The 72,089-nt window shown below is 41.6% G+C and overlaps 1 protein-coding gene across 1 annotated transcript; it reads left to right on the plus strand.

The window, feature by feature from the left end:
* The first annotated feature begins 10,359 nt into the window (after positions 1–10,359).
* Positions 10,360–40,712, plus strand: sf3b3 (splicing factor 3b, subunit 3). Its single transcript, XM_084555331.1, has 27 exons — positions 10,360–10,474; positions 11,080–11,222; positions 11,343–11,498; positions 11,710–11,880; positions 12,495–12,667; positions 12,979–13,120; positions 13,467–13,579; positions 13,889–14,026; positions 14,153–14,256; positions 14,530–14,695; positions 14,790–14,885; positions 15,467–15,539; positions 18,169–18,320; positions 20,155–20,310; positions 20,817–20,972; positions 21,927–22,070; positions 22,166–22,288; positions 22,507–22,661; positions 23,618–23,792; positions 26,144–26,349; positions 29,177–29,333; positions 32,702–32,827; positions 33,895–34,107; positions 35,004–35,102; positions 38,406–38,549; positions 39,077–39,181; positions 39,288–40,712. The coding sequence occupies exons 2-27, from the start codon at positions 11,153–11,155 to the stop codon at positions 39,426–39,428; spliced, it is 3,654 nt and encodes a 1,217-aa protein (XP_084411457.1). The 5' UTR covers positions 10,360–10,474; positions 11,080–11,152; the 3' UTR covers positions 39,429–40,712.
* The last annotated feature ends 31,377 nt before the right edge of the window (positions 40,713–72,089 follow it).

A 72,089-nucleotide genomic window follows, 5' to 3' on the forward strand; every position in this document is an offset into this window, starting at 1 on the left:
TGATCAGAATTAAAAAAATTTAATTCCAGTACTCATTTATTGGTGAGAGAAAATACACCAATCAGAGAAGGAGTAAGAAATCAACAATCAGAAGCAGAAACAATAAGAGCATAGTCTTTTTATATCCTGACACTATCCGATCTATAACAGAACACCATATCAATACACTTTCTACAGTTATGAACAAGCCATATAACACTTTGTGGACTACACAACAGCACCGAGACCTTGATTAAGCATCAATCAGCAATCAAATGAGAGCTGGGGACTAGTCCAAACGAAACAAGAGGTGGTTCAGAGGTGAAACTATTCTTTTTATAGTCAACACATAAACAGTTTAGGGCGCTTAGCTGGTCATGGAGTCTGAGAAGACTGAGGGCATTCGAGAGAAGGGATTTACATTTCAAATCTGTTCCCACTATTCTAAGAAAGTAGCAGGAGTACAATGAAGAGAGTGTGTGTGTGTGAGTGGTTTATTGGTAAGAATCCTATTAACAACCTCTTGGCATGTTGTGCTTAGTTCACCGGTTGACGTCCAATGTTGCTGTAGAGATTTGCAGGCTTGATTGGATTTGTTAACATGTACTTAAACGTTGCTTGCATTCCGTGACATCTGCGTGACTTTAGTATGTTTGCAAATCATGTTAGATGTGGTCGGTTTGGTTCGTGGTTCAGTCTGCATCAACGGGGCGAACCATGGTAGATTTGTTTGTTTGGCTCGTGGTTCATAAAAGGACTAGGCTAATGATTGAAATATTAGTTGTTGATAGACATTGAATGGTGAGGAAAACGGGGTTGTGCAGTGGCAGTGTGGAGGGGGGTGACTCCAGGACGCTGGAAGTCACTGTTAAGCCTTCTCGAGGTGTCGTGGGCCTAACTTAACGAAACATCGGTGAAGGGAAGTGCCCACTTGAAAACCCCAATGACATGCTGCATACTGCTGTTGTTTAGGCAAGGTTCCTGATGTCTTCATATTACTTGGTAGCTATGGTTAGCTGCTGAGCGGGCCATACAAGCCAGCAGCGTTAGGTTAGCTTATATTTCACAAGGTTCGAATTATCCTCTGCTGTTCTGTGGGCCTACAAGCCAGCAGCTTTTACTTAGTTTATTTAGATTGTAAGTTAAGCGTCATATCACATGACTATAGGTTTATTAGAGTTTCTCAGCTGGACAGGGCCTCTAAATGTGTTTTGCCTGTGATTTTGGCACAAGGGATTGTAACATCTAATCCTGTGTATTAATGAACGTATACTGATTCCCTTATTTTTTATCAAATCTAGACCAGACTCATACAACAATCAGGCATAACATTATGACCACCTTCCTAATATTGTGTAGGTCTCCCTTGTGCCTCCAAAGCAGTTGGGACTCAACAGAGAATGGACATGGGTCTTCTGAGGTTGTCCTGTGGTGTCTGGCAACAGAATGTTGTTAGTGGGGGGGCCTTTGAGGGGTGGGGCCTCTGTGGATCATTCCACAGATACTTGATCAGTTTGGGATCTAGTGAATTTGAAGGCCAGGTCAACATCTTGTGCTGTTCTTCTTGTTCCTAAAGCGTTTTTGTGTGTGTGCCTGTGTCAGGCTGCATCCTGCTGGGGATGGCTGCTGCCATCAAGGAGTGTCATTGCTATGGGGTGGGGGTGCCTGGTCTGGTCTAGGTGGGCGTTACATGTCTAAGTAACATCCACACCAATAAATCCCAGGTCCAAAAGTTTCCCAGCAGAACACTGAATTGTCAAAAAGATGGTCAATGTTATTTACTTCTCCTGTCTCCTTCTCCTGTGGTCGTAATGTTGTGGCTGATCGGTGTATATCAGGCTTCTGTACCAGGGTTTGACCAGAATTATTTGCTGTAAAGTGTCTCAGTCAGATAAGAGTGAAGTGGGTTTTGATTTGCACATCTTCCATTAAACAGCACTTTCTCGGCTCTCCAAGGTCAGTGGCACGTTTATTGGGTTTTATGGTGTGAAACATTCATGTGCAAGCCTTTTTAAATTTTATGAGCTCTAATGCATTAAAAATAAGTGTTGCCTGGTGATAGTGGCTACTCTACCAGCTTGTCAGGCTTTATACTAACTGCATAAAACGGAATCTGAATGTATTGCAAGTGTTTTAGTGTATATGTTTTGATTCATTAATCAAACTACACAATATCCAAGTGGATGATCGGTTGCATCATACAACAGATGAAAAATGTGTCTCGAGTGCATAAATGTGATATATTATACCGCAGGAAACTTTGCCACGGACTCTTCCTGTGCCTAAACCTAACTAATAATTTATAAGTCTACTCGGCGCATCAGTTGTTTACATCTTGTTTTCTCTAATCCGCTGTTTCGCTGATTGATACAATTCTGTAAGCTGCTTCAACTGTACAGTCCACCATAGGCTCATAAATTACTGAAAGATTGAGAAGAACACGAGCTGAGACAAAAGTGTTCACTCGGCTGCAGGCACTGCTAAATAGCTGTAAATCATGTGTAATTTAACAGGTTTACGTGAGTTTAGGGCTTTACTGACAATATTAAAACGAGTAAAATGAAGCACCCCCAAGACCACAGTGAGTACAGAGTTCCCACTGCAGGTAGATTTTTAAGTAAAAAAAAATATATATATTTTAACCCCCAAATTAAAATTCACAAGGCGCAGATTTAAAGCTATAATGTCTGGAACATTTAAGCAACCATTATGATGCCTTTAGAAACATACAGTTCCTAGGAACTCTTTAAAAACTGGACGTAAGCTATTCATAGAGAAAGCTGGGTGATTAAACCCGGAAGGATTCGACACCTCTTGCCACCGCTTACAGTTAAGCCCTTGAGTTTTCTTAGCCGATGAAGCGTTGTTGTGTCGTTTTCTGCTAAATCTGGATTAATTTGGGATATTTTCACACGTGAGATTGTCGCTCTTTCTTTTGCTATGCATTCTTTTATTTTTTATTTCACATAGTTCCATGTACACTTCCACAGTTTCAAGTGTCCAAACACAGTTAGATTGAGAGTTATATCGGTCTAAAGCTGGCTTTAGGCTTGTAATACAGTACAGCAGTGAACTTTTACACCTCTCTGCACCAGGCCTGCTGTCTGTATTAATCAGCACAGTGGCGAAGCTGTGTAAAAACCTTTCTCTGAATGCAGAAGCTCACTAGGTCTCATTTTGTCAACCATTTGCCTTTTGAAGCCGGGTCCTAACACAAATGAGCTAATAATAACAGATCATACAGAAAAAGGTGGAACATGTTGCAAATCTCAACAATGTTAATAATTTAACATAAAGACTTATACACTTAAGTGGTTTTCCCCTCATTATACTTTATTTATGTTGGAGAAGGAACCTTGCACCACAAAATCTTGCCTCCTCAAACAGCATTTCCTCCGAAGTTCATTTTAAATTCTCCATCGCTTGTTGGAATTGCAAGGTTAGAATTGATGGAAAAACAAATCTGGATTAACCTTGCAGATCCTCCTTTTACAAGAATGGCTGTTTGCATCTCTTTGTTCTATATCAGACATCTGCAAACATTCCTTTAAAAAGAGCCATTTTTGCAAATAAAATTTGTCTGGAGCTGCAAAAACATATTTGAGAAAATAGATAATTTGATATTTTCTCTGTGTGTGGATGACTTCCCGTGCTTTACCATCTCCTGAGCTGCAGCAAAACTAGTTGATAGCTTTGCAAGTAGAGTTTAAAGACTCGATCCACTCCTTTGAAGTATATTTCCTCTGCTCAACTTCCCGCAGCAGTCCCAAAAATGTTTATCTCCTGCAAAAATGGTGTCTGCTTGATCAGAAAATGTCTTTCATCTTAAAAAAAAATTAGTTGTTTGCTCATTTCTCGCCACATGCCGAGCAGACACTGTGCCAGCATTGTTGTCAGTTAACCATGTTTAGTTTACCGAGGGTGGAAACTCAAGATTTACCACCTGCAAGGAAGGAACCCGGGAGGTAGACATTGTAGGATGTGATTCATATTTTAACTAACAACATTTTAAAACTTCCCTCGAACTCCCAGATAAGAGGTGTTCTGTTTGAGAGATAGTCCACCGTGCAGCCAAAGAAATAACTAACAATAAAATAATAATCTGTGGCTTGCAGACCCCTGTTCTACATCTAATATTGACAGGTTTGATTATAAAAAACAATCCACAGATTAATCGGTAATTACCAGTTGCAGTTATATTTATAAGTGAAAGTAAAACAGAAAGATTTTCTTTTAGTTTCGTGTTGGATATTTTTTAGTGCGACTTCTTAGCAAACTGCGATTTTGAGTCTCCCCAAACGATCTTCACCTCTTCCTCCGAGCAGGTACAGTAAAACTGCCCCCATCCACAATCTACTCTATCCTGTATCCAGCACTCCGACCGCTGTTGTCTCTTAGCAACGCCGGCAGCAAATCAATGGAGGGGGGGAAAAGATGGGGGAGCAAGCCAGAGAGATGAATGAGAGTTGAGAGGACAAAGGGGGAGGAAAACAGTGGGGAGAAGTGGCAAGTAGGGCAGATGCATGTCAAGTGTATACAGAAATGGCAAACGGGGGGTGGGGGGTGTGGAGTGGAGTGGAGAGGGAGGGGTGGAAAGGAGATGAGGGGTGAGGTAACCGGAGGAAGATATGAAGAAGAGGGAGGGAAGAATGAGATGAGGAAAGGAACAGCAGGGAAGAAAGTGGGGATAGCATGTTTAAATGTCAACCTCTACTGTGTTTAATGTCATTTGGGATGAAAATGTCAAATTAATAAGGCAGATTGCACTTTGAGGGATAGTGGCACATGTTGTCTGCACCCAGAAAACATAATAAATATGAATACACAGTAGGTTAGATGACTAGAAGTTTGTTTGTTTGTTTTTTTTTTACTGCTATTAAGAGCTAAACATGTACAACTCAATTATGCTAAGTTTCTGATGCAAACAAAAAGATAAGTTCAATGTGATTTGGGATGAAAATGTCAAATCTATAAAGTAGCAAATGTTGTCTACACCCAGAAAACAGAATAACTATAGATATACATGAGGTCTGATGACAGCAGACTAGAATATAGAACTTTTTTCCTGATATTAAGAGCAAAACGTGTGATCTTAAATTGGATTAAAGCCAAGTTTCTGATGCAAACCAACAAAAGATGCGTTTAATGTCATTCTGAATCAAACTGTCAAATGAATAAAGAAAACTACGCTTTGAAGGATAGCGACACATGTCGTCTGCACCCAGAAAACATAATAAAGATGCGTTTAATGTCATTTGGGATAAAAATGCCAAATTAATAAGGCAGACTACACTTTGACGGATAGCGGCACATGTCGTCTGCACCCAGAAAACATAATAAATATGAATATACAGTAGGTTTGTTGACTAGAAACTAGAATGATCCTGGGATTAAAAGCAAAACATGTGCTATTAAATTGGATTAAAGTTTAAGTATGCCAAGTTTCTGATGCAAATAGACAAAAGATGCATTTTTTTTCTGCACCCAGAAAATGTAATAAGTACAAATATACAGAAATTATAATGTGTAAGTTTTTCCTGGGATTATGAACAAACATGTGATATTAAACTGGATTAAAGACAAGTTTCTGATGCAAACCAACAAAAGATGCGTTTAATGTCCTTCGGAATCAAACTGTCAAATTAGTAAAGCAAACTACACTTTGAAAGATAGTGGCACATGTTGTGTGCACCCAGAAAACATAATCAATATGAATATACATCGGGTCTGATGACTGCAAACTAGAACGTAGAAGTTTCTTCCTGAGATTATGAGCAAAACATGTGCTATTAAATTGGATTAAAGATTAAGTATGCCAAGTTTCTGATGCAAATAGGCAAAAGATGTTTTTCTGCACCCAGAAAACGTAATAAGTACAAATATACAGTAGGTTTTATAACTAGAAACTATAATGTAGAAGTTTCTTCCTGAGATTATGAGCAAAACATGTGCTATTAAATTGGATTAAAGCCAAATTTCTGATGCAAACCAACAAAAGATAAGAGCAACACATGTCGTGTGCACCCTGAAAACATAACCAATATGAATATACACTGGGTTTGATGACTACCAACTAGAATGTAGAAGTTTTTTCCAGAGATTATGAGCAAACATGTGATATTAAACTGGATTAAATCTTAAATATGCCAAGTGTCTGATGCAAACCAACAAAAGATGCATTAAATGTCCTTTGGAATCAAACTGTCAGATTAATAAAGCAAACTACACTTTGACGGATAGTGGCACATGTCTTGTGCACCCAGAAAACATAATCAATATGAATATACAGCAGCTTTGATGACTACAAACTAGAATGTAGAAGTTTTTTTCCCAGAGATTAAGAGCATGACATGTGCTCTGGATTAAAGCTTAAGTATGCCAATTTTCTGATGCAAACAGACAAAATAAATAGACGGTGCCAGGCAGGTCAAGGACTACAATGGATTCCTGGCAGGGCACAAGGAGATGCAAAGACCCGATGGCCTCCGACACGAGCAGCTGACACTGGAGGAGGAGGAGGAGGAGGAGGAGGAGAATGATGCTTGCTTCTTCATTATTATTACCACCACCACCACAAGCATCACAACAAAAGCTCTATTTAACAGAGCTACGCTTGTGTGCATCCCCCACCCACCCCAAAGCCCCCACTGGCTAGAGATATTTGGCTGCACGAACATATAAATAAATGATGCTTTCAAATGCTCACCTTGAGGTGCCGGGTGAATCTCAGGGTGAAATCCTGAATCAGCCTCAACAAGCGGTCCTTTTCAGGCTTGCTGCTGCTTATTTCAGCATGCAGTCACGTTGTCTGAATCTCTGAATGTGTGTGTGTGTGTGTGTGTGTGTGTGTGCGTGTTTCTCCACGACTCTTTCTGGATACAAATAAGCAGCGGAATTTAAATGGCTGCAGCGGAGGAAACCATCCCTCCCTCCGTCGGTGGCTGGTTTGCGTCTTGCTCTGCAAAAGCAACGGGTACCAGATGTTGAGCTGAGTGGAAACGAGTGATGAGACGAGGTCCAATGCGAGAGGAGACACCGCGGACTGCTCCTCGGGACGGCCCTCAACGACGAGGCAGGAGGGGGCAGGAGGCGGCGTCGGCTGGTGTCTTCCTGGGAGGAGCGGTCCTCCTCCTGCTCGTAGACCCCGGCGGCCACCCCGGCTATCGTGCTAACTAGCATAAATCTACAACTTCCGGTCGTAGCTTTTCACAATTAAACGTCCAACGTATATATTTGTGTGTATGTGTGCGTGTGTGTAACCTTTACGTACTCACATTGTGGGGACCTAAATCTGTGTGTTCCGTCATTTGTGAGGACTGGCCTTCAATTAGGGGACAAAAAACTAATTCTCAAAGTGTAAATGAATAGATTTTAGCACAGAATTTGAGGTTGATGCTAGCCAAATACTAATAACAACAGTTTCAAAGAAAAAAAACATATATGAACCAGTAAGAATCATGTAAACTTGGTAAGTGTTTATTTATTTATATTTATATATGTGTGTGTGTGTGTGTGTGTGTGTGTATAGTCTGCATTACATTAAAGAAAATATTTGTTTTTTCTTGTTTGGTTTAAAGCTAGCCAAATGCTAACAAGAAGAGTTTAGGGACGTTTCAAACAAATAAAAAATCATATTAGTAAGCTTTGTGAATAACTTTTGTTTTTAAACCATACATACATATTTTTTATGCATTGAGGATTGACCTTTAATTAGAGAACAACAAACAAATTCTCAAAATGCAAATGAATATATTTTAGCACAAAGGTTTAGCTTTATGCTAGCCAAATGCTAATAATAAGAGTGTGGGTATATTTCAAAGAAATAAAAAATAAAAAATTGACTATATATGAAACAGTAAAAATCATGTAAGTAAGTTTGGTAAATGTTTAATTTTTATTTTTTTTAACCATTTTGTCTGCATTACATTAATGAAAATGTTTTTCTTGTTTGTTTTTTATGCATTGAGGACTGGGCTTCAATTAGGGGACAAAAAAACAAATTCTCAAAATGTAAATGAATAAATGTCAGCATAAAGACTTGGTTTAAGGCTAGCCAAATTCTAACAATAAGAGTTTAGGGACGTTTCAAACTAATAAAAAAAATGAATGTAAATTATGTCAGCACTGCTCTTGGTTTGGCTAAATCACAATAGAATCATGTAAGTAAGGTTGCTCAAATTAAATTAAAGTCATGCTTGGTCCATATTCCTGCAGGAACTCTCACAAATATTTACACCCTCTTTTCCTTAGATATTTATTTTATGTCATATTTTATTTGCATGTAACTCATTAATTTTTTTTAGCATTAATTCACTTTAAATGGTCCACATTTGGTCACACAATGTTATGAAAGTTTATTTAGTTATTTAATCCTTTTTCAGTATATCTTAAAAAATATTTAAGAGGCTCCCAGAGCATTCCAAAATCTGCCTCCCGAGAGCAACGGTATCCACTCCAAACCACAGGACAATATCAGTATGTTTTACTTTTTGTTTTACTTGAGAATTTTGACATTTCTAACCATCTATTGTTATTATTTGGACATGGTTACAGTCTAATAGATGGAAGGCATATGAAGCATTTTTTTTATTGCATTGTCGTAAATACCCCGTTTATTTATGACAACTTTATTTCATTAACAAATAAATGACTTTCTTAAATAAGATTTTCAGCAGAGCAAAGTTCCTAGACATTTGTCATTTTATGTGTGGTCCTCAAATGCACAAACAGGCTGTGAATTGAGCTCTGAATATTTGTACATTGATTAAAAACATTTACATTTATTGCTTTCCCATCCACTTGATAGGTCTACCCAAACCTGAGTTGCACCAGCGAGGCTGTATATAATTCATATTCTCAGCAGAGAGGTCCAACCATCTCCGACAGGCACATTTTATAATTTCAAAACCTCTATGACATTTGAATAGACCTTTAGGATAAACCTTTTGCTCAAGTATTCATCGAATGGAACATTTTTTTCCATGGAACCTTACAAGCTGCCAGTCTCAGCATGGTGCTGCTGCAGAGGGGGGTTTATTCTGTGTGTTTTGAGATGTGTGAGACACTATCACTCACCTGGATTCCTGCGAAAGAATTCTGTTCAGTTTTCATTTTCTGGTTCACTCAGCGCATTAAATGGCCCGTTGAACAGAGAATCCATCAGGGCTGGTGTTGAATATTGTCAAAAAGACTGGTAGCCTGCTATAATATATCCACTCCAAACATGTTGTAACTACATTTAAAAAGCAGTTTAGTAATAAATATTAGCAGATTTTTTTATTGACCCATCATTCTAATATGATTGTAAATGTGTGAAAATAATGAGCCAGTTTTAAACAAAACTTTTCACGTGGAAACTGAAAAAAATCATTCTTTCATTCGAAGTATTTTTAATAAACCTTAGTGACTGAACAAAAATGATTTAATATTATTCTGTAATTGTATCACGTCAACTGCCATACTTATCAGTGAGTATAATTCTAGATAAATGCATTTTTAAAATATTTGTATCTCCTTGTATGTTCTTTTGCTTTCTTGTTTGACTTTATTGCAATGAGTTTGCATCGATGGACATATCAGAGTATTGAGTACTAGAGGTATATAGAAGTGAAATCCTATTTGTAACAGGACATGGGTATATAAGGTTAAAAATGTGTAATTTAATGTCTGCTGGAAGCTGCTGGACATGTTGTACCAGACTTCCGTTGCCAGTACCCTCTTCTACTCTGTGGTGTGCTGGGGAGGCAGCACTAAGAAGAAGGGCACCTCACGGCTGGACAAACTGATACAGAAGGCGGGCTCTGTGGAAGGGGCAGAGCTGGAGTCCTGACATCAGTGGCAGATGTTAGGACCTTGAACAAAATCCAGTCGATCGTGAACAATGTCCACCACACCAGAGTCAGGCAGAGAAGCTTGTTCAGTGACAGGCTGCTGTCTCTGTCCTGCTCCACGGACAGGTTGAGGAGGTTGTTTGTCCCGTACGCATCTACAACGCCTCCCTGTGAGAAACCAACTGGACTGTGGTCATTGCTGATATCACTGTATATTTTTTTTACATATTATTACATATTATATATACTATGATTATATAACTTAAATATCTTTCATATCTGTTTCTGTGTGATGAATCTATCCATCTAATAGATGTGGAATTCTAAAAGCTATCAAAGTTTATAATGGATTATTATTGTGCCAATAATGAAGCCTGCAAAATAAAAGGAAAAACAAACAAAACAAAGTCAAATAAAAGTGGTAAGAAATCGCTAAGAGCCTTTAAACCTTTGGGTCTTTGTCGTCATCTGCTGGACAGACTGTGCTACTGCAAGTCTCACATTTCTATCAGGCGCTGGGCGGGCCACCCATCATGACGACGTTTTGGCTGATGAAGGACCCACCAACGGCCGCTCATCGTCGGCTTCCCGGAGTTGCAGGGAAATTGTTTGTGTAAATGAAACTTTATCCACCCGAAATCAGAATCATCTTATTTAACACGCCGGTAAATATTGTATTCTACAAATCTATGGCTTGTCCCCAATCAGATGGACATTGTATTGTATGCGTGTAAAGTGCGCCCGATGTTAAACGATATAGAAAGAAAGTAGAGGACGCGTCAAAAGTGGCGCTTTATATGAATGGGCTCTCCTACGCCGGTTGAATGGAAGTTAGCACGAGTCGCCTATGCTAAAGTCAAGTTACTTGGCTATGTGTTGCTCTTTTCCCTGGGTTACAAGCAAAATAATTCAGTTAGCAAACAACAGCTAATGTTGAAGGTTAATTTCCTTATTATCTATGCTGCTAACGTTTAGTTCTGCTAGCTAGCTAATGCTAGCTAAAGCTGTTGCAGGGATGTAAACAGTCACGTTAGCGCCTTAGTTTATTTCTATTCTTTTTTTATAGAATCAACGTGAAGCACGTGCATTTGTTAAGCAGATGCAACTCTGCTTATTTTGTAATGTCCCTCTTAAATAAAATCCGTATTTCTCAACAGTGGAGCCGCGTAGCTTAAGCTAGCTTCATTAGCAATTAGCGAATTGTTAGCTTTAATTAGAAACTCCTTGATTTCTTAATGCTTATGCACTATTGTTGTTGTGGTTGTTGCAGTTTTGAGCCGGGCCAAGCGCTCACTTAGCTGCCCCAGAATAAGCTTGCGTGTGGAAGCCACTAAGAAGGAGCCATGTTTCTGTACAACATCACCCTGCAGCGCGCCACCGGCATCACCCATGCCATCCATGGAAACTTCTCAGGTGAGTTTGCTCCGGATGGATCCTTGTCTCCCTGCTGTCTCTCTCTCTCTCTTCCTGGTTGGATGGCTCGTAACCCTTTACAGGGCACCTATTGAAATGTGGTGTTTTTTGTTTCGGTAGGAACCAAGATGCAGGAGATTGTTGTTTCTAGAGGAAAGATCCTGGAATTATTGCGGCCAGATGCCAACACGGGAAAGGTGCACACTCTACTCACAGTGGAAGCGTTTGGCATCGTAAGATCCCTGATGGCCTTCAGACTCACTGGAGGAACCAAAGGTATGTAACCAAAGTTGCGTCCCCATACATGCATGAGTTTGTGACCAATAACATTACCTCTATATTTAAATTCAGGTCTCATAGCTTCCCTGAGATCTAATGTTGGAATTGACATGTTTGATCTTGGTTGTATTAGATCAAAATGATCATGAAATATTGAGTTGTTATCTTCGTATGATGCGTTAATGCTTGCTTGTATGTCTGTTCACAGATTACATTGTTGTCGGAAGTGACAGCGGTCGTATCGTCATCCTGGAGTATCATCCATCCAAAAACATGTTTGAGAAGATCCACCAGGAAACTTTTGGAAAGAGCGGCTGCCGGCGCATCGTCCCAGGACAGTTCCTTGCTGTCGACCCAAAAGGCAGAGCTGTTATGATAGGTAACAGTTACGGTTAACTCTTTGAGTTTAAGTAGAACATTTGTGTGAACGAGGTTCTTTTTTTCCAGGTTGCTCGCTGTGCAGTGTAATCCAAGACTGGGGCACAGAAAAAGGGGAATGATCAGAATATCTGTAGAGCATATACACTATATTTTGTAAATAATGTGAATCACAAAATGATGGAAAACATGCAAAGCTAATTTTGGCTTGGCTCTTAGAACTTTTCTTTTCTGCAGTCTCGGCTTATGCTTAAAATTGGATTTAAACCGCACCGCTTAAGCTTTGATCAGACTACAGCTAAGTCAGATTTCCTTCTTAAATTAAATGTCTTTGATTCAAAGACAGTCAGCTCTGTTATTTGCAAGTTACCAGAAAAGGTCCTGACATCACCAACCTATGTCCATGAGTTGCTTGGATGATATATTCAGTAACTACGTAGTTACACTGGTGACAACTCCTGTCAGTGTGACAGCAGAGTTTAATTTATAATAATAAACTGCTACGGAAATGACCTTATTTGAACTCTAAAGGAAACTTCTGTATATAATTAATATTCTAAACCTGTTTAAATGAAATCAACCACCGGGTCTGTGTCTTATCCTTCATCTTTTTAGGAGCCATCGAGAAACAGAAGCTGGTTTACATTCTGAACAGAGATGCCGCCGCAAGACTGACCATCTCCTCTCCACTGGAAGCACACAAGGCGAACACACTGGTCTACCATGTCGTTGGAGTCGACGTCGGCTTTGAGAATCCAATGTTTGCCTGCTTAGAAATGGACTATGAGGTAAGGTAGTAGGGAGGAAAAAAACGAGGTTAATCCTTAAAGAAAGGCCACAGATAGTCCTCTTGGATCCCGGAGGGTTTTTCACACATATCAGACTGTTGTAGATGTGATGAGTTTGTCATGTCTCTTCTCTGACTGTCACTGGAGAAACATTTATCATCTCTGATCTCAGCAGAAGGCTTGATTCTTTAGAGTCATGAAAAATCACAGGCACAAACCTTTCTTCAGAACTCTTGAGCCTTTGAGCCTTTTGAATGACATACCCCAATGACCTCTGATCCTGTCTGATCATGTGAGTGTGATCTTTCCAGGAAGCTGACAATGACCCGACAGGTGAAGCAGCCGCCAACACGCAACAGACCCTCACCTTCTACGAGCTGGATCTCGGCTTGAACCACGTGGTCCGCAAGTACAGCGAGGCGCTGGAGGAACACGGGAATTTCCTCATCACTGGTAAGAATTTAGGCATCGGTGGTCGTATCTCTGAGCTGTAACAAGAGTTCTACCAGTTATCAGCTGCTTTCAACCTCCTGAAAACGTGAAACCTGAAAAGCCTGCATGCAGCTGTAAAATAAAATTGAGCAAGCATGGATTAAGACTTTTAGCATACATCAAGGTGTTGTAGAAATGATGAGCTTGTCATGTCTCTTCTCTGATTAAGAATGGAGAAAGATTCAACTTCTCTGATCTCAGCCCAAGTTTATTGTTAAGACAGTAACACACATTTTCTGTATTTAGTTATAGTAAACCACTGTTATCATTATTTACACTCTCCACTAATGTCCTTGTCTCTGTCTAGTTCCTGGAGGGTCAGATGGGCCCAGCGGTGTTCTCATCTGCTCAGAAAACTACATCACGTACAAGAATTTTGGAGACCAGCCCGACATCCGCTGTCCCATCCCGCGACGCAGGGTGAGTGCCTTCTACAGGAAAACACCACGAAGAGCGAATATTTCTACTGCTGGACGTCCCGTGCTGATTTTGTCACATCGTTCTATGAGCATTAAATCAATACAGCATAGATTTAAAGTTTAGTTTAGTAAGTAGAGTTGGAAGATATCCAAAAAAAGGAGAACCATGACAGATTCAAGTTGCCCCCTGGGGACAAATAAAGTTTTCTGAACTGTTTATGTAGAAGTGTGGTTATTGCTCAAGTGACTTTTACCTGTAATTTCTGCGTTTATTTAATTCTCTCCCTCCTGTTCCGTTCCATCCCTCCAGAATGACCTGGACGACCCAGAGCGTGGCATGATATTCGTCTGCTCCGCCACCCACAAGACCAAGTCCATGTTCTTCTTCCTGGCCCAGACCGAGCAGGGCGACATCTTCAAGGTTACTCTAGAAACAGACGAAGAAATGGTGAGCTGATTACGATGCAGTCTTCTCGTGTTATTTATTAATAGTGTCATTCTGTTAAATGTCTTAAACTTGTCTTGCTGCTGCTTCTCTGGTTGAAATTGTTCTTATGTGATTGACATTTCTTAGGTCACAGAAATCAGGCTGAAGTACTTCGACACGATCCCGGTGGCAACAGCCATGTGTGTCTTGAAGACTGGCTTCCTGTTTGTTTCTTCAGAGTTTGGAAACCAGTAAGTTTCAGACTATACATCAGGTGTATCCTGAAGTATGTTAGTATCCCCTCTTCTAGCCTTTTGTATGCCTAGTTTAGCACTTTTCTTTTGCTTTCCTGTCAAACCTACTCTGTGTTATTCATCTTAATGCTCCTCCATCCACACTATTACACCTTATTCCTTCTATATATTTAGTATATATTTACTTCTGTCTCTATTTCGTTACTTCAGACAATAAAGTCTAAGTCCATACCTCCATTGCTCACATTGTTCTATCTGTGTTACCTTCAGTTACCTTTACCAAATCGCTCACTTGGGTGACGACGACGACGAGCCTGAGTTCTCCTCCGCAATGCCGCTGGAAGAGGGAGACACCTTCTTCTTCCAGCCTCGCCCACTCAAAAACCTGGTGCTTGTGGACGAGCAGGAGAACCTGTCACCTATCATGTCCTGTCAGGTGAGCGTGCCCGTTTTGATTCACTGGAACACAGATTAATCGGCAACATTTAGGGTTGATTTGACTGTAATTTGCTCCTCCTGGTCTTTGACAGATTGCTGATTTGGCCAACGAAGACACACCTCAGCTGTATGTAGCCTGTGGACGGGGACCCAGGTCTACTCTGAGGGTCCTTCGGCACGGACTCGAGGTACACGCTCACTTTTAATCATGCACACAGACGTATGGATAGACTAATTCTTTGCTGGCTGTGAAAATGATGAGTTTTTTCATGTCTCTTCTCTGAATAAAAACTGAAGAGTCTATTAATCACTCTGATCTCAGCACAAATGCAAAAATCTAGAGTTTTTATTCTACTGAATAACTGAGCTTGGGTCAAAACAATCATTTCTTCAGTGTAAACCATAACAAAAAAATTAAACGTATATGTGCATATACTTTACAAAGGCATGGGAATCTAAAATTAAGTGACCTATGTAATAAAAGTATTGAAAATCCAGTAGAAAATTTATTTATAAATAATAATTAATTTAAATAATGTCTGAATAACAGGACTTATTTAGGTTTTAATAGATGAACCGCGATATAGTTAAAAACTGTGATATACTTTACGATGTAAATCTGCATAAAGCAGGCTAGTTTCATTTATTAAACATTTTTCATCTGACCAACAGTCTTAGAATTATTCATTTCACTTCTTCACGTTGGAGAATCGCATCATGTTTTGCGTTATTGATTTGAACTCACCACGTCTCTGTTTGTGCCTGCCAGGTCTCAGAGATGGCTGTGTCTGAGCTTCCCGGTAACCCCAACGCCGTGTGGACGGTACGCAGACACGTAGAAGGTAATAACATTCCTGTTCTGGGCCGCTTCCAACAAGTCAAATTTACGTCTCACTGTTTTACTGTACAAACTTAAAACATCCACTCATGGCTGTCAGAATAAATCACAGTTTTCTTTAAAAAAAAAAAAAAAGCATGAGTTCTTGCTCTAGCACATAACATGTGTGTTTTCTTTGCTGCAGTTTTGAAAATAAATCTTAAGAGGTCCTAAAACACAGCTGCACACTAAACTAGACCTGTCAAACCAAGACCATCTGCTGACATAAATTTGACACCACCTCAGATTTAATTTGCTCAAAAAATGTCAGTGTAAAAATGAGTTTACCAAACCCCCAGACAGCTGTAAGGTTATCCACAGGATATTTTGGTTTGCATTACCTCATGGCTGGTAATGCAAACCAAAATATCCCCTGTCTATCTTCTCTTGTGTTTCACATTGCAATTCATTATACAACTGTCCGCAGCAGCAAGGCTTCTGACAAACAGAGTAGTAGTTGTGTTAAGGTAGCATTATACTTTCTGCATCCATGTTTATGTGAGGAAAAGTACTGACACTACGCTACAAGGGAAGCAAGTGTATGTGTGCGCTTCAAGCAGACCAGAAAGTGGCGTAAGAAGACCTCTGGGTGTGTAGTTGAGGTTTTACACCGCCTCTCAATAGGCTGCAGTTTCAGATTATTCAAGTTGCTTTTAAAGGTGGACCAGTTGTCTAGGTCTGGACATTTTAACCCCTCATTCTTTATTCTTTGCTGGCTGTGAAAATGATGAGTTTTTTCATGTCTCTTCTCTGAATAAAAAATGAAGAGTCTATCAATTACTCTGATCTCAGCACAAATGCAAAATCCAGGTTTTACATTGAAAAGATGTTTCTCTAATGTAAACCACAACACAAGCTTATAGAATATTATGATCTTTTTACTTGATACGAGCTGCATATTACTATACAAATGCACGACGGTCTAAAATTAATTTGTAATGATTCTCCATCAGGGAGTCTCAGCTCTTGCAGTCAGATGCTGTTTTTACTTGATAAGCTTTATCTATAATGTTGTCAGTGTTGTTTTATGTTTGGTTGCTGCATTTAGCAGCACACTTTCAGTTAGCAGAACGTCTTTAGTTTAATTTTCCTGGTGATTTTTATTAGCTGACAGGTGCAAGCAGCAAGTGTCGGTTAAACCTCAGATGCAGTGACCTCTAGTGGCGCAGAGGTGACGCTGCGACTGGATTTTGCTCGCTTGTTTGAATGTGACACAAGTTTAAACTGTCCCCAAACCTGAAGGTCACTTTTTATTGTGTTACATATAGTTGGACAATACATTAGTTGGTCACTACTTCAAAATGTTTGTTATATGGACAGCAGAGAGTTGCATTTATGGTCATTACTTAGTTTTGTGGTATGATAGTTTCCATGCATATTTTTCTTTTTTACATGGAAACAAAATCCACAACATTCACTGTGTAGGTCCTCTTGGGATAGGACTCTCCAGTCTTAATCCTTTTTGTTCAAATGTTGTCAAATGAAAAAGGAAGTTTTTGCACTGGCCGGCCCTGCCGTGTTGTCTTAAACGAGTGAAACCATTTCTAAATAATCTGGCCAGCCAAGCTTGTTTATGAAACCCCTTTTTACCCGTGACTTGGGTCAAGCAACTCCTATACCAACACATTACTTGTGTTACAAAAAATACATACACATCCCTTTGGGTGGAAAAACATTCTCACCATTTTTTGCCCCCCCCCCCCCCTGTGTCGCAGTTTGATCCATACATGCACTTCCAAGGGAAGTAAGTGTGTTGTTTCAGCCTTGTTTGATTTTTTTTTTTTTTGAGAAAAAAAAATGAGGCCAAAGGTGAGCCCCCAGCCGTGACCTGCCACATTTTCATTTATTTAATAAGTAGGAGAATAAATATTGAACACATGCGAGGAATTAACCCATTCAGGCCTAAATACTCTTCTGTTAACCCCCTCTCAAAACCTGAGGTTTTTCAAAATATGTCAACGCTTACTAAAACCTTAATTTCTCAGGCTCTGTAGCAGATAAAAACATGAGATAAAAAGCATTTGACAGCTTACTTCTTTGGCTTTCAACGTGACTGACTTGCTTGGGCATAATCTTCAAATTAATTTTTTTTAAAAATCAATAAACACCAAACATTTTTTTAAAATTTTGAAAATCAGTAAAGATCTATTTTTTCAATTACTTTGTCAATATCACTTCCTTCACTTGAGTCAGCCATGACGGATCGCTAGCACGGTGTTTAAAATTTTCGACCAAAACATACTCCACGTGTAGGCTTATTTCGACCAATCACAAAGCGTTTTATTAGTCACATGAGTTTAAAAAAAATCCCTAAGCATCTCTGTCACTCACCCCAAGAATATTTCAGCCAATCACAGTGCATATAATTTGCCATGTGCCTCGAAAAAGGCGACAACGCTCAAAATGACACAGACGCGTTTGCCGGCCTTAATGGTAACTACGCATAGATGCGTGATCCGGTCTGAATGGGTTAAGCGCATGTGAAAGACTCCATCAGCCTGTTTAAAAAAAAAAACAAAACAATTAATGTGATTATGCTTTGAATGGCCATTGTTAATTATCTCTTTCTTGTCTTCTGCTCTGTTGTTCACTAGACGAGTTTGACGCCTACATTATTGTGTCTTTCGTCAACGCTACTCTGGTTCTGTCCATCGGGGAGACTGTAGAGGAAGTGACGGACTCCGGGTTTCTGGGAACGACGCCCACTCTCTCCTGCTCACTGCTGGGCGAGGACGCGCTGGTGCAAGTGGGTGAAATGTACCTTCGTTATCGGCTATATGCTGAGAGGCGTCAAAGAAAAGCAAAAGCAGTTTTATACTGTAAATATAAGAGTAATAAAATGTTATTACTACTTTAAAAAAAACTTCATAGATAACAAAAAGCTGTCCATATTAAGATTTCAATATGTTTATTGTAGGGATGCAAGCAATTAATCGATTATCGATTAATTGTCGATAAGAAATTACTCGATTAAAATTAATTAATTGCAATTAATTGCATTTTGAACCCGTAATTCCCCGGCAGTCCTCGTGGGGGCGCTCTTGATGCCAGACGTACTTGATGCACACGCGGGAACACAAGCGAAGCAGGGCTCTGACGACGACAACAACAGACAAACGAGAAGCGGTACACTGACAGGATGAAGAGGGCAAAAGTTGGTCAATGACAACAACGACGCCAAATGCACAATATGTGGAAGTATTTTAAAGTACAACAACTCCACAACTTCGTTAAATTACCACCTAAATATGTCACATTAAGTCGTGCTACAAACAGCGAGTGGTTCAGAATATGTTTGATATGCTCCCAAAATGTTATTCCCTGCCCTCAAGTAAGCTCAGAATAAATCTTTCATTAGCCCTCTCGTGCATAGCGGTCACAACAGTGGACAGCTACTAAAAAGTAATTTTCTCTTTAATGCAATGGTTTCTACGGTGGAACTGCATATCAGCCTCTAGAGTGCTCTCTGCTGCCCTACTCCATTAAGGTCTTTTCAGTGGTGAGTCGGTGTAACTGCAAGTAAACTTCCTCTGAATCCAACGTGGCCGCTAAAAAGCCATCCGTGCCGACCACTGCTGGTATATCCTGTCAAAGCTTCTATTCTTGAAGAACCACATAGGTAAAAAAAAAAAAAAAAATGATGATATACAGTAACTTCTAAGGAAGCATATTATCCGTTTGGAATATGAAATTTTTACTTCCAATATGTAGAAAAATACATTTAACCATGTGTCCAATGAAGTGGACATCATGCATCACCAAGTATATTTTTAACACAAGTCATGTAATTGCTTCACTGTTTCTTGTGACTGTTTTGGTTACAAGTCAGTGTATAATTGTTCTATTTATAAGCTATTCATTTAAAATATAACTTTTTGTGCAGATTAGCTGTAGTTTGTGTTACTATACTAATTATTTTATAATTAATTAAAGATTTATTCTGAGCTTACTTGAGGGCAGGGAATAACATTTTGGTAGCATATCAAACATATTCTGTAGATAGAACCTATTCAGAGGGAAATTCAGCCTCAGAAAAATTGCCGCTTATCAATTAATCGATCATCGATCGATAAGATGAAAAAACTATCGATTAATGAATTACTCGATAATTTGCATCCCTAGTTTATTGGCATGTGCACAGTAAAAACTGCTTTGAAAGTCTCTCTTACTATCATCACTTAATAAATAAAAGAAATATAAAAATTACAATAAAAGTCTGTTAAATCAAACAATAAAAAAGTTATTAGTTAAGTAAAGAGTAGTTCTAAGAGCGTTTTGACTTTAACTTCCAGTCATCGCTGTGTGTCCAGTTGTCTTTGTGTTCCTATGATAAGTATTTAAAAAGAACACTTTATGCGTACAATTTGAAACTCCAATACATCTTATGATGAGTTTCATTTCCTTCCTTGACTATTAGCTGCGACATGCAAGTAATGATGGAATAAAAAGAAAAGTGACTATAGAAATGTAAAGCAATGCTGGCGACAAACAATCCCATCATGTACTTTTCTTTGTGTATTATCTCGGTCTTACCTCGTTTGCTCTTACCTCCTCCTCCTCCTCCTCCCTTTTCCCTACAGGTTTACCCAGATGGCATCCGCCACATCCGAGCTGACAAGCGTGTGAATGAGTGGAAGACCCCCGGTAAAAAAACAATCGTCCGCTGCGCTGTGAACCAGCGGCAAGTGGTCATCGCCCTCACCGGAGGGGAGCTCGTCTACTTTGAGATGGACCCGGTGAGAGAGTTGATATGTTTGCACGTGGACAACTCAAAGAATCACGTGGTCTTATTATAGATCTATTCTACAATTTAATTTTGTTGTGTTTTCTATTAGATTCAACTAAAACACAAATAGTGATAAAATAGTGGTACTATGCTGACTTACAGGGACACTTGAGAGTCCAGAATGTGGGTCTATATTGAACATTTATCTTAGTTTATTTAAATATTAGTTAATTTGTTTTATGAAACTGGATTTTTTTTTTTGACAGTGATAGAATAAGATAGTGGGGGGGGGGAGGATAGAACATTAACACACAGTATTAATAAGTATTGTTGGCAGAATTCTCTTGAATTGACTGTCAAAATGAAGCATCATTAGCTCTATTTGTTTCCTTGAACAGTGTGTGACATCCAGCTAATATTAAATCTAAAGCTAAATCGATTTCAGCCACCATAATAAATGAAGGAATGGACTGAGATGACTTCTTTTTTTTATCTCCCCCCTTTCTTCTTCTCTAGTCCGGCCAGCTGAACGAGTACACAGAGAGGAAGGAGATGTCTGCAGACGTGGTCTGCATGAGCCTGGCCAACGTTCCGCCCGGTGAGCAACGCTCCCGGTTCCTGGCTGTCGGACTTGTTGACAACACTGTGCGAATCATCTCCCTGGATCCTTCGGTATGAACGGAAAATCACCCATGTGAATGAAACTGAGAAACCAGCTGAACTTGTGATGTTATGATATGTTTTGTGTGTCGGCTTAAAGCAGTCTAAAGTGTTTTTTGGGGGGAGAAAATGGTCGTGAGATAGGTGTTGGCAAGTTTTATGTCATTTCCTCTTATCCTCTTTGTCAGTGATTGATAAGAATCCCCTTTGGCCATTTTTTTCCCTGCCTCTGGTCAGTAATTAGAAATGTCTGTGCTTGTTCAAGTAACCGTTATCCCCTTCCCTATTTGGAATGAAATTTGACTCCGTTCTTTCAGCTGCCCGCTAGGATGGCCTGTCACTGGCCTTTGACCTGAAAATATTTGTCTAAAATGTTCACCCTGATCTACAAACTGCAAATTTTGCCAGAAGTCTGAAATCCTGCGAGAGTATCAATGAAATGGTGCCAGATTTTGCACGTGCTTGTTTCTTCTTGGATTTTTTAATTTAAATATTTGGCTAATGCACTGCTCCTTGTCTTGGCTGATTACAGGGTAACAAAAATTGTATGTTTATTCAAGCGTGAGTTGACGGGTTGCAACTGAATTTTGCTGCTAAACACGGTTGTCACTTTGCATCCCATCCAGCAACGCTTTGTTTTAAATAGGCGCCTTGTTTTTCCCGTGAGAGAAACAAAGCTCTGGTGGTGGTATCATGACAAAAGTCCTGGAGGCATTTAGAAAAGTGATATCCCTGATTATTTTAACAATGACGTGTTTGATGAGAAATGCCAAACATATTCACAGTTCTGCCTGATTTAGTTTGATTTCTTGAGTTATTTTGAGATTGGATGCTTCCTAAAGTCTGAAATAATGACCTGTAAATTCTACTTTAAATGAACCTCCTCTGATATTCAACGTTTGTCTGAGACATGGAGTCATCTGTATCTATCAGAATAGCGCTAACCCTGATTTTCATCACAAACAGGACTGTCTGCAGCCGTTGAGCATGCAGGCCCTTCCAGCTCAGCCCGAGAGTCTGTGTATCGTTGAGATGGGAGGGGTCGAGAAACAAGACGAGCTTGGAGAAAAGGGAACCATCGGCTTCCTCTACCTCAACATTGGGCTTCAGGTATTCTTTCACACTCTCTCAACTGATGACAGGAATGCGGCTTTTATAACTCAACTCTATAAAAAAATATTCTATTTTTTAATCCCCTCTGTCAGAACGGTGTGCTGCTGAGAACTGTTTTGGACCCAGTCACCGGTGACCTGTCAGATACCAGAACCCGCTACCTTGGGTCCAGACCTGTCAAACTGTTCAGAGTCCGGATGCAGGGACAAGAAGCTGTATGTATCATTTACAAAAAAAAACCCCAGCACATTAACATATTTCCAATTTGTTTACAAATCTGTAAATAGTTTATTTTTCTGGTCAAACGAAGTACGACGCTGAAGCATAAAATTAATGAGTGGAGATTTTAATTTTTCTTGTATTTTAAAAGGTTGACATCTTAAATCTTAAGATGAATTGCTGTTAAAAAAAAAGTCTTTCCTCTTCCTGACAGGTGCTGGCGATGTCCAGTCGCTCCTGGCTCAGCTACTCGTACCAGTCCCGCTTCCACCTGACCCCTCTGTCATATGAGACTCTGGAGTACGCCTCTGGCTTTGCCTCTGAGCAGTGTCCTGAAGGCATAGTGGCCATCTCCACCAACACGCTGAGGTATGGATGCACACTGCAACACTTTCTGCATGTGTAAAAAAATGAATAAAAAATATAGTTTGAAACGGGTACAGGACAAAAAATAAGTTGCTATTCAGCCGCTTATTGTTAGTCATATTTGATACGATGGTCCAGATTTGCAATAATCCATGAATCAATATGTTTTACGACAATAATTAATTCATTATATGACATTTTTTAAGTTGTTTTCAAGACAGAATGCCAAATGTTCCCTGTTACAGCTTGTAATATGTAAGGATTGCTGCTTTTCTTTGTCTAATGTGAAAGGAAATACATTTTTTTAGAGGGCTGAAACAAGCTCACTGGTTAAATTATTTCAAGGCAGCACAGATAAAAAACATATTTTTAATATATACTTAGTTCTAAATAGAACAGGAGACAGGACATTCAAAAGAAAAACCTGTTATGATGTATAACTTAAGATCCTTACCTACAGATTTAAAGAATGGAAGGAAAATGGTGTCGCTTAATATTGTGCTCAATGTCTTTAAGGTCCTTTAAGTGTTAGTCTTTAGTTTCAGAGCTGAGGACACAGCATATGTTAAAGAGAAATTAAAACCGTTTAAAACTTCTTGTTTCTGTTCTTGGGTAGAATACAAGACTCTGTTAAAGGCTTTACAAAGAATACAATATCCTAACTCTCACACAACTTTAATGCAAAATTTACCTAGAAACTAAACTGCTCAAAAACTTTGAATATGTTTCGTCTTTTTCCCCTATGTTGTGAAGCCTCTCTTGTTTTGTTATTTGTCAGATTCTTGAAATAGAAAGGTCTTTTAAGTCCCGTCGCTCTCTAGGTGTACATGTATGCAGCCAAGAAATAAAAACATTGGATCTAAATTCCTCATGGCCAACAGGTTTGCGGTGGAGCAGGCTGTGCTCGTACCCTTTACGCTCAGAACGATTTGTAACTGTCTTTCCTTCCTGTCTGGCAGAATCTTGGCTTTGGAGAAACTGGGAGCCGTCTTCAACCAGGTGGCCTTTCCCCTGCAGTACACTCCCAGGAAATTTGTAATCCACCCGGAGACCAACAACCTCATTTTGATCGAGACTGACCACAACGCGTACACCGAGGCGACCAAAGCTCAGAGAAAGCAACAGATGGCTGAGGTATGAAGTGCGGTGTCCAGTGCATAACGGGTTAATTGAAGCAATAAACAGTCCCGCCCCAACTGGTAACGTTAAAATCAGGCTTTGATTGTTCACAGTAATACATTTAGTGGAGCAGGAAGATGCTATTCTGGTTAGTAAAGTTATATCCAAAGAGATGATATTTCCTTATTTTTCCCGGTTAGAGCTTTAAAAGAAGGGCTTTCTCTCGTAAGGGACACTTTGATGTGCCTGTGCTCTGTCTCGTGGGAAAGTGACCCGCCACAAGTATTTGTGGAATAGGTTCAATCCTGCCTCTGTGAGAGATCATACTGACCTTGGGCCCGAAAACAGCTTTAACAGTGCTACACTACACAAGAGGCATAATGAGAAATAACCTGCTGTGTGCGGCTTGGTGCAATTGTCCAGTGATGTATATTGTAACCCAGGCCATTAAGAGAGCCAGACTGAGCATCAGTGCCGCCTTTTTCTGACATGCCACAAAATTTAAAGCCGGGGCCTGTAGCTTAGTGGTTCACTTATAAAGATTGATTGTCTTTTCACATTTTTTCCACTCTTTGCTCACGTTGCACGTGGCTGAAATTCCAGCTCGTGTTATTAATCAAGAAGGTCCTGGGCTGACTTGTATTCACCTGCCAGCTTACCATACTTGTGTTTTTTTTTGCTAAAGCTTCATTTTTGTGCACAGCACATCTGAAATGTCCAACCACAAAACTGAACCAAAAAGAAAAGGTTCTGGTTGCTGCTTGGCTTTTTGAATGTTGGTTAAACTACTTTTCAAACACATACTTGTACAATTACAGTTGTGATTATATTAAATCACATTTGCACAGGTCAGTCTCTTGCTCATAATTAATAGATTCTACAAAACAATACCAGTACAGTAAAGTACAATACAAAATGTCACAAGACCCAGGCGTTTTATTTATTGCTTATTGTATTGTTATTTTTTTATAAGTCTTAATAAAAGCCCCTAATTATGATGACATCCCAACTATTTAAAAACTCTTTATACAGTATATCCCACATAATATATGATCATTCACTTAGTATCAGTCCGTCTTTAAATTACCGTAATAACGAGAATATTGGATTTAGCGACAAATGGCAGCAGCTTGTGCAATTTATATACAGGAATATTAAACATAAGCTGCAGAGACGTTGTATTCTATGGACAAACGTATGTAAGATTAAATGAAGTATCAATGAATAATTCTAATTTATAGCAAACAGTTGACTTTCAATCTAACTTTGCTAGCGAGCACTTATAAAGTTGAGCTAGTTCACGTTAAGTTTCAGGTCTTTTCTTCTGGGTTTCGACCAACTCTCTTTAAATAACTGTAAATCGCCGTGGTCTAAAAAATCAAGAGCACAAACATTGGGCTTTAACGTATATTTTTATTAGTGAACAACACTACAAAACTTCACATCAGTCAGTACAGAGCAGGTGAGCTGGGGGGAGGCGGCATTAGGGAGGAGAGGAAGAAAGATGCTTTCGTGAGCAATAGGAAAAACAACGCAAGCACACCGTTGTTTGAAACGTGGAAAAATATTTCCGATTCGTTATGAAATTGTATGGGAAACCCTGTAACTTTCAAAGCAAACCAGTGCCAACTGAAACAGAGTTCGTCAGTGTTACTCAACAAATGGAAACCAGAAAGTTTCTGTTACTAATATCTTGTCCTTTGCCGTATTTCTGTGCAGAAACTGTTATAGAGCTGCATTGCTTCAGGCTCAACACTTAAAGAGACTGCACTTTTGAGGTTATGGATTGTAAACTTTGTGGGGCTTCATATCCGTGCACCCTGGGCACTTAAGACAGCTGAAGACCCATTTGTTTAGGCTCAGTTTTGTTTTTTGTCTGGCCATCTACACTCTGTGTGTGTGTGTGTGTGTGTGTGTGTGTCATTTCATTTTTAGTCTTTAGTTGTGAAGCATTGTGAGACATCGACTAAAACACAGCCTAAAAGGTGCTGTATGAATAGAGTTTACTTACCTTCTTGCTGACAACCTAAGTGGACATGTGTGACCAATTTACAGGCCGTGTGCACCTCTTCTTTTTTTCATTTCTAGATTTTTGTACCATCAACTGCCTTTTCACAAGATATAAAATACAGAAGAGACAGACATGCCTTTGCTGGCAGCATTTATTTATTTTAACTCCAACAGAGTCCTTTTTTCATTATTAAGACTAACCACTTCCTCAATCATTATTTTAGACCCAGGTGCTCACAGCTGGGTAGGTCATCTTCAGATAGTCTGTTCGATTGATCTGACGGTTGAAAAATGAAAAGCATTCAATTTAAAAGGACGAACAACTGAGAAAAATGAACTCCCTTGTGCCCCTGTAGGAGATGGTGGAGGCTGCTGGCGAGGATGAAAGAGAGCTGGCTGCTGAGATGGCAGCCGCATTCCTCAATGAGAATCTCCCTGAAGCTATTTTCGGTTCACCGAAGGCTGGAGCTGGTCAGTGGGCCTCACTGGTGCGACTGGTCAACCCCATACAGGGTACAACGTTGGACCAGGTGCAGCTGGAGCAGAACGAAGCCGCGTTTAGGTAAGGATCCACGCCACACGTCTGTGGACAGATAGGAAAGTTACTTTGAAACAAAAGATGAAGAAAGAATCAGACGGAAAACACTGCGTGTAGAGTACACCGTCATCTTTAACTTAAGACACTGAATCTGTTTAATAGCTGTTTACAGATGGACGTAGTGGCACTTAAAGCGTTATAAAACGGTTTATAAACAGGAAGGAAGGGTCTTGACGAGAGATTGTGGAGATTATGTAGGACGGACCTTGCATAATAAGAAGAGAAACTCGGGGCTGCTGTCAAACAGACGCATCTGGAACGCTGGTCATTGTTTTAGTGTTCCTGGGTGGTATAGTGGTGGTAATGCAATCCAACATCTGACCCTGGACTGTTTCCCATTTGTTGCGCCTTCCACTTAAGTCGGCCTTTCAAAAATCAATAGCCAACTGAAGGGCCTCCTCTGAAATACAAGATATACACCGTCTGGTTTCTGAACCTTCTCTGGTATCACTAGCCAAATTACCTGGACATTAATATTCAACTATTAGTCAGAATAACAAACCAATCATAGAATCACCATAATTAAAACAGACTGGCCAGATAAGGAGGTGTTTTCAGTCAGATTGAGAAATCAGAAATCTTGCATAGATTTATGATCAGTAAATAATTTGCATTTAACTCAGTATTAGGGCTGGGCGATATGGCCGAAAAATGTATCACGATATAAGTGTTTCATATCAGTCGATATCGATAATTATTGATTAGTTTTTTTTTTAACCTATTCTGCCCAGACTTCTCAACTGTGCTGAACTGCATCTGCTATTTCTTTATATCGCTTTGATGTTTTGTCGTATGGCACTGCTGCCGTGTACCTCGAGATCAGATGTTGCGCTAGACTTTTTCGTTGTCTGTCATTTTGATTGACAGGGTCATAAAAAATCCCGTCATAACCCATTTTCAGGCATGCAAACTCCTCACCTTTCGGCGAAATTCGCCGTTTTCAATCCAAATTGGGTGACTTATGTGATTCGTGCAAATCCGAGGAGAAAATATTTGGGGGGGGGGGGGGGGGGGGGGTAGCCTACTCTTGACTTTTATTTTAATATATTTTCATAATATAATAATATAATGTTCTATATACCGTAAATCCTCTAATATTGGCCTATATTCCATTAGCGGCCGGGTCTCCAACATTTGCCGGTCTCGCTGTCAGCGGAGGTAAATAAAGGCCGGTCATCTCGGCGGGTCAGGGTTTCGGCGGCACGGTGTGGGAGGATCCCCTCAGCGGGACCTCTCCCCGGCGTCGGCCGGCCCCCGCCGGGCGCATTTCCTCCGTGGCGGTGCGCGGCCTGTAAGTGCTCAGGGCGAAGGTGGCTCGTCGGCTCCGGCCGCGAGCTTTACAGCGACCCCCCTCATCTCACTTGGGGTCCCTGGGGTCATGGAATCAGTGCTCACTGCGCCCTCTCTCCCTGCGGGGAGGGACGGGTCCCACTCGCTCCCGGCGCGACTGCCGACCGGCAGCGGACTCACTGTCCTCAGTGCGCTCCGACCGCGTCGCGCCGCTCATTTGTTGTTAATATTCTGTATGCATACCATGTTATGGTAACGGTACGTTTTCAATAAATGAACCTAGTATTTTATAGGTTCAAATAGACACAAAATCTTGTTTTTATTCATTCTACTCGTAGTTCGTTTTGCTCAAATAGAAATTAAGGCCTGCCTCTAATTCTGGCCTCCTTCCAATAAAGGCCTGGACCGCTATGCGCTTGAGTCAAATAAAGGCCCGGCAGTGAAATATGCCCTTCAGGCCCGAGGAAAAACAGCCATTGAGCTGTTCAGGCTCAATGGCTCAAAAGTTTTTTTTTTTGGTAAAAATTAGTGAATTTGTAGTCTGTTGTCTTTGTAAATCTCTGTTTACCGGGGGGGGGGGGGTTCGTGGCCATTTCCCTCTTCGAGCACTCTTCTCACCTTTTTGACCCCTGACCAGTTTGCATGCCTGCGTTTTTACCCGTCACTTTAATTTTTTAAAAATGATAACAATGACATATTCAATAGCATTTATCGGCTCATATAACCGGCAAACACTCAGACACTCACTCACTTACGCACAATACGCAGAGAAACGAAACTTAACCGACTCATAACGGCTGCTCGTGGATCCCTGCTTAACCGATAGTCAGCAGCCACTCACTCGGCCGGCAGATAAACGAAACTTAACCGACTACTAATCAAGAGACAAGAGCCAATTAATATGCTCACTCGCCACCAAGTTAGCAGACAACATCGGTCTGACTCTTGTCACCCTTAAAATAACCAAAATATTGCCAAACTGGTGACGTGACCTTTCCTTTTTTTTATCTACAATTTCCTCTCGCGCTGTCGCACAGGTATTCTCCTTTCACTCCACGCCGTTCTTTTTGTTGTTGTTGATGCCACCAACCTGGCTTAGCTGGGCAGTGATAGGTCGAGAGGCTAAAGCCCTTCCTCTGCCTACACCCCCCAGAATGACTTGCAGTTCTGGCTCAGAGTTAGAGTGAAATTATCGAACGTATTTTCTATTGATATCAATCGCGTGTGTATCGCGATAGATATCGTTATCGTTTTATCGCCCAGCCCCACTCAGTATCTAAGTATTGAGTTAATATTGTTGTTTTTTTATACTATCGTCCCCGTTAAATGATGTTGCTTTCACTGCTACGTCATATCCCGGCGCGTAGTTGCGTGCTTATGTAATGCTTTACTTGATTTGTTATTAATGCTCCACATTTATTTTTTTGTTTGATTTCAAGAGCCCCTGTCTAATGCACTCTCCCCCCCACCCCTTTTTGTCTGTGCTTGATATTTTACACAGTGTTGCAGTTTGTCGCTTTACCAACACGGGGGATGAATGGTACGTTCTGGTGGGTGTTGCCAGAGACATGATCCTCAACCCCAGGTCAGTGGGCGGAGGCTTCATCTACACCTATCGACTCGCTAGTGGAGCGGAGAAACTGGAGTTTGTTCACAAGGTGAGTGACTCAACTCTACAAATTTTCCCCATTCTCCTCTGACATTATTTGACTTCAAGGCTGCCGAGTAGGGCTGGGCAGTATGACAAATTCTGTTATGGGTGACTATGATATTAATCCATGTTTTGCCAGAGAAGAGAAAATTGTAACCACTGACTGCAGATGCCGCAAGTGCAGATAATTGCCACTGCTCTGCTGTCTTTGCCTGAATATCAGCATATTCAGATAATCACAGCAGCTGTAACTTATCTTTGGTTGGTTGAGCCGGCTTGAGTAAAAAACACATCCAGAAAGCTGTTGCTCTTCAGATAAAATTGCTGTTTGTTGTGTGATTGACAGCTGACAACCGATGTCAGACGCATGTATATACACGTTTCATTTGCATAAAAGTGACTAGATCCCTATCCAGGGAGGAATCCGTTATCTACCAGCCGGAATGTTTGCAAGTCATGGTTTAAGGTGGATTCTCAGAGAAGGAATGGACTCGAGGGAGAAATGTCTTCAGAGGGCACCAGGCACGACAACCCCAGATAAAGCTTAAATGACAAGCAAACCGATCTCTGTGACCCAGGCGCCACGGGCTACTCTCTGGGCAATTCCACAGTAACTTGATCTGGGTGGAGACGATAACGGTGAATCCTCCCAAGTGTGTTTGCTACCTGCTCTGGATTAACAGGGGAAATGAGTCATGAGTGTTGTGTTGCACCGTGGTGTCAGCCACTTTTCACTTGGGAATTTCCTGACCACTTAACCAGATATTTTAGATGAGTCTATCTGGGAAGAACACACATTTTTTGCCCATGCATATGGATACCCAGACATAAAACTGATTATTATAGTATTTGGGTATTCCATCCATCTGACTAAGCCGGTACCAGTTTAAGACCGGTTCTTGGTACCCAGTTCCTCAACTTTGCTCATTTCGTTGTGCTTTTGCAGAAGAGCTTTACACCGTTTTATGAAACGGCTGCCTGCTCCAAAATGCAGCGGAACTACAATATATTGACTAAAGTATCATCTGCCTTTACACGCATATGAATTTAAGTGACACCCTATTCTTAATCCATAGGGTTTAATGTGACGTCGGCCCACCCTTTGCAGCTATAACAGCTTCAACTGTTCTGGGAAGGCTTTCCACAATGTTTAGGAGCGTGTTTATGGGAATATGTGACCATTCTTCCAGACACTGATGTTGGACGAGAAGGCCTGGCTCACAGTCTTCGCTCTAATTCATCCCAAAGGTGTTCTGTCTGGTAGAGGTCAGGAGTCTGTGCAGGCCAGTTAAGTTCTTCCACATGTCTTTATGGACCTTGCTTTGTGCACCGGTGCGCAATCACGTTGGAACAGGAAGGGGCCATCCCCAAACTGTTCCCACAAAGTTAAGGAGCATGGAATTGTCCAAAATCTCTTGGTATGCTGAAGCATTCAGAGTTCCTTTCACTGGAACTAAGGGGCCAAGCCCAGCTCCTGAAAAAACAACCCCACACCATAATCCCCCCCCTCCACCAAAGTTCACACTTGGCACAATGCAGTCAGACAAGTACCGTTCTCCTAGCGACCACCAAACCCAGATTCATCCATCAGATTGCCAGATGAAGAAGCGGCGTGCTTTACACCACTGCATCCGACTCTTTGCATTACACTTGGATGCAGCTGCTCGGCCATGGAAACCCATTCCATGAAGCTCTCTACACACTGTTCTTGAGCTAATCTGAAGGCCACGTGAAGTTTGGAGGTCTGTAGCGACTGACTCGGCAGAAAGTTGCACCACTATGAGCCTCGGCATCTGCTGACCCCCGCTCTGTCCGCTTTGTTTTAATACCACTGACAGTTGACTGTGGAATGTTTAGTAGCGAGAAAATTTCACAGCTGGACTTGTTGCACAGGTGGCATCCTATCACAGTACCACACTGGAATTCACTGAGTTCCTGAGAGCGAACTATTCTTTCACAAATGTTTGTAGAAGCAGTTTGCATGCCTAGGTTCTTGATTTTATACACCTGTGGCCATGAAAGTGATTGGAACACCTGAATTCAGATATTTGGATGGGTGAGTGAATACTTTCGGCAATATAGTGTACCCTGTGCTTTTTGTTGTACTCACATTTGCTTTGGCCTTAGCTTCTCCCAGTTTTCACCCAGTTTGATTCCCTCCACGCACTGTTTCTGTTATAATTTTGGAGCTACCTTCCAACCTTCCTGTCTTAAATAGCCCCCAGTGGTTCAGGAAGCATGTTTTTAAAGGGACAATAAAAGAGAACTCACACTCCAGTAAAGTCTCTGTATCAGTGATGGACGGTTGCAGTGTCAACTTAAATGTCTAGACTTTCAAATGTACCTTTTACGACGGGATGAAAGGCGCCAAACTGAAGAGAAGGCTTCCTAAAAGGCTAATGCAGCCGCCCTTAAAACTTCAAATCAAGTTTAGTTAGTGAGTTGTGAGGGGTTAGTGGCACAATGACGTAAGTGAAGTACCATCTCATTTTGCAGACATACCATCCTCTTTGGCTATTTAAATACTTTCCTTTCTAAATTAAAGCTCTGGCAGGATTCATGTGTCCTGTGGGGCAATTAACCTTAAACGTGCATCAAAGCAATGACAGGTACTGTTAAAGGCCACAGAAAACGAGGACTTTTCTGCTGACTGTTTAACATCACAAGACACTTGTCTCCGGAGGGGAAATGGAATTATGTGGATTTTCAACTTGACTTTCAGTTGTGATTGAGGATTATTTTGGACAGGGAAAGTATAGGAAATGGTAATTTGAGAGATTTTATTGTGATTATAAAGCATGGGATACATGGAAGAGAATGAAACTAAGTATTGAGGTGTCATAGCAAAGGTAAAAACAGTAGTGCAATTAAAAGTAAAAGTAAAAGTGGGTATTAATAGGCAATATGTGCGTAACTATACAGATATATATTTTATAATATTTTCAACAGGTATTTATTTATTTATTTTTCGGTTTGTGCAGTTGCTTCAAACTGCATGTACAAGAGTTCACCAATTTTTTTGGGTTCCCATTTCTGAAACTCATAATCAAATTAATTGATTTAATTGGATTTAAATCATGCGGTTTCCTTTTTTAAAAAAATAAAAAATAAAATGTGCATAAGTTACTACATTATCCTTTGCAAGTGCCTTGTAGAGGACACTTAACTATGCCACTTTCAAAACTTAACACTTACAAAGAGCTTAGTTCAGACTTGATCTATGACCTAAGGGGATCTGGAGCTTATGTCTAAAGCTTTAAAGTAAGAGATTGGACTCTTCTTACAATTAGTTATTCCAGTGCTCCAGTTTCTCCTTACAATTATTATTATAATTATTATTATTATTTTAAATATATGTAATGTTTTTGTTTCCAGACCCCAGTAGAGGACGTGCCTTTGGCCATTGCCCCGTTCCAGGGACGAATCCTGGTCGGAGTTGGGAAACTACTGCGAATCTACGACATGGGCAAAAAGAAGCTGCTACGCAAATGCGAGAACAAGGTAACAAAGACCTGATTTTGTTTGTGTTCTGTACGCTGTTCAGTTTCAGTCCTTGCAGGTTATGGAGAACAGTTTAACAAAGGATGAGGGATATTTTAGAAAAGCAATGTTTTTATGACAACTTCTTGCTTCTTTCTTAATTCTGGCGGAGTTGTAGTGGGGAGTAGCCTCATCATAATTGATTGTTTTTTTTTGTCTGTGGTGGTTCAGGCCTTGATTTGATAAAAACTGCTTTATGTTTTTCGAATGGTTTGTTTCTTCTACAACAGGTCCTAATCTTGACATTCTCCACTGCACCCCAGAGCAACCTCCTGCCTCGGTGATAGTTCAGCTCCAGGGACATTGTTATGTAATTACACAGAGTTAAGGCGGAAACCCGGATTAGGGGTCATTATGGTCAAATAATAGGCTTGCTTAATTGCAAATCTACTCGAATCAACCAAAGCCCCTTTAATGGTTTAATCTGATAAAATAAAACGGGCATTAAAATAAAAGCTTATTAAGCTCACAGCTATCGTAGTATGTTACTTTTAGAAATCAAATGAACAATTATACGATTAACCTATCCAGTGTCTGCTGGCAACTTCACTTTATTTGCACTCTGGCTTGTCCTCGTAAGGGCGTCTTCGCGTTCAGAAGTTTTGGTTTTGTTGAAAGGAGTGTGTTTCTGTGTCAAGTATCTCGTGTGTGCATCCGCAACAGCTGGTTGCGAAAATGCGCTGTCAAGGTAACTTTGAGGTAACCTTGCTGGTTTTATAGCTTTTTTGTTTGTTTTATGAGTTGGGAAGTGCCTTCATCGTGTTGGTGAGGCCTTAGGGGTAGACGTAAAATGGCTTAAGTTTATGACTTAAACATAACAAGGCACATAAATGTGTGCCCAGTTATTGTGCAGGGAGTGTACAGCAGTGTTGCTACATCCTTTTGGGTCTAACTCCATCCATTTTAATTAACTTTTGGTGAAGTCGTGGCTATTATTGGAAAATACAGAACATACGCTACATATGCAGTTTTGTTTGAATCTACTTTACTGGGTGTTCCTCACTGCTGTCCTTATTTCTCCTCTCAAGCACGTTCCCAACCTGGTGACAGGCATCTATACCATCGGCCAGCGTGTCATCGTGTCCGACGTGCAGGAGAGTCTGTTCTGGGTTCGCTACCGACGTAACGAGAACCAGCTCATCATCTTCGCCGATGACACGTATCCCCGCTGGGTGACGACGGCCTGTCTCCTTGACTACGACACCATGGCGTCTGCTGACAAGTTTGGGAACATCAGCATTGTGAGTACAAGGGCAAGGAGGGTTTGGTGTTTATATCTAATTTGTGCCTTGAGTCATTGGATATACAGCAAAAAGCACTGTCGTCTAAAGACTTGAAGGCTCATTTAAGGTACTGCGGGACATAGATGGTGTAACCTACGTACGTAGCCAACGCCGGTGCAAACCATTTATACTTGTGCGCTCGTCAGTCTAGCTCACTCTGTAAAAACGCTGTCTTTTTTGCCAGTTGGTTAATTTTGTTTCCTGCTTCACTTCCAACAATGGCGGCTGAAACTTTCGCAGAAATTCGGACGAAGACGACTCATACAAATGTTTATATCTCTGAACCTCCTCAGTTAACCTTTCCTCAATGTGTTCCATCGTCATTGATCCAAAACAATCAATTCGAAAATTGCAGGGATGGAAATACTAAAGCGGAAATGCGCTACTACCAAGCGGACCAATCACAGCTCTTGCGGTCTGCGTCGCCGTGCCGCGTAGCTACATTTCTGGGGAGGTGGACGTCGGCTACGGCGTTAGGGTCGGCGTAGAGTTTGGGTTGTCGCTGTTGCTACGGTGTCAAATTCATGGTGAAGCCTAAACCGCCTGTAAGGGGGGGGAAACTTAACTTTTTAAAATGTGATAATCTACCCGCCCCTGACATATAAATGTTCAAAATCACCAGCCACTCAATACTGTACAATACTGTTACTCTTTGTTTGGACTAGCCCCTCTCATATTTTACCAGCTTTTGGCTAATTAACAAAAACATCAACTCAAAACAGTTATTGCATCCTGTGGGTGACTCTGTGAGGTTTCTAAAAAAAAAAAAAAATCTGAACACCATTGACCTAACAAGATGAAAAATAAAATAATAAAGAACTAACATCTCTTCATTTACTGCTTGGTTCTCTCAGGTGCGTCTCCCACCCAACACCAGTGATGACGTGGATGAGGATCCCACAGGGAACAAAGCTTTGTGGGACAGAGGCCTCCTTAACGGAGCGTCACAGAAGGTAAAACCCCTTTATCCAGCGATCCATGCTTCTAATATACAGGTTTCTGTCACCTGTAATTTATTAATTGGACAGTTTTCTTGTCTTTAATTTTGCCTCATCTCGAGCTTTTTCTTAGCATCCCCCCCGAAGAAGATGTTAAAACTGTAAGGCGTGTTTATTGTAAAGATTAGAAAACGACTCAACACCTCATTGTGAGGAAAGCCAGTGAAACCAGCCACCTGAAGTGACTGCACATCTGCAGTTTTGTGTGTGCATAAAAGGGCCTTCTGAGCTTTTACGTGCAAAAGAGAGTAAAAGAAACACAGGGAAGAGCAAAGGTGAGTGTTTAATGTGAAAAGCGTCGCCTTAGGGTTTGAGGAAGCAATGATGCGTTTTGTGGCGAGCCTGAGATAAGTGACTCAGGGCGTCTTCTGCTCCGACTCAACTAATCTGCCTCCTCTGCAGACACACCACCGTCGACCACAACGTTCACCAGCTCGCAAATGCATTACAAGTTGCATACTCGGGAGAAACGCACACACACACACATAGCATCACTCATCCCGTATTTTAAATCCTGGTCAAAAACTGTTTAGGTAGCACGCAGACTGGGAAAGTCCCTCCAATTTCGACATTATGTGCTGGTCCCAGTTGCCTTTGTGACACAGCGTTTCTCCGCTATTTCTGCCTCTGCACACATTGATTCGTTTGGAAATGTGCTGTCTATTTATAGATGCGGTTGCGGACGCCCGGACTTTATCCGAATTGTTGTGTGTTCGCATCTGGCCGGCTGAACTGAGTTACCCGTACGGGGTCTGCCTGAATGCTGTCTTAGATTAAATTAGATGCATTCCACTTTTCATTTGGTTAATGCAACTTCAAAGATTAAGGTCAGGGAGACACCGGCTTCTGTTGACTGAAATGAAACGACTGTGGAGGTCTCAAACGTTTGTGCCTTGGTCATGGCGATAGAAGTGGATAGGCTGTCACATCTCAAACCAAACAAATGTAGAAATCATTAAAACAGAATTAAAAGTTTACACAAGCCACTCGAGGACGCATGTATTGGGATTTAACTGATCTACATCTTCTAACTTGATTAAGAAAAACAGATTAGAGTGCGGGGCTGCTGCCGTCATGTGGGTAATTCTTCACCTTCTCCCCTGCAGACACAGCTTGTTGCCAGATAACAAATTTTGCTGCTGTCGTGGTCATGCGCCTGCCAAGCTCAGGAGTCAGACCAGTGCCACGAGAGTTGGCTTTAACTTGAATGAAGGCAGGTTTTGGCTCTGGTGCCTCACCCATACAAATTTTTATTTAGTTTTATCGTGTCCAATAAAGAGGGCAGCGTTTATTTTCAATTGTTTAATCTCAAATGGACAAATCAGACGTTCTCATGCAGCAGTAGAATCCAGATGGTCAAACTGTTTCAGCCACTCGCCTGCAAAAGCCAGTTTGAAACGTCTTGGTTTGAATTGAATGCTTATTTTACATTCTGCACACTCTTCATGCATCTCCGTTATCAACTATGAAAGCAGAGCACAGATGTGACGGGAAAGACGAATTATATAATCACAGCCTAACTGAACTTTATTTATTGAAATTAGCTTCTTTCGACAAATCATTTTGGACCAGACTAAATTTCATTTAGGCAATTGCAAAAGCATAAATATCTTAGACCTTTCCTCTGTTTCTGTAGAGTCACAGTGACTTTGCCATTTAAGTGTTAAAGGGAAATGATTCATCAACTACTGAGCGTCAAAGGTTTTGTATTGTGTAATATTTAATAAGAGAATAAAGGCAAAATGTGTCTGAACATGCTGGAATAATGAAGCGACTGTTTAATAAGCATACCTGCTAAACAGCACGCTAGCATGCTTTTATTAGCATTTAGCTACAAGTACTGGGGTGCCTCGAAGAACCAGAACTGTGAACTGTTTTTATTCAGTTTTGCATTCAAAGATATCCAAAAAAGTGTTTAAGAGAGGCAAGTGGAGTTTTTTTTTTGAGAAGACGTTTCACCGCTCGTCTGAGTAGCTTCTTCACTTTTAAGTCACTGGTAGGAAGTTGAGGTTTAAATAGGAACATCTGGAGGGGGCAGAGCGTCAGAAACTTGTTTGAAACTGGTATGACTAGTGTCTGTTAACGGCTAATTGAAGGTTAGCGGTGTGTATGTGTATATGCTGGATTTGAAATGTAAATCAAAGTCAACAGCAGCAATTACATGATTTTGCTTTTGGGGTTTTATGTTAAATCCTTGGATTATAGGACGAGATAAAGCATTGGATTTACATCAGCGCTTACCAATAAATCGTGTCTTTGTCAACACTGAGATACAAGTGTTCACAATAAAACACTTTGCAAAAGACTGCCTCATACCTGGTGAGATCTGTACTCAGAGAGGCTGGCAGTGCAGCACCGTTCTGCAGGGTTGTGCAGAGGTGTAGTTGTGTTTTGTCTCTCTTCTCCACTTATTGAAACTAGTTGGGAATCCAGCAGCAGAGACAAACTGAACTTTGAATGATGTTAAACGAAGAGAGACGTCCTCCACACATATTTGCACTCCCTTAAAGGAGGATTATACAGCTCAAGCATGGGTTTTTTTTAATTTATTGTTCCTGAACTCTGTTGTCTCTTAAACTACCTCCATTCTAAGTAATAGCAGGACTGCTGTTGCCAGATTCCGTGTGAATGCAGGCTAAAAATAAAGAGGCATGCATTCAGGGCTCTATCTGGTAGGATAGTGTTTCATCATGATCACTCAGATGTACGTTCAGCTGTCCATTGAACTATTGAACAATTACAGATTTTTCCTGATACTGTGCAGACCATGTCAATGCACCCCTCTCTCAGGAGACTTTGTTCTCTGTCCGCACAGAGCTGCTTCTGTTTCCCATCAGAGGGAAGCTCTGTTCACTTCATGTCCGTCTGGCTCACCGCTAATTTTAGCTTTCTTGGTCTCATGTCATCAGTGTCATGTATGTCCCATATGCGGTTTGAGCCGTCTAATACTGAGGTTTTATTGCTTCCCCGATGCTGCCTTTGTACCCTGACTATTACCTGTAATTATTGGCAAAGAGGCTTTTGACAGTGATTGGATTAAACTATCCAAACCAATTTCCTCTGTGACCTTGGCACTGACGCCACGTTTAATATGTGCTGTGGAGCTGTCGGGATAGATGTTCTCTGGTTGTCATGACCTGAAATAGTGATGCATCTGTCGTGTAACTGAGTTCTGGTGATTTTCAATCGGAACGGCTGCAGACGGATCAAATTGAGCAGCTTGATGACAACTAAAACCATTTTTCTTTGTCTCTCCAGGCTGAAATAATAATGAACTACCATGTAGGAGAGACGGTGCTGTCTCTCCAGAAAACCACTCTGATCCCTGGAGGTTCAGAGTCCCTGGTCTACACCACGCTGTCCGGAGGCATCGGCATACTCGTCCCATTCACTTCACATGAGGTAAATTGATCATCTTGTGACAATTCATTGTTCTGCTGGGAAACTTCTGGACCTGGCATTCATTGGTGTGGATGTTACTTAGACATGTAGCACCCACCTAGACCAGACCAGGCACCCCCACCCCATAGCAATGACACTCCTTGATGGCAGCAGCCATCCCCAGCAGGATGCAGCCTGACACACAAAAACGGTTTAGGAACAACTCAAAAAAACATGAAGAACAGCACAAGGTGTTGACCCGGCCTCCAAATTCACTAGATCCCAAACTGATCAAGTATCTGTGGGATGATCCACAGAGGCCCCGTCCCCTCAAATGCCCCCCCTCACTAACGACATTGTGTTTCCAGACACCTCAGGACACCCTCAGAAAGCCCATGTCCATTCTCTGATGAGTCCCAACTGTTTTAGAGGCAACAACCCCATGTTAGGAAGCTGGTCATAATGTTATGCCTGATCTGTGTTTTTGAATGACCCAGAAATCATTCTCTGGACATTTCCCTTTTTAAACATTTCCTTCTTTTCTCCAGGATCACGACTTCTTCCAGCATTTAGAGATGCACATGCGCTCCGAGTTTCCTCCAATCTGCGGCAGAGACCATCTCAGCTTTAGATCGTACTACTTCCCAGTCAAGGTTGGTATTTTTCTTGTCTTTTTCCCGGTGGTAAAGGTCCCTCTCTTTCAGTTTGACTAATCTGAAGCGAAACAGAAACAAATCAGTTTTTGTTCTCTTTCTCCAGAATGTGATTGATGGAGATCTGTGCGAGCAGTTCAACAGCATGGATCCTCACAAGCAGAAAAGCGTGGCAGAGGAGCTGGACAGGACGCCACCCGAGGTCTCGAAGAAACTGGAGGACATTCGTACTCGCTACGCCTTCTAATCACACACACACAGCGGAGGGACAAAAGAATACATTCATTTTTACCAATACATGCATTTTTAATACTGTGACGCACCAAATCCCCTACAGGGTTTCAAATTGAACGCCATTAAACAGTTGACTTTGAGCGCACGCACACACACACACACACACACACACACACACACACACACACACACACACACACACACACATTACACGGAAACACACAAGAAGCCACGTTGGTCACCGGTGACTCAACTTGCAGACGCCTTTCAAGATAACTCAAGTACCTGCGACGGTGCGCGAGCGTTCAGCCACAATGCTGCGAACGGCAACGCTGCGCAATGTTCAGACCGAGTTACTAAGAATTCAGCGGCAGTTCTTCACACCTACTTTGTGATTTGTTCAGCGGAAACCACCCATGCAGCACCTCTAATACGTTTTACATTACGGGGAAACATGATGAGGCTCATTTTTCTCGTAACATTACTAAATTTGGTTGCCCACAGTTTTCTATTCACACGTACGACTGTGTGAACATTTGCATACAGCTGTGTGACAGTAAGTCCCACACGGTCCAATGCGTGAACAACATTCTGCAGCGTCATCTGTGCAAGCACCAGATGAACCGACGCCACCTGCTCGCCGTCTCCCGAGCAAGTGCATGCACGTTATTTAAAGATTTATTACATGAAACTCCAGTAGGAAGGTGAATTATTTCCTAACGTACACAGAGTGTAGATTGATTTCATGCCTGGACGCTGGGAATATTTTCTTTAGAAAGAATTATCGTTTGTGTGTCGTCTGATCTGAAGAAACATGTTTTTGTATGGTGTGATTATTTTAATGTGTATTAATTACAACGATCAGGTGTGATACGTCTGCCATTGTCCCAGATGGTATCGTTAAACCTTTCTTAGCGCCTCAAACTTCCCGCCTTTTCGATAACCGTACAAGTCCCCAGGTTCATTAAAGCACATTGCTTACTCGCAAATCCCAGGAGCCCAAACAGAAGCTGACCTCTAACCGAGTTTGAGCGTCGGGCCACGGTGCAAGAAGTGTTTCCATACTGTGGCATTAGAAGACGGGTAAACTCAGACTAAATAAGTGGGTGGAGAATAAAAAAAAAATGCCTAAGGTTTGCACTGGGTGTTGTTCTTGTCCAGTAAATTCCCAACCTCAGCCACAGACATAGCATTCCACGGTAGTCACTGAATTCAGGGGTTTGTGGGACAGGGGCAGTGGTCTGTTTTTGTAAATAAAGCTGTTTTTGTACTTTATAATACCGTGTGTTTGTGTGTCATTTCTCGGCCTCACTGTGTGTAGAGAGTCACCACTCAGTCAGAGGGTTTGTCAACACGGTCATCTCAATCATTAACACATTAGAGGCTCATTAGCAAGTGATTCGGTGGTGTTGCTCCAGAAGGGGCCGATGTTTGTGTTTGTTTTAGGTTAAAGGTCAAATTGATCACTTTCGATGATAATGATTTAAACCTAGCAGGGAGACGAGTCTCAGTGCTGTGCACTAATCAGAGATAAGTGTTAAAGCCGCTCAACTACACAGATCTGGAAACAATCTAATTTCTTTGTTAAAATGGGAAGGATTTAGCATTTATTTATATTTAGGAATGATGATAATATCCTTCAACCTGTACATTAAATTCAAGATTTACTTATTTTTTTTGTTACATCTAATAATATTTAGAGCAAAATGATGTTCTTCAGCAGCTCAATGGCAGTGAATATCTGTCCTTAAATAAATAAAGATCTCATCAATGTCATTACAATATTAAGACTGAAATAAGAGGGAAGCAGCTCGGCTGTCATTGTGCAAAGGTACAATTTACTGCCTGAAGCTCACCAGTGCTGATTATGGTTGAGGTAAGGATGTATACGCCGATCAACCACAACATTAAAACCAATTGCAGGTGAAGTGAATAACATTGTGGCAATTCAGTGTTCTGCTGGGAAGCTTTTGGACCTGGCATTCATTCATGTGGATGTTACTTAGACATGTAGCACCCACCTAGACCAGACCAGGCACCCCCACCCCATAGCAATGACACTCCTTGATGGCAGCAGTCATCCCCAGCAGGATGCAGCCTGACACAGACACACACAGACACACACAAAAAAACACTTTAGGAACAATTAAAAAAAAAAAAAAAAAAAAAAACATGAACAGCACAAGGTGTTGACCTGGCCTCCAAATTCACGAGATCTCAAACTGATCAAGTATCTGCGGGATGATCCACAGAGGCCCCTCCCCTCAAAGGCCCCCCCACTAACAACATTCTGTTGCCAGACACCACAGAACACCCTCAGAAGGACCATGTCCATTCTCTGATGATTTACAACTGTTTTGGAGGCACAAGGGAGACCTACACAATATTAGGAAGGTGGTCATAATGTTATGCTTGATCGGTGTAGTTTTTGCATGAAACAGTTGCTGACAAAAAATAAGAGTATATGGTTTTATTTCTGCAGAAAGGGTGGAGAGAAAGAAAAGTAGGATAGGATTTTGTTGTGTACATGAACAAACCTGTACATATTTATTTTTTTATTTTTTTATTTAATACTGTAGCCTTTTCATATATAGCAATATGGTTCAGGGAAATACATTGTAATAAAATAAGTTATTCAGTTTATTAAAAACAAATCTTCCTAAGGTTATGGGCCAACACATGACACCATGAGACCTCCCATTAGGCGTTCGATGTGGTGACTGTGAAGGCTCTAACATACGCGTCCAATCATTTTCATGCTGATCAAACCACCCAGCGACCCCTGGTCCCCTATGGATGTAGGAAAGTTTCCTCCCGGAAGAGACCACCCCTCTCGGGACAGATATGTTTCATAACAGGATGAAAGCGATCAATGGGGACAACGTTGACCTTTAAAATGCCCTCAGCAGCAAAATCAGGCCTCTGAGCCCCCCCTCCTCCCTGCAGGGGTAAAGCATGGTGAGAATGAAGTGACTCATCTGAGACCTTTTCCATCCCCATAGACGAGCGTCTTTGGTTTTAACACTGCTGAGCTTGCGAATTCATGTTTGTGACGAGGTGTTTGTGCACTTCAGCAGTGTCACAATCACTCTCTGTATAATTGCTGATCGTGTCCTGCAGCGAGGAAGAGTTGCTGCTGCATTCCCGTCAATGCACAGGCTTAATGGTCGTCAGATGTGTTAGCCGCAATTTCCGACTGATGTTTTTCCTGCATGTCTAAATACACTCAATCACTTCAGTCGCAGTCTTTGTCGACCGAAAGCCGCCAGTGTAAATGCTGAACTTCAGAATAAAATGGTTTTCCCTTCTCTGCAGCTTTCGTGACTCGTCAAGTTTGTGCAATGTCGGTGACCCGAGTGCGATGTGACAGTGATCCAGAGAACTTCTTGGAACATGTCAGGAATGTTCATGTTTCTTCAGGTGACCCCATTGAAGCTTTAGTGCGCTTCAGGTCAGGAGGCAGTCAGTACAGATCGATCCTCCTTGGTCGTCACGTTGCAAAGCTTTAAACGGTTCTGCACAAAGATGCAAACTAGAGATTTTAATTAAAGCCTCTACGCATCGGAGTGCTACTTCTCCTCGGTCAGAGTGTCGCATGCAATTTCCGACAGCTTTGACACTTAAGGTTGTCGTGGAGAAGATCATCTCTCTCTTTCAACGTTGCTACTCACATTGATTCCAGCTTTATTCACCTTTTCAAACGGTTTTGCCACCTCCGCCGCGTTTCCATGAATATGAAACTACTGTTGTTTTTGCTTGTATGTCTTGTTTCTCAAGTTTTGCATCCAGTTGCAGCATATCCTGTCAGATTAATCATGACCCAACTCTTTCAGTAAGCATGTTTAAAAGGAGGAAGTTTCCAAATGTCAGTGACGGTTTACTTAGTCTTAGGACGAAAGTCAAACGTCATCTTTGCCACCGTGCCAAGCAGCTCTCGCCTCTGGAAATGGTAAAGGAACATTTACAGACACCAGCTGTAAGCGTCGTGGGTGTATTAGAGCATACGCTTAAAGAAGACGCAGACACTGGAAGTCTGTTTCATTAACTTTTAGCCATGCACGACAACACAACAACACTCCCGGTCTGGGGGCCTGTGTTGCTCTTGTTGAAGAAAAATATTCAAAGTCCTTATTCCAAAGTTTGCTATAGCGGCGTGTTTATTGGTATAACGGTAGATGGTGAGCTTACAGGCACAGAGTGTGGGTTTGGGAAGGTAAACTGACCCGGAACACTGGCAATGCTGCTGTAAACAAAGGGTGGGGGTATGAGTTTATACGTAAAAGTCTTGTGGAGTCTTCACAAAAACAAAAGGATACAAGACTCCAGGGGCCATATTCCTAAAAGATTCTTAGCGCAAAGAGTTGCTCCTAGTGGCCTATCTATCTATCTATCTATCTATCTATCTATCTATCTATCTATCTATCTACAGTGGTATGAAAAAGTTTGGGCACCCCTGATCATTTTCAGGATTTTCCTTTATAAATCATTGGTTGTTCGGATCAGCAATTGCAGTTAAATATATCATATAGCAGACAAACACGGTGATATTTGAGAAGTGAAATGAAGTTTATAGGCTTAACAGAAAGTGTGCAATAATTACTTAAACAAAAGTAGGCAGTTGCATAAATTTGGGCACCCTTGTTGTTTTATTGATTTGAGTACCTTTAGCACTAATTATTGGAACACAAAGTTTGTTTGGTAAGCTCACTGACCCTTGACCTACATACACAGGTGAAGCCAATCGTGAGAAAGGGTATTTCAGGTGGCCAGTAGCAAGTTGTTCTCCCTTTTGCATCTTCTCTGAGGAGTGGCACCATGGGAGCCTCAAAACAACTCTCAAATGACCTGAAAACAAAGATTGTCCAACATCATGGTTTAGGGGAAGGATACAAAAAGCTGGCTCAGAGATTTAAGCTGTCAGTTTCCACTGTGAGGAACATAGTGAGGAAATGGAAGACCACAGGCACAGTCCCAGTTAAGGCCCGGAGTGGCAGGCCAAGAAAAATCTCAGAGAAGCAGAGGCGAAGGATGGTGAGAACAGTCAAACTCAACCCACAGACCAGCTCCAAAGACCTACAACATGATCTTGCTGCAGAAGGTGTCACTGTGCATCGTTCAACTATTCAGCGCACTTTGCACAAGGAGATGCTGTATGGGAGAGTAATGCGGCGGAAGCCTTTTCTACGCACATGCCACAAACAGAGTCGCTTAAGGTATGCTAAAGCACATTTGGACAAGCCAGCTTCCTTTTGGAATAAGGTTCTGTGGACTGATGAATGTAAAATTGAGTTATTTGGACATGACAAGGGGCGGTATGCATGGCGGAAGAAGAACACAGCATTCCAAGACAAACACTTGCTACCCACAGTAAAATTTGGTGGCGGTTCCATCATGCTGTGGGGCTGTGTGGCCAGTGCAGGTACTGGCAATCTTGTAAGAGTTGAAGGTCGCATGGATTCCAGTCAGTATCAGCAGATTCTTGCCAACAATGTTCAAGAATCAGTGACAAAGTTGAAGTTGCGCCGGGGCTGGATACTTCAACAAGACAACGACCCCAAACACTGCTCAAACTCTACAAAGGCATTCATGCAGAGGAACAACTACAACGTTCTGGAATGGCCATCTCAGTCCCCAGACCTGAACATTATTGAAAATCTGTGGTGTTATTTAAAGTGGGCTGTCCATACTCGAAAGCCATCAAACCTGACTGAACTGGAGATGTTTTGTAAAGAAGAATGGTCAAAAATACCTTCAACCACACTCCAGACCCTCATTGGAAGCTATAGGAAGCGTTTAGAGGCTGTTATTTCTGCAAAAGGAGGATCTACGAAATATTGATGTATTTTTTCTGTTGTGGTGCCCAAATTTATGCAACTGCCTACTTTTGTTTAAGTAATTATTGCACACTTTCTGTTAAGCCTATAAACTTCATTTCACTTCTCAAATATCACCGTGTTTGTCTGCTATATGATATATTTAACTGAAATTGCTGATCCGAACAACCAATGATTTATAAAGGAAAATCCTGAAAATGATCAGGGGTGCCCAAACTTTTTCATACCACTGTATCTATCTATCTACACTGCCTGGCCAAAAAAGGTCACCACCTGGATTTAACTAAGCAAATAGGTAGGAGCCTCCTAATTGGATAATTACTGCATGGGTGGTTATCTTTCAGCTGGCAACAAGTTATTTAACCCCAACTGATGCAATGAGTAGCTTCTCATTTCTTAAGCAACCATGTCTGAAGACACATCCTGTGGTCATGGAAAAGATGTTAGTCTGTTTGAGAAGGGTCAAATCATTGGCATGCATCAAGCAGAGAAAACATCTAAGGAGATTGAAGAAACTACTAAAACTGGGTTAAGAACTGTCCAACACATTATTAAAAACTGGAAGGATAGTGGAGAACCATCGTCTTTGAGGAAGAAATGTGACTGGAGATGATGGGCGATCACTTAAATGTTTGGTGAAATCAAATGGAAGAAAAACAACAGTAGAACTCAGGGCTATGTTTAATAGTGAAAGTAAGAACATTTCCACACGTGCAATGTGAAGGGAACTCAAGGGATTGGGACTGAACAGCTGTGTACCCTAAAGAAAACCACTAATCAGTGAGGTTAACTGGAAAAAAAAGGTTTCAATTTGCTAGGGAGCATAAAGATTGGACTCTGGAGCAATGGAAGAAGGCCATGTGGTCTGATGAGTCCAGATTTACCCTGTTCCAGAGTGATGGGGGCATCAGGGTAAGAAGAGAGGCAGATGAAGTGACGCACCCATCATGCCTAGTGTCTACTGTACAAGCCTGTGGGGGCAGTGCTATCTATCGATCTAAATATCAAACAGCTAAATCTCTAGGGGTTAGGAGACAGCCCAGACTTCACTAAGTTACCTCACTGAAGTCACATGTGGATGTGACCGTCTGTACAATAGCACCAGTGTAACAAAGCAAGTGTATTCTTCAACACTTTCCCCCAACATCGAACAAAACACCAGAAGTCTCTTCTTCTTCCCTGGATTTCAGCAACACACATGTGAACATGAATACCTGAGCATTAAATAAAATAAAACGTATTAACTAATCATTCAATCACCTGTCCAAGGTCCGATGACAGCTAGGACAGGCTCCAGAACCCCCACGACCCTTCACAGGACAAGCGGTTACAGAAGATGAGTGAATGAATGAATGGACGAAGCGGTTAACAATATTTTAGTGAAGGACATTCATTCATTCATCTTTCATACCCGCTTATTCCTGATAAGGGTCGCAGAGGTCTGCTGGAGACTATTCCAGCTGTCATCGGGCGAGAGGCGGGGGTACACCCTGGACAGGTCGCCGGTCCATTGCAGGGCTAGTGAAGGACAGTAACAAGTAAAGGTTACTGTGGTCCAGATGCACCTAATGCACTCTAACGGTTAACCCATTCACCCTTCAGCCTCATCCTTCCAGCCATCCATGCACTCCATCTGGGGTCCACTCTCGGCTCGGGACAGAACTCCAACCTCCAGCCTCCTTCTCCCAAAGCCTCCGTCGTTCATCTCCATCCTCCAGTACTTCCTCTGAAAACTCATTTTGAAGCGAACATTTAAAGCGCCACGTGAGAGCTGTGATTTCCATCGCCGTTGACATTTCCACGGATCCAAAAGTCCTTTTTCCCCTCTTCAAATTAGACCCACATGTTCTCAGGACCAACACATCCCGGGAGTGCATCGTTATACATATTTTTCTTTTAAAGAAAAACCAAAAACCTGCCCATGCGGTTACACTTCTCTAAAACTCTGCAGGGCCATTGTTCTAAGTGGGAAAGTTTAGTGTGGTCAGGTTGTGGGCCAGAAGTGTCTTTGTTGCAGCTGAGTGCTTGTTATTCTTCTGTGTGACAAATGATTATACTTGTTGTTATGCAATTTAAAAAAAAAAAAAAAACGGCAAAGCGAGGCCCGTCGCGGTGGAAGATGCCGCCCGGCTGTTGCTCCGCGTGATTGGGGGAAAATAACTTTTCGAGATCTCCACTCGAGATTTGCACTTTTGCTTTGACAGAAACATCGTAAAGAAACGTCAGGCACGGAAAACCATCAAGAGATCGGGCAATAAACGTCACGGCGGTTGATATATTCCTACCAGGAATTAGACACTTGACTTCACAGGGGCAGGCGAGAAGAAGAGAGCTCGAGCGTCTTTGAACCTGCTTATTACTAGCATCAGAAGAGAAGATAAAAACGTCACCCGTGAATCAGCGGGGGGAAAATATCGCTCAGGGCCTTTGCATGAGTGAAAGTCCTTAGGCCGTTATGTCGAAATGCAGCTGTAAAATCTGACCTAAATCATGAGAAAAGTACTGACATGTGATCATTGCAAGGAATGCGTGAAAAGAAGAATTTGCATATTTAGTTACAAAATACGAATAGTTTTAGGAAGCAGGAAAGAACACACGCCAGCTCCTACTTGCACAGAGACACATTTATCTGCCAGACCGTGACTGGTGACTTCAAGTCCCTGTTTAACCGATGCGTCATACGCGTTAATTAGTGAGGAGAGTTGCAGGTAGAGGTGCAACAGAGCTCGTTACCTCTGGACAAGGCCAGCTGTTTCCAGATGAAAGAGTCGTGCTGAAAGAATTTGCAAAGGTCGATACCCGGTTACACCTGCAGCATGTGATCCTGACACGGGAAAGTTAGCAGGACTAGACACCGATCAGTTTGGGAACTAGTGAATTAGGAGGTCAGGTCAACACCTTGTGCTGTTCTAGATGTTTTTAGTTTTTTTTTGCTGCCATCAAGGAGTGTCATTAAGTGATAGGATATCTCTAAATGTAAGCAAATTAGTGTTGAAAACCACAATGGTTTTGGGAATACTTAAGTCTGTGTTATGCTAAACCTGACTCACTGACTCGAATCCACTCTGACCAAGGAGAAGTAGCACTCCGACACATACAGACTTACATTAAAATCTCTAGTTTGCATCTTTGTGCAGAACCGCTTAAAGCTTCGCAACGTGACGACCAAGGAGGACCAATCTGTACTGACTGTCTCCTTACCTGAAGTGCACTAAAACTTTAATGGGGTCACCTGAAGAAAACATTCCTGACATGTTCCAAGAAGTTCTCTGGATCACTGTCACAGGGGTCGCTGACATTGCACAAACTTGACGAGTCACGGAAGCTACAAAGAAAGAAGGGGAAACTAGTTAAATTAAATTAAATTCAGCATTTACACTGATCAGGCACAACGTTATGGAGGTATCATTATTCCTAATATTGTGTAGGTCTCCCTTGGGCCTCCAAAACAGTTGTGACTCATCAGGGAATGGACATGGGCCTTCTGAGGGTGTCCTGCGGTGTGGTGTTTTGTTATAGTTGTTCCTAAAGTGTTTTTGTGTGTGTTCCTGTGTCAGGCTGCATCCTGCTGGGGATGGCTGCTGCCATCAAGGAGTGTCATTGCTACGGGGTGGGATTGTCTGGTCTGGTCTAGGTGGGTGCTACATGTCTGAGTGACATCCACATGAATGAATGCCAGGTCCGAGCAGCCTGATCTGTGTACAAAGGAAATCTGTAAATTGATTAACTGGTTTAATGCAGCTCCCCTGATCCCATTAATACTATGTAATGGCCCTTAGATGCATGAGATGCCCTTTAAATGTTAAAGTATCCCTTAAAGGAAATTAAAGGACATTAGCTCTCATTTAAGTATAACAAGGTCAAAGATTTAAGAGTAAAAGTACCACTTTCTGTTGGTAGTCTGAAGAAGCAAAACATATTGGTTATGCCTAATTTCTGAGGCAACTTATAACTTCCTTTTCAAACTTAACCACATAACTTAGTGTCCTGTGTGACTGCTCTTCAGTAGAAGAAAATATTAAAGGGTTAGGGTTGAAATGACTCCAAGAAAGAAACCTGAGAGGAACGTTGGTGACTCTTTCTACGTCTTGCACTTCACAACCATTACCATTACACATGCCCTCAGTGAAGAAGTTTAAAATTGTGCTTTACTTTCCCTGTCACCACCTTTGCATTTTGACCAACCACCACAGCTCGGCCCGTGTCCCGGCGAGGTTCAGAGGTCACGGCTCTGGGATGATAGCAGCTCATCTATCACAGCACATTCCTGCGCCACCACCTCTGCGTACTGTAAGTCTTTTTACAGATGCTCGAAGCATCAAAGCTTCACTGCGACCTGAAAGTTGAGAAAGTGTTTTTATTGTCGGCCTCAGTCTTTCCCGTGCATTTTTTTTTTTTTCCTGCAGCGGTGAAATGGCTCCACTTTTGGTCTCTTTTGTTGCAGTTGCTGCAGCTCCTGAATTACATAACTGCAGTGTTTAATCTCTGACCCTCAGAACTGTTTGTGTTACGTGAGGAGATATTGCTTAAGGGACATTGTTTTGTAATTTAAGTTTGTTTTACTGTTGTAGCCGCGGAACGCTGCTTGAGAACAGATGGAGGCGTGTGTGCTCAAGCAGTTTTTTTGAGTTTTTTTTAGATTGAATGCTTTTTTATGAGTTGAGAAAAGTCTTTTTAATGCTTTTTTCATCCCTCTAAACCAATCAGATCAATCCAAACATGAGTTGTCCTATTATCCAACTAACTCAGAGCCATTGAACTAAATCAGATAAAAATGCCAGCTTGGGCCAGAAACGTAAATAACCGCAAAATGCCAAATTAGCTTAGTATTCCAACATGCTAAACTAATTTGTCGTGACCTTCTTCCAGTCTGTCCGCCAGAACTTTTAGCATTTTCCTACTGTTGTGGCTCCTGAACGCTCCCAAGCGAATTTTCTACATTTCTGCATGAAATTCAAACATCAATATACACTCAAGGCCAAATTAGAGGCATCTGTGTTTCCAATCAATGTGATAAGACTCAGGTGTTGTTCATCGTCCCCTTGTGTTTAAAAAATCAGGCATTTGCCTCAGTCTGATCTTCACAACACATGTTTGTGGAAGTGTATGAGGTCACGGACGGAGGAGCTTTCTAACGAGTTCAGAGAAATGGTCGCTGTTGATCATCGGGCTGGAAAAGGTTACGAAACCATCTCTAAAGAGTCTGGACTCCACAAATCCACAGCCACACAGATTGAGAATTAATGGAGGAGATTTAAGACGACTGTTACCCTCCACAGGAGTGGTCCACTAACAAAGATCACTCCAAAAGCAAGACACATAAAAGTCAAAGATGTCACAAAGGAATCCAGGGTAACTCTAAAGGCATCTCTCACATTGGCTGATGTTAATGATCATGAATCCACCGTCAGGAGAACAATGAACTGCCATGGTGTACATGTCAGAGTGGCAAGGACAAAGACACTGGTCTCCAAAAACAACATTTCAGCCATCTGCAGTCTTCTAAACATCATGTGGACAAACCAGAAAATGTTTCGTGGACACTGCAGCAACAGCATCAGAACCTCATCCCCTCCATGAGACATGGGGGTTGTAATGTCCTCGTTTCAATTCAATTCACTTCAATTTTATTTATATAGCGTCAATAACAATACAAATCGCCTCAAGACGCTTTACAAAAACCCGGCCTGAAACCCCCAGAGCAAGCCTGAAGGCAACGGTGGCAAGGAAAAACTCCCTTTTAACAGGAAGAAACCTCGAGCAGAACCCAGGCCTGTTTTGCCGCATCTGGGACAGGTCGTCTTAACCTCATAGATGGACCGATGAATTCTGAATTATACCAGCCAATTGACCTTTGGCTAAGCCCCGCCCTAGAATGTAGATTGACCAATCACAGCCAAGAGAGCTCCCACAGGGGTCCGACACTTTTTCACAGCGCTCCATTGACTTTAACGCAGGCGTCTCATATTTTCGGTCTCGGCAGGCTATACTGTCGGTATATATCCAGCATCCAGGGTATGGATAAGCCCAATGATGTGCGCGCAAAACCCTGTGGAGCTAACCAAAACATCACCGTTACAGCTTAAGTTGCATAGTTGTTGATACGCTAGCACACGCTGAAGAAATACAACGCATACGTGTGTAACGTTAGTCCGTTTGCTTCGTAATAACGATTATAGAAGTGAATAGAGACGTACCCAGCTTTGCATGAACAGTGTTGCTCCTTGATATTGATACCAGAGCCTTATAGATAACCAGAAAACCACAGCCCAGAAGAGAATGTCGGACGTAGCAACAGTAACCAAGGGGGGCGGGGCTTAGCCAAAGGTCAATTGTACCAAAGAAAATTGTCAGGACATCTGTCCATGAGCTGAATCTGAAGATAAGCTGAGCCGTGCAACAACACCCCAAGCACACAAGTACAAAGAATGGTTGAAGAAGAACAAAACTAATGTTGTGGGACGACCAAGTCAAAGTCCTGACCTTAATCCAATAGAAATGTTTTAGAAGTACCTGAAGCAAACAGTTCATGTGAGGAAACCCACCAACATCTCAGAAATGAAGCGGTTCTTTTCTGAGGAATGGGCTAAAATCCCTCAAAGCCGCTGAAGACGACAGATCAGCAGTTCTTTTTATCTACTCTCAGGACCTGTGTGAAAATCCACTGATGTTTTGAATCATTTTTTTATGCAGAAATGTAGAAATTTCTGAGTGCCCCTGTAAATACAGTCCATGGCCAATAAATCTGATCACTTTGGTTCATTCTTATCTGTTTTAAAGGAGCATTTGTGTTTTTCTAAAAATCCTATTAGCACGTGACACATGTGAGGTGTCCAGCAGAGACCCTCCCACTGTGACAGGACCTTCACTTTCTCACTTCGTGACAAGGCCTAACCCTCACCTTAACCTTTAAGATCCCGAGTGTTATGTGATACGCTGCACCTCTGTGTCAGGAGGACGCCTTCACTCTATCCTGTACTTTGAGCAGAGTGGACACGTGTCAGAGTGGACATGAACACACGTGTGCTCTTCTTTTCTTTACATCACCACCTTCCAGGGTGTATTTGTGTATAGCAGGAGTATCAATTGACTCCTGTCCCGTCCAGCAGCTGGACATGAGGCCTGTGTCAGGTTTAAAAAGCAGCATTTCAGTGGAAATGAATAGATTCTGACAGTTCTGCTTGTGTAAAATGAAACTGGGCCATCGCACGCTTCCAATCCATTTCCTAATGAATACATCCATCTGTTTTGATCCAGTCTCCAAGTGACTTTAATGGCTGGAGGTAACGGCATTTTTTTAGGTGCAGTTTTCCCACTTGTGTGCAAGTACTACAACAACTGAAGCCATTTCAGTTGCTCAGTTTCTCAGCGAACGTCTGCTGTTTGCAGACTTCCCTCGTCTGCCTTTGTACGCAAACATTTCACTTCCTTAGAAACCTCCGGTCTAGCCATCTTTTTACTTGGAGTGACTTCTTACACCTTCACTTTGTTCTTGATGCCGTGTGTCCCACCATCATGATGCTACCTAGTCTGCAAAGCTCTGCGGGAAAAAAACAGGTGAACAATAGCTGCAGGTTTATTTACAAGTATCAAGTCCACCTGAGTGATATTTCAATGGAAGAATAACATTGATTTACTTAGCTTAGCTTAGCTTAGCGCAAAACCCAGGTTGACAGGAAAAATACGGCAGGTTTTCCATTTTTCCTAAGACAATATGTAATGATGTCCAGCCAATACAAGCTAAAGTCCTTGATTATTGGGTCACACATCTGATTGTACTGGGTTGGTGGATATCACCTCAACAATAAGGTTGTTTTTATTTTGCCTACCACAGTTAAGTAAGTAATAGAGAAAAAGAAAAATGGTTCTTGGCCCACACCCATCTTCATACTTATCATTCATTTGGAAGCAAACTAAACACCTGTAAGGTTTTGTGCATTTTTCATGGTTGCCAAGCTATCGTGTTGGAACAATTTGTTCGCCGATAGATGTGTCGACAAAGTGCTCTTAACTGCCTCTGCGGTCGCTGCAGTAGGTGCAGACCAGAGCCACGTCGTGCCTTGACAAGCCTCAGGTGAAAACAACACCAGCTTCACCATAAACACTTGAGTGCAGCAAACTGGTGGAAGGATAAAAAGTAAGCATGGAAACTTGCTTAGAAAAGGCTCCACTTGGAGGTTATATTAGGAGGTTTTGCTGATTTGTTACCAGCATGAAAAAGCGTCGCCCTTTCATTCGTCTGTGTGCATGTGTGTCACTTCTATGTGTTTGCTATGGACAGGACTTTAAATGAAGCGCAACGAGGAACGACCCAAAACACGACCCACAATCGGTGACACTAGACAAGAGCCGGCCCACAGTCCCATAACGGTACAGCGCTGAAAATTCAAAACCAGGCCACTCGCCGTGAGTTCACACACTGAACTGAAGTCAGTATGAACTCATACACCTCAGGTTTATGTGTCCGTGTGTAAAACTCTCCAAAGAGCAACCATCAACCGACCTTCCCTTCCGCTGTTCTAACCTATGCTAACCTATACTTGACCTACGCACCAGTGAAAGACATTTCACAGCAACAATGTCTGAATGTTTGTTTTCAGATCATTACTTTCCTTTATCTGTTCAACCAGATCAGTCACGTAATGATAATAAAACAACAAACGGAAGGTAGCAGCTTGTTAAACTGAAGGAGAAAAAGGTTAAGCAACAAAATACTGGGGCGGAACAGTGTTGTAGTGGATGGCATCGACACCTCTCAGTAAGGGGTTTGCATGTTCTCCCTGTGTCTATGTGGGTTCTCTCCAAGTACTCCAGCTTCCTCCCACCGTCCAAAGACATGCTGGTTAGGTTCATTGGTTAGGTGGTGATTCTAAATTGGACGTAAGTGTGAATGTGTTAGCCCTGTGATAGACTGGCGAGGCTGTACTCAATGACAGCTGGGTTAGGTGCACGTTCATCTACTTCCAAAGTGTTCGGGGAAGGGAAACATTTCTGGCCTTAATCTGCAGTTCAGTTCTGCCTCTCAAATTTAAACAAATGCTTGTGTATTTTTTAATTTTTCATATTATTTTTTAATTTTTTTATTATTTTTATCATTTTTTTTTTTTTTTTTTGTGGATCCTTTGTGGATCTCTCCTGGGCCCCCGTAGAGGTAGGGTGATACTGTGCTGACAGGGACCTAAAAATTTTATCCATTCTTCTTATCATCTTGTTTATTCATCGCTTTCATAAATTCAACTCAATTTTATTTAGATAGCATCAATAACAATACAAATTGTCTCGAGACGCTTTACAACATCCAGTCTGAAACCCCCAGAGCAAGCCTGAAGGCGACGGTGGCAAGGAAAAACCTTGAGCAGAACCCTAAGCTCATATGGAGGGACCCATCTGCCTAAGGCCAGACACACAGCAGTTAACATGCTATATAGTAATAGCACAGAATTGCATGACTAGTAATAGATAAGAAATTAGAGGACAAGAGCTCGGTGCAAGAGAATAGAAAGTAGAGGATAGGAGATCGGTGCAAGTGACAACACTGAAAAAAAAAAACAATAAAAAACACTATTATTGATATATAATATAATGATTCAGTACATAAAAATGCAACACAGAAAACAACATGTGAAAAGAATGTCCTTCTTGCAGATTTGCATGTGTGTAAATCTCATAAATTATACTACTGCATTTTATTTTATTTTATTTTATATACTATTTATCTATTTTTATTTTTATTTTTTATTAACTATTTTACATCTGTTTTATTTTATTTTATTTTATTTTAACTATCTTACACCTATTTTTATATTTATTTTATTAACTATCTTACACCTATTTTTATATTTATTTTATTAACTATCTTACACCTATTGTTTTTTTTTTAATTTAATTTTAACCATCTCACGCCTATTTATTTCATTTTATTTTAACTATCTTACACCTATTATTATTTTTATTTTTATTGACTTTTTATTTTTACTAGTGGTTTTCAAGAGTGTTCTTTTATGCCCAACTGTGCTACTGTGACCAGACAATTTCCCTCATGGATCAATAAAGTCTGGAGCGCAGAGATGCAATCGAAAACTATTATTGTTTAACACATTACACTTTCACAGATGGCTGAATGCTGCGAGAAAGATAAATCTATCAACCCTGTGTTTCGGTTCCCTCAGATAATGATTTGCACATGGGCCTGTGAGCTCAGTGTCACAGCGCACATGTACCAGTAGCAAACAAGTTAAGTGATGATCGCCTCCCCTGAAACACGGTCTGACCGCATGGGGATCGGCTAATAAAATTTATTTTTAACTTCATTCTGGACGGAGCGAGTTACCCGAAATAGAATCTGATGTTTTAAATAATTAAATGTGCTTCAGCAGCCGCTACTAAGCAGGTAATTAGTGGTCTGAAACAGATCAGCCCCTGACAACAGTATGGCACAATATTTTGCTCCCTCCTTTTGGTTGAAGGAATGGAAGGTTGACCACTGGTATTTGCTGATCTACTGGAACTTGTGTCTTTTCTAAACCATAGTCCACAAAATCAAACTTGTTGATGCATGAAATGTCATTTTTTTTTTTTTTTTTTTTTTTTTTAAACAAGTTAATTTTGTTTGTCCAGTCCTGAGACATCCAAGTGGAGACGGCAAGTCCTGCAGATGCATGCATGTGGCTTGTGTGCATGCATGTCATTTGCAGCAAGTAGAAGCAACCCGGATCAAACTGGCAGAGAAAACAAGCTGATACACAAAATAAATAATACTTTAATCTTAAAGCAACACAGATGCCATTACTAAATGAAAACCTGGTGACTATGAAGTCTGGAAGGCACGGCCTGACGCAGGCCCAGCTCTTGGCTCTGCTTTTGCGCGGCTGACATTCTTTTTGTTTCCTTTCGATCATCATTAAGACACAGGGGAGTCCAGATTTGCCGCAGCTGCTGAAGGGATTCAAAAGAGTGACATCCATCTTGCTCTGCAAGTGCTTCCTGGAAGTCACAGTGATCAAACCAACACTTCATGTGTCAGAGAGACCTGCAACTGTCTGTGTGAGTCAAGAGTTTCCGCATCCTGAAAACATTAATTACAGAAATGACTTTGAAAAGGTTCAGTGATCTGATCACAATTAATAAAAAAACAAATTTTTTAATTATTTTTTTTCTGTAAAATGCAAAAATTGTGTTTGCTTGAAAAGCTGCAGAGCAGGTCTCCTGAAAGTGTTACGCTTCTGCAGAAACCTCAGATTTGTCTTGACTGCGAGCCAGACTTTGCAGTGCTCTTCTCCTTAAGCCTATACTTAATCTCTGGTTCATCTTTGGTCCCAGGAACATGTGGTTTTTATGGCCCCGTAATCTTGCATGATGTAAGCGTCGGACCCATCAAGCTCATGAGGTATAATGGAAACCATCACAAAGAGAATTGTACATGACTGTGGCAGTAATTGTTTGATGCAGCTGCTCCTGCAAGGAAACTATGGAAACTACTCATGGAACTTGAGCAAGGCATACATCCCCATAAACTGCGTCCTGTGTGTCTGCTCACTACTCTGTGTGTGCACTAAAGGAATGAGTCAGATGCAGTGATTTAATTCCCTGTGCATACATGGCCAATAAAACTGATTAAACATCAAAGTCTCAAAAGCCATGAAATGTTGTACGGACATTCATTTTCCATCATGGGTGATATCGGCAAACCTCAGATTATTCTTCCTGCACCACCAGCAGGTCAGATTGTTCATTTAATCCTCTTAAGTATCCCTGATCAAACTTTGCGCAGACATTTTGAATTTCTGGAAAACGTATCTGTGACTCTTGTGATGGCCTGACTTTTCTTCTTGCACCACGGTTGGGTTGTCATGCCATGAAATTTGGTGGTCGAAGTCACATTGCTGTCACTTTAAATACTAATGCCATGCTTTCTTCGTTTTTGAATGTTTTCTGTATCCTTGTCTGATTTTTCCTCGTGTTCCCTGTTTTACTTTGTAATCAGGTTTCTTGTTGGATTTAAGTTTTACTTCCTGTCTTTGTCTGTTCCCGCCCCTGCGATTTCGCTCACCTGTCTCGCCTTGTGTCTTTTGTCTGCGTGCTCTGCCCCTCGTTTTGCTCGCCTGTTCAGCTTCTTGTAGTTCCTTGTGTTCCAAAATTTTGATCCTCACCTGTTTCGGATTATCCTTCCATCCCTGCACTGCATCTTTCAAAGTTTTTTTTTGGATTAAATGTTACTTTGAGTTCCTACTCTTGCCTCCCCTTTTGTGTCCTGCATTTAGGGGTTGTACCGACTGGGCGACTTTACTGCTGTGCCATGACTGATCACGTGACAATAACAACATGGACGCCTCCTAGAAGACAGGTGAGGAGGCCCAGTGGGTTGTTGCAGCAAACTAGCAGCTGTTCATCAAGTGTGTGGAAATACTTCACTAAAGTTGAAGCCCATTCTACCGTGACATGTCAGTCCTGAAATACAACAAAAGTACTACTGCAATGCACACTCATCTGAAAAGGCATCCGCTAATGCTAGCAGCATCCTCGAGGAACGGTCCAGTCAGTTAACAACTTCACCAAACGTCCTGCAATAACAGAGAGAAGGAGGCTGCAGATCAACTATTTGCAGGTGAATTTTATTGTCTAAAGTTATTAGACCTTTAGCTGCTATACACGGAAAATGCTTTGGAGCTACATCATGCTGACCGTGACGTTGTTGTCGAGCCGCTGTTTATGGTGTTGAGGTGGTCGACAGTAGCCCGTGTTCAAGCTTCAATTATCTTGCAGCATATGTATTCAGGTCAAGAACGCAGATTTAATTGTTGCAAAGCATTAGTTTCTACTGTGTTTTTACGTGTGAGTTCATCGACTAGTCGATGTCAACTTTCAAAAATCGGAAGCCGTTCATCCCCTGCCTGCACTTGGGTCCTACTTCACCAGAATTGTGACACAGTGTTTGTGACCAGAGTGCCTGAAAAGGAGATTCACATTTGCCTCAGCTGCACTCTGTATTTAGTGTCAATTACAGTATGTTAGCATGCTAACTCATGTAAGTCAAGAAGGTGAACAAAGGAAACCTGCTAAAATCAGCATGTTTTTATTGTTTAATCGTATCTGGTGCTTACATATGTGATACTGTGACTATGTGAATAAAATGCAGTAGTCGGAGCGGACCTTGGTAGCCGAGATAATGGAAGAACTTTGTGCTTCAGCCGCAACTGCTAAGCAGGTAGTTAGTGGTCTCAAACCCTGGTGGTCTGTGTTTTTACCCAAACCGGGATCTTTTTGTAAACTAAAGAAAAGAAGGATAACAAGATGGGAGGATCCGCAGCTAACCCTGCATCCCTCTCTGCCTTTCCGCCACCTGGGAGGAGCACTTAATGCACAACATATTTGGCCCAAAAACCAAAAAGGTCAATTCAGAGCAGTGTCTGTGTTTGACTTCTTGTTAGGAGTGTTTTTTTATGTCGTGACGATTATGACTGCCTCTAATTCTCTGCAGATGCTGCACCGAGTGCTCCGCCCAGCTCTTCGTCTCTGTCTCTGTTGGTGTTCTGCCGCCTCCGTTTCAAACAGGAAGGGTTGCGGGGTGACTCGGTTGATCGTTACGGACACGCTGCTCTATCTGGAAACACATGAGAGTGAACATGGTGGTGGATCATGCACGCATCACTGTGCGGTTGCGGCGAATGTGAATGGTGACGCGCTTAACGACGGCGCTGGAATATTCCACAAAGTACAGGGATGAGTCACGTCCTATTGAAGAATGTTGTTCCTTGTTCTCGTTCCTTGCAGTGTTGGTCTTCGTGAAAAGAACCTGCACCGTGTTTTTCACATTAAAAACATCCTCGCATTAAAACTGAGAGGAGAAATTCAAGCCGGAATGTGTTTTTGGACTAATGTTGAAGGTGGTCATCTGGTTTGAACCAAGTCCTGAGAGCAATATCTGTCACTTGAGCTGCTAAGTGGGCCAGTATGGTTCAGCTAACCGTGTATGCATCTGTTTAAGTGTAACTCATCACAGCCACTGGAGTCTGCAAGAGATGCTGATGGAAATGAGAGCAAAGCAAAACCATTCAAGCTGCCCTAATGAGATAAAATGCATCAAACGGCGGAGGTGAACTCTGAAGTGGTCATTCTCTGTTAACTAAACGGGGAGCCCTCTGAAGTTCTCCACATGACCGTAAAGTTTGTTATCTTAGCAGAATAAAGAAGTGAAATGTCTCTTTTCCTGACTGACCTGAAAATAAACCAAAAAAACGGCCACTAGTTTGTTTCGAGACACTTTCAGAGACAGGGGTAAGAAGAAAAAAAAAAAGATAAAAAAGCAAACCCCCACCCCCGGCTAAGTTGCTATAAGATGAAAGGTCAGAGGGGTCCAGAGCAGGGAGGATGCCGGAAGGAGGAAGATTCAAACAGCATGCATCTGCCGTAAAAGGTCCTACTTCTTTGTCTTTATTTTTTTTTTTGAGGTCTTGTTTAGTTAGTTCCTCCTTCTAATCATTTTATCAGGCGCAAGGAGATCTGATAAGAACGAGCACGAACTAACAAGGGAATGAGTGTATCCAAAAAGTGTTTAAAAAAAGGCAACTGGACTTGTAGAGTCATCCAATCAAATAGGAAACTCTGTGTCTATTTAAACCTCAAACCTTCCAACCATCCCCTAGAACTGAAGAAGCTACTCAGATGAGTGGTGAAACGTCTTCTCAAAAAGCTCTACAAGTCCAGTTGCCTTTTTTTTTTTTTTTTAACTGAGAACCTTCACAGACAAGGGAATGAGTGGCAAAGCCGTCCTGAGTCGACCTGGCTGCAGGGTGAGCGGAGGGAACCTTTTTCTCCAGCAGTGTCTTGCAAACTCCTCTGGGGGATCCCATGGGAGGTGTTGTCTGTCTGGGTCTCGAAGCTCCAACTTCTTTCCAGGAAGAAGGGATGGTGCTTTGCCCTCACAGAAATAACAGTGAGGACAGATGTCTAAAAGATGAGTCTCACGTGGAGGCCCAGAGAATTTCCTGAACAGCAGTTAGCACTGATGCCTCACAGCAAGAAGGTTCAGGGTGTTAATCCATTGGCCAACTGGGGCCTTTCTGTGTGGAGTTTGCACGTTCTCCCTATGTCTGCATGGGTTCTCTGCAAGTACTCCAGAGGACAAGCAGCTGAATGAAATGACAGTTAGGTCATCATTAATCCTGCCTCTTTAATCCAGTTCACCTTGATATGGCATGGTGATTTTGTGGTTTGTTCCATGCAACCATTCTCCAGGTGCATTTTGTGCCCGAAAAGTTTTTGAACAATCTTACAGGGTGTCAAAAGCCAAGGAGAAGAAATGGGTTTTAAGAAGTGACTTAAAGACAGAGAGGAGGCCTCTCTAATGTGCAGAGGCAAATCATCCCACAATTGTGGAGCCACAACGGCAACTTCACGATCCCCTCTGAGCTTCCTATTTGGTCTCTGGGGCAGCTGATCAGCTGACCTGAGAGGGCAGGTGGGTGTGTGAAGGTGTAGCATCTCAGAGAGGTAAGGTGGAGCGAGAACATTGAGAGGCAGCCAGCGGACAGTGACAGTCGATGAGTTTTGTTTGTGTCCGTCCATCACTTTATATCGTCCATCTGCTGTGAGCTGTTCCTGTCGAAGTTATATCTTAAGAACAGATACTTGATCAGTTTGGGATCTAGTGAATTTGGAGGCCAGGTCAACACCTTGTGCTGTTCTTCACGTTTTTTTATTTTTTTGTGTCAGGCTGCATCTTGCTGGGGATGGCAGCTGCCATCAAGGAGTGTCATTGCTATGGGGTGGGGGTGCCTGGCCTGGTCTGGTCTAGGTGGGTGCTACATAATGTTGTGGCTGATTGGTGTATTGCCAACTATTGTAATTGTCCACGTTGCGGTTACTGCAATAATTCACAAGTTTGTTCTACTTAGCGTTGTGTTACGCATGTGATGATGGAGCCCTTCTGTCCACCGGTAGGGCTTGTGGTTTGATTAGTGGCAGCCTATAAAAGAGGAGCCAGTTCACACTGGGAGGGTGTGTGAACAAGAAAACACATTTAGTCCTGAGACCCTCTGCGTTACTGACCCATGAAAACGAGTCTGGTCACACACACCATTAAAAATTAGGATGGGCTGTTAAATTTCAGTGCCTCCTCATTTAAAATGTGTGGTTAACAAACATCATTTATCAACAACCATTAGAAAGAAAAATCAAGGTCTCGAATGTCCCATTGAAAATGGTTAACAAAATCATAATCAGGCGTCGTGCTGCAGCTTTTATTTGTTTAATTGATAGATTATTTTTGCTCCAAATTTTTATTTTATTTTTTATTTTTTTAAAGTTATCTGCAGGACATTTATTGAGAAACTTATGGAACACGTAAAACTACAAGACAGGATAAAAGTTGTAGACAAATAAGTTTGAAAATGGTGTGTCAGTGTCCTAACTCTTAGTCTAGGTGTGAGCCCAATGACAGCTGGGATAGGGAGAAGGGTCAAATCATTGGCATGCATCAAGCAGAGAAAACATGTAAGGAGATTGAAGAAACTACTAAAATTGGGTTAAGAACTGTCCAACACATTATTATTATAAAACTGGAAGGATAGTGGGGAACCATCGTCTTCAAGGAAGAAATGTGCTCGGAAAAAATATTTGGTGAAATCAAATGGAAGAAAAACAACAGTAGAACTCAGGGTTATGTTTAATAGTGAAAGTAAGAGCATTTACACACGTACAATGAGAAGGGAACTCAAGGGATTGGGACTGAACAGCTGTGTAGCCTTAAGAAAACCACTAATCAGTGAGGCTAACTGGAAAAAAAGGCTTCAATTTGCTAGGGAGCATAAAGATTGGACTCTGGAGCAATGGAAGAAGGTCACGAGATGATAGTGGACTTCAGGAAGAGACCCCCATCAACCCCTCCTCTCACAATCCTCAACAGGACAGTCCCTACAGTAGACTCATTCAGGTTCCTAGGGTCCACAATTTCACGGGACCTGAAGTGGACCTCCCACATAGACTCTGTAAGGAAGAAGGCCCAGCAGAGGCTGTACTTTTTGCGTCAGCTCAGGAAGTTCAACCTGCCTCAGGAGCTGCTGACCATTTTCTACACTGCAATAGTCCAGTCTGTCCTGACCATGTCCATCACAGTCTGGTTTAGATCCGCCACCAGGCATGACAGGGACAGACTGCAGAGAACAGTCAGGGCTGCAGAGAAGATCATTGGTACTGACCTTCCCTCCATCCAGAACCTGTACCGGTCCAGGGTCAGGAAGCGGGCCGGTAAAATCCAGGCTGTCGCTCTGATGAACTCTGAGCAGTCACAGAGTGTGAGACCATCCGCATGAACAATAAACAATAACTGCACTACTGTATATAGTCACTATACAAAACCCTGGTTTGGTGTATATATCTGCTCTTATCTATATTTTATGTGTACAGATTGAGATTTATTTTATTTTATTTTATTTATTTTATTTCACTTATTTAAGTTCTGTGTGTTTCTGTACAAGAGAGCAAAGTTACCGGAGTCAAATTCCCTGTATGTGCACATACTTGGCCATTAAAGCTGATTCTGATTCTGATTCTGATGTGGTCTGATGAGTCCAGATTTCCCCTGTTCCAGAGTGATGGGGGCATCAGGGTAAGAAGATAGGCAGATGAAGTGATGCACCCATCATGCCTAGTGTCTACTGTACAAGCCTGTGGGGGCAGTGCTATGATCTGGGGTTGCTGCAGTTGCTCAGGTCTAGGTTCAGCAACATTATGTGTCCAAAGAATGAGGTCAGCTGACTACCTGAATATACTGAATGACCAGGTTATTCCATCAATGGAATGAAAAATGAATGCAACACTGGATGGAAATAAATCTTGTGACATTGCAGAAGCTTATCGAAACTTTCTGTGTGGAGTTTGCATGTTCTCCCTGTATCTGCGTGGGTTCTATTGTGGACATAATCTATGAGGAATTTCTGCATTCCTTGAGGCTGCAAGTGTTCGATGCGCAAGTTGCCCGTGTGTAATGACGTGTCAGGAAAAACCCATTCGGTGCAAGTGTCAAGCTGTTAAGTGCATCAGCCCTTTGAAAGAATGCAAAGCTTTCCACAGTCAATAATGTTAACAGCAAGAGGCAGACTTTTTATGGCAGTTTTTACGGCACACATACACTTGGAACATGAAAATAAATCCTTACAACGTGACTTTACTGACCAGAGAGGTAAACCTCACAAAATGACTGTTGGTGGCCTAAGAAGGTGGTTTCTCTGTCACATTAAATCGTATTTTTTAAAACACAAAATGGTCAAAACATTATTTGTATTCACTTTAAAATGCAATCATTTTGTGATAGATTCCTTGTTTTTTTCAGATGATTTTGTCGTAATGACCAAAAAAGTAATTGGCGTTGGCCAGAACCCTCCGATAATGGCCCAGACTTATAAATGCAGATACTCCTCTCAGTGAAGACAGAAGAGAGACCAGATGGTTCTGAGCCGTTTGCTGTGATGCTGTATTGCTTCAGCATCCCCCCTTGGTAAATTCAAAGCAGAGGACTACTCTAAGTCCGCAAAATTCATGCAGATGGAATTGGCAATCGTCCCGTGACCCCTTCCTGCGATTCCCTTCCTGAGATCCAGCATCTGGATAGACTCCGTGGTTCTTCTGCTCAGTCACAGGATCGACTCTGGGCAGATCTTCATCATCATCTAGAGCTTCGAGGGATGCTCTGCAGTGGGATCTCCTGATAACCCTCAACTTTACAGAAAAGGAAAATGTCATTATCTCAACCTCTCTTTTGTCTTGTCCAACAGCCCAACAACATCTAGCACCCCCAGCGCCTCATCCACCTCTTGCACCTTCCCACACGGTGCACCTTGCCAACTGGTGCAAGGGGAGAGTTGGCGATGGCCTACCTGAACACCCCTGGCTTGGCCTCATCATTGGCTGTATGCCCCCCAACAGTAGTTTGGAGTGTAGCCTTTTTGAACTTCAACAACATGCAGGGTTTTACTTTTGTGACCAATGGTTGCTGCACAGGAACTACCCGACATCTCCCTTCAGATTCTTGGATAATCAAACCCGAAGGTCCCTTCTTCAGTTTGATGCCCTTCCTCTAACACTGGTGTCCACCCGTGTCTTCATGATGGACAAGGTGGGACTGCAGCACAAAGCATCTGCCTTTGCAATGGAGTTTTTAAACACGGGCCACTGGTTCTTCACGCCGCCAAGGATGGATACAACATGAGAGGAAGATCTTCCGGATGCGAGGCCCAGCCTGACATTGCCAGTTGGCCGTGACTACACATTTGGTTTGTGCAGGTCTGATCCATTAACTTGCTTGGACCTACTTTATTCAGTTCAATTCAGGAAAAAATATATACGTAGCACCCGGGGTTAGGGTTAGGGTTTCCTGATTACAGCTGTTCTATTTTTCCTTGATTATATGTCTAGGTGCATGGATGTTGACAGCATATGAATATGTTATGTTTATGAGATTGAAAGGGCTTTAAATTTCATTGCATTTCAGCTGTGGAGCACTGATGCTAATCACACATGCAAAACCTTGCTTACTGGGTTTATATTCTTTTAGCATATCAGAAATCATCTTGTTATGTTTTGCGTTACATTTTTTAACACATTGTCTGAAGATTCAAACTGGGATTTTCTGACCAGAACAACAAATTTCTCTAATCCCACAGGGGAAGAAGTTAGCAGGTTCCTTGAACCAACCCTTCCTTTGACGAGGTGTCACTGTGTCATCCTTTGTGGTGCTTGCAACTGAGATTGCCGAGTGTTAGCGGCCGTAAAATAGGCCATTATGTGCAGCTTTTTACACTTTCATTTTACGCGCCATCAAATCAACGCAACGATGTGTGGATAATAGGTGTGTACTCATTTGTCTTAGCTTTATCTTCGCTTCGGTTGGTTGTTGTTAAGGACTTTAAGGTGCGTTTAAAGCTTTAAATGCTGACTAGTTAAAGCTGCATACACTGCACATTGCTCCAGAGCACACTGAAGACTGTTTTCATCATTTGAAACACAATGCACATCATGTGTCCAGTAGTTAACAGCAACATGTGACACAATACTCCCCAGGCAACGAATCTGCCACCAAACCAACTCTGACATCTGACTTTGAAGAGCTGTGTGCCTGCAGTTTTATTTTTACATTGACACGTTTAGATATGCCACTTATTTCCTCAAGCGCATTCTCACTTCTACCGCTTGATGCATGGGTTTAAAGCCTACACCATCACATGCTCTTGCCACAAAATGCGCCTCTTTAACATCTAAAAGAAAGCACTTGTCTCTCGTCTAGTTAAAGTTGTGCATCAATACAATTTGACATCTGCACAAAATTGCATTTGCATGTAAAGACTTTTCACATGATAAGATTTGTCCAATACGTGTTATTCTGTGCATTTCACTGTGTTAAATCTCTGCATTTCAAATCGCCTGCGGGAAGTGACGCACGTACGAAAACAGATTGGAAAGCTCAGTGGTGAGCAAGCTCTCCTTTGAGCCGGGTCACCAATATCATAAACAAAAGGCAGACAACGTGACTCTGTTTAGACATAATTACAACTGTGAAATATATGAAGTGGAAGCCACTCAGATCTGATGGGGAAGGCGGTTTCAAGGAGTCATCTGACGGCTTTGAGTGTCTTGTGATGGCGAGGACGATAACGTATCCTGACTTGAGATGGATCTGTTGATGTCGGAACGTCATGGTGTTTTCGTTTTTTCATATATTCACAAATTTATTTAGTAGTTTTCAATTGGCTTGGTTGGTTATTCTTCAACTTATCCACTTCTTTGTTATTTCCTTGTCTCAATCAAGGCTTTAAAGCGTGGGAGTGCGTTGTGCCGTGGGTAATTTTGTGATTTCATCCAGTAAATCCAAAATATGAAAGTAGGTGTTTAATAGCTTGTGTTACAGAGGAGCTTTGTCAGTGTTTAACAAAAAGTCTTTGTTCCAAACCAGACGTTTTGGAATGTGAAAGGCGCAGAACTGTACGTAGGTGTTAAAGAGATAAAGGGGTCTAACAAAAGATGCAGCTGAGTTATTGGATGTGAAATGAGCCTTTCGTTCATGTGCTTTTCAATCTGTGTCCAGGTCCTAAATCCCAGTTCTGTGTTAAAGATCAGTGTGAAGGAATAATAGACATTTTGGGGAATATGTTGTGTTAGATTAAATTAGAAGGTTAATTCAGTATTCATACAATGAATGGAGTTGGTTACTTCTGAAAGAAATTGGAGGGTTTGCAGCACATCGCCTGCAGCTCCTCGTCTAACAGCTCACTGTGGCATCTCCTTCTCGTACGATTATATGTCAAACTGATTCGTTGTCAAAAAATGACAGAAATATTCAACTTGATGATTTTTGATAGTGGTCAGAGGCTGTTTATCAATAAAACTGAACTCGTGTTTTGCCAGTTAAATATTTTTACACAAAGCTGCAGCAGTCGAAAATGTTTGCTTTGCATCAGCAGCAGGTGCTAAAACCTGATAACATTTTAGCATTCTCCATTAATTTGCATATATCTGTTTATTGAGATTACATTAGCAGTGGGTTACGTATTAGCTGCTGCTGTCTCACAGTTAACCCGATAATAACTGATTTGAATGAAATTTGGTTGAACGTTAGCAATGGCAGCGGAAGGCCTGGTCACATTTAGGAGCTGATAGTCAAACTATGCAGTACATTTTCACCTACATTTTAACGTGGACCCACCTCCCTTGTCTGACTTTCTTAAAAAAAGGGCTCGCAGCAGTCTCAGGACCAGGGAATCCTCTGGAGAGGACAGTGAGGTCCCACACAGAAAAACAGCCTTTGGACAAAATGCTCTTTCTGTAAAGGCCAGTAAGATCCGGAACAGTCTTCCACTCTCCATAAGGGAGTGTCCCACATTACAAACCTTCAAAACTAACCTCAAGCAGTGGTTGAAAGCAAACTAGTCTTGTAACCATTGACTTTTATTTTCTTAGTAATGTACTGTCTTGTGATGTGATTTATTTCATCTATTGCCCCATCCTATGTCTTGTCATGTTTTTGTGTTACCTGCCTAGGGACTGTGGATGCAAATTAACATTGTTGCTATAATCCGGCATATTTACGTCTATTGCTGTCTGAATAGATATTCATTAATGTGCACTGTCCCTATCAAATAAATAAATAAATAAAATGGATAAAACTAGAATAAAATTACCAGTTTTTAGTGTAGTAATTTACTTAAATAAAATGCAAGACTAACACTAAATTTCCAACACACATGGGCATCTGGGGAAGAAATTTTTGGGATAATTTACTGCATGTTTTAGTTAAGGTTTTTGTTTTCCGTTACATGAGAAGATCAACATCAACGGCACATTCTTGTGACTGTCTGTAAAGTATAAAGCTATAGGGAGCAGCAGCCAGTTAGCTTGGCTCAGATTGAAGGTATTTCTTTCTTTCACTAAATAGCATGTTATATCTTGTTGGTCTCTTTGATGTAACCGAATGAGGAGCGCAGATTTCTGCAAGATACATAAACCACAGAGCACAATGTGTTACTTTCGGTTTACTAGATATGTGAGCATTCAGAGGTGCAGGAAGAGGTTCTTCTTTACCATGTCTAAGCTAAAATAAACTAATCTAAGATAATCTAAATTAATCTAAGATAAAATAAGATAAGCTAATTACCAATCATAGCTGGCATCAGAGAGTTTGCATCTATCAGCAGTAGCTCTTTATGAAGCACAGCAAGTAACACCTTAGCTTATCTTATCTTAGTTAAACTTAGTTTAGCTTAGTTTATCTTAGATTAATTTAGATTATCTTAGATTAGTTTAGATCAAGGGTTCCCAAACTTTTCCATGCCAAGGCCCCCCAAACAGCATTAGCTTCTGGCCGAGGACCCCCTTTGCAAGCCCACAGACAATGCTACGAAATATGTAAAGAAACATCAACTTTTAGAATCTTTTTTCTTACTTTTATTCACTATATAATAATATAATAATGATTAAAAATAATTATATTATATTTTTTTAGTTTTGCAATTTCTTTTTCTTATCTTCACTCCAATTGTCTGAGGCCCCCCTAGCGCCCCCTGGCGGCCCCCCAGGGGGCTGTGGCCCCCACTTTGAAAACCACTGGTTTAGATTCTTATTTTATTTTAGACATGGTAAAGAACTGGTTCTGCTGAACATAAAAGAAACTCTTCCTGCACCTCTAAAGCTCACATGTTGACATGTTACATATAGTATGTTAAAACCGAAAGAAACACATTGTGCTCTGTGGTTTACGTATCTTGCAGAAATCTTCGCTCCTCATTTGGTTTCATCAAAGAGACCAACAAGATATAACATGCTATTTAGTGAAAGAAAGAAAGAAAGAAAGAAAGAAATACCTTGCTCATATTCCCGAGGAGAGATTTTGAAGCTCAGTGTTTTGGCTCTGGGTGTCGCCATCTTGCCAGTGCCTGATTCCGCCCAACTCTCCAGCCACTCCAAAAATGGGCAAAGAGGTGGAATGTGAGTGGAGCTAAGGTAGGCAGGTGGCCATGCCTGCAATCGTGCACAGCTTTGAGTCTTGGTATAATTTAAACACGAGTCATATAAAAATTCACCCTCCGTTAAATTGCCATGAATGGTGAAATTAGCTTTAGCCTGCTGTACCGGGCTGTAAACACATTTATTTCCACTGTAAAGTAGAGGGCATTATGACATGTGGGCGTTGTGACACTTTTGTCGCAGCTGACATTTTGACTTGTCGCAACAGGAAAAGCACGGGTGTAATAGATAGCTACAACACAACTGCATTCCTTCTAGATGAGGCTGTTTTGCAGTCCTGCTATTGTACAGTCATGGACGAAAGTATTGGCACCCCTGGAACTTTTCCAGAAAATGCACCATTTCTCCCAGAAAAAGTGTTGAAATTACAAATGTTTTGGTATACACGTTTATTTCCTTTAAGTGCATTGGGACAACACAAAAAAAGCAGAAGAAAAAAGCCAAATTTGACATAATTTTGCACAAAAATCAAAAATTGACTGGACAAAATCATTGGGACCATATTAAAACTGTGGGTAAATAATTTCATTTCAAGCATGTGATCCTCATTTAAACTCACCTATGGCAAGTAACAGGTGCTGGCAATATAGAAATCAAAACTGAAGCCAGTTGGAATGTATAAAAGTTGACTCAACCTTTGTGTTGTTTGCCTGTGTATGCCACACCAAGCATGGAGAAGAGAAAGAAGAGCCGAGAATTGTCTGAGGACTTAAGAAGCAAAATTGTGGAAAAATATCAACAATCTCAAGGTTACAAGTCAATCTCCAGAGATCTTAAAGTTCCTTTGTCAACTGTGCGCAATATAATCAAGAAGTTTTTAACCCATGGAACTGTGGCAAATCTCCCTGGACGTGGACGAAAGAGACAAATTGATGCAAGAATGCAACGCAGGATTGTTCGAATGGTGGATAAACAACCTCAGTCAACTTCCACACAAATTCAGGCTGTCTTGCAGACTCAGGGTGCAACGGTGTCAGCTCGAACAATACGTCGTCGTCTGAATGAGATGAAGCGCTATGGCAGGAGACCGAGGAGAACCCCACTTCTGACACAAAGGCATAAAAAAGCAAGACTGCAGTTTGCAAGAACATACCTGAGTAAGCCTCAATCCTTCTGGGACAATGTTTTGTGGACAGATGAGACTAAGGTAGAGCTTTTTAGCAAAGCACGTCATTCTACTGTTTACAGAAAACCGAATGAAGCCTACAAAGAAAAGAACACGGTACCTACAGTCAAATACGGTGGGGGTTCAAAGATGTTTTGGGGTTGTTTTGCTGCCTCTGGGACTGGGTGCATTGATTGTGTGCAAGGAATCATGAAATCTGGAGACTATCAAAACATTCTGGCCCGTAATGTAGGGCCTAGTGTCAGAAAGCTGGGTCTGCATCAGAGGTCATGGGTGTTCCAGCAGGACAATGATCCAAAACACACCTCACAAAGCACCCAGAAATGGTTGGAGACAAAGCGCTGGAGAATTCTGAAGTGGCCAGCAATGAGTCCGGATCTAAATCCCATAGAACACCTATGGAAAGATCTAAAAATTGCTGTTGCGAGAAGGCACCCTTCAAATCTGAGAGACCTGGAACAGTTTGCAAAAGAAGAGTGGTCCAAAATTCCAGTTGAGAGGTGTAAGAAACTTGTTGATGGTTATAGGAAGCGATTGGTTTCAGTTATTTTGTCCAAAGGGTGTGCAACCAAATATTAAGTTGAGGGTGCCAATGATTTTGTCCAGTCAATTTTTGAGTTTTGTGTAAAATTATGTCAAATTTGGCTTTTTTCTTCTGCTTTTTTGTGTTGTCCCAATGCACTTAAAGGAAATAAACGTGTATACCAAAACATTTGTAATTTCAACACTTTTTCTGGGAGAAATGGTGCATTTTCTGGAAAAGTTCCAGGGGTGCCAATACTTTCATCCATGACTGTATATGTTAGCACCAGAGGGATCTGAACCTTTGCCAGCATTAGTTTCACTCGTGCAACCCTGATGTGACAAGTCAAAACAGGAAAAATGTCTTTGGGTTGACCTTTAGGACTCCCAGATGATATGTTCTTGTTAAAAGTGACCCTTATATAGAAATCTAGTAAATCCACAACTATTGGATGGATTGCCATTAAATTAGGCACAGATGTGTACAGACCTGTCCAGGGTGTACCCCCGCCTCTTGCCCGATGACAGCTGGGATAGGCTCCAGCAGACCCCCGCGACCCTTAACAAGAATAAGCAGGTATAGATGATGAATGAATGAATGAACAGATGCGTACGCTCCCCCTTGAGAGGAATTGCAGTCACTTCGGTGATCCCCTGACCTGTTACCAAAAATGTCTTTGTCAAGTGCTGCAAATGACGACTAAATAACTGCGAAACATTTCCATTGGCCATTCCATTAGCTATACCTAGCCACACAGAGCTGCTAACGTGACTGATTTCCATGGCAGCGTTTAGACACATTAAATTTGGCGCCGTTACCACCTGAATACAATTTCACATCGTAAAGTGACAACGTACCTCATTGGTTTAATCTAAATTCCATCAGTGGGGTCAAAAATATTGCCTGGGAGGTAGATGTAGACGTCAAGTCAATAGTATTGATAACGCATAACATTATGACCACCTTCCTAATATTGTGTACGTCTCCCCTGTGCCTCCAAAACAGTCGGGACTCATCAGAGAATGGACATGGGCCTTCTGAGGGTGTCCTGTGGTGTCTGGCAACAGAATGTTGTAAGTGGGGGCCTTTGAGTGGAGGGGCCTCTGTGGATCAACCCACAGACACTTGATCAGTTTGGGATCTAGTGAATTTGGAGGCCAGGTCAACACCTTGTGCTGTTCTTCATGTTTTTTTTTTTAGTTGTTCCTCAAGCGTTTTTGTGTCAGAGTCAGCATCCTGCTGGGGATGGCTGCTGCCATCAAGGAGTGTCATTGCTATGGGGTGCGGGTGCCTGGTCTGGTCTAGGTGGGTGTTACATGTCTAAGTAACATCCACATGAATAAATGCCAGGTCCAAAAGTTTCCCAGCAGAACATTGAGGTTTGATGGTCAATGTTAGTCACTTCTCCTGTCAGTGGTTTTAATTGTGGTTGTGGCTGATGGGTGTATTTCACAGATGTTGAGCTTTGTAAATGGACACAGACCGTTGCCAGTCCATGGTCTTCTCTCCAAAGTGAACGACGATAATGCTGCTGGTCAAACTTACTGGTGAGACTGATTTTAAGAGGAAAACAAAGAGACGAATGGCCTGGTCACTGTTTTGACTCTGTGGTTTGGGAAACAGGAAGCGCCACAGCAGAGTCCTTCCAAAACTTCCATATGACTCATCTATTAAGTATCA

Source organism: Chelon labrosus (assembly GCF_963514085.1).
Source record: "Chelon labrosus genome assembly, chromosome: 11".
NCBI lineage: Eukaryota > Metazoa > Chordata > Actinopteri > Mugiliformes > Mugilidae > Chelon > Chelon labrosus.

Excerpts from the sequence above, each read along its gene's own strand:
- sf3b3 (XM_084555331.1), top strand. The coding sequence starts at position 11,153 with ATGTTTCTGTACAACATCACCCTGCAGCGCGCCACCGGCATCACCCAT. Across the intron at positions 11,499-11,709 it reads ACTCACTGGAGGAACCAAAG|ATTACATTGTTGTCGGAAGT; the intron begins GTATGTAACCAA and ends GTCTGTTCACAG. Across the intron at positions 29,334-32,701 it reads AACTGGAGTTTGTTCACAAG|ACCCCAGTAGAGGACGTGCC; the intron begins GTGAGTGACTCA and ends TTTTGTTTCCAG.